General features: G+C 39.1%; 1 protein-coding gene across 2 annotated transcripts; it reads right to left on the bottom strand.

Annotated features, from left to right (window-relative positions):
• Positions 1–30,203: 30,203 nt before the first annotated feature.
• On the bottom strand, positions 30,204–52,400 carry PIK3R4 (phosphoinositide-3-kinase regulatory subunit 4). 2 transcript variants are annotated; one of them, XM_066193578.1, is made up of 20 exons: positions 52,327–52,400; positions 51,383–52,160; positions 50,008–50,141; positions 49,251–49,833; positions 47,745–47,879; positions 45,617–45,838; positions 44,075–44,248; positions 42,808–42,953; positions 41,520–41,723; positions 40,527–40,728; positions 38,744–38,943; positions 37,575–37,785; positions 37,055–37,220; positions 36,422–36,586; positions 35,155–35,366; positions 34,740–34,871; positions 33,432–33,532; positions 32,317–32,405; positions 31,741–31,849; positions 30,204–30,814 (listed from the first exon to the last, which is right to left on the bottom strand). In XM_066193578.1, the coding sequence occupies exons 2-20, from the start codon at positions 52,110–52,112 to the stop codon at positions 30,644–30,646; spliced, it is 4,086 nt and encodes a 1,361-aa protein (XP_066049675.1). In that variant the 5' UTR covers positions 52,113–52,160; positions 52,327–52,400; the 3' UTR covers positions 30,204–30,643. The 2 variants fall into 2 exon arrangements, with proteins under 2 accessions (XP_066049675.1, XP_066049666.1); XM_066193569.1 differs by having other exon boundaries at positions 51,383–52,164; positions 52,327–52,390.
• Between the last annotated feature and the right edge of the window lie 19,530 nt (positions 52,401–71,930).

Here is a 71,930-nt window from a genome sequence, read left to right as displayed (position 1 = left end):
ACAAGTGCTTTTAATTTAGAACATTAGCTTTTCATGGGTGCTCTTGAGTGAAAGAAAAAATCCTGAGGACATCTGATTGAAGATAGTAAATTTAGTGCCCTGCAGAAGGGTAGGACTTAGCTGAAATTTCATACTCTGATGACTTACCCAAATTCTGTTGTTGCCCATTTTATGGCTGTGCATTTAACTGTCACCATAGACCATTCTGCAGAGGTGGCTGTACTTACCTGGCATTTTGTTCTTCTCTGGATTTACTTACAAGGTACAAGAATAGATCTAGCAGAATCTTTCTGTATGCTCCCTTGAAAAAAAAAAAAAAAAGAAAAAAAGATTAAACTGGGAGAAAAGCTGTAAAAATCATGCAGAAAGTGTTCCTTGCTGAAGAAATAAAGTAAAATGATGACATATATTCCATACATGAAGATGGATGCCACTGGATATAAAACAATATGTGCCACCTTTCCTTAAATAAAATTTAAAATTTCCCTTTGAAAAGATAGGCTTTGCTCTGATTCAGAGGAATCACATGCACAACAGTGAGCCCTTCCTGGCAGAATGGAAGGGCTGGTTACTGAATCCATGGAAAGAAGTTCTTGTCCACTTGCAGAAGAAATTAGCTGGAAATTTTATGAGTGAAGTAATTCTGGTGTTCAGTGCCAGACATGCCAGGCATGCTGAACTTCCGTACGTGCTGCAGTCAAAGGTAGCCAAGTAACTGTGCCACAATTAACACTGCTGATGCCTTTTGCTCAGTCCCTTTGGTGGTAGAGTGCAGGGCACATTTTTCTTCCACTTGGAGGGATGATTGTACACCTGAAATCAACTGCCCCAGGGGTGAAAACAAAGACCTACTGCCATGGACTGATCCAGACTGCACTGGAACAAGGTGAAGCTCCAGAACACCTACAGTACATTGATGATACCATTGTGTAGGGGAATACAGCAAAAAATAGTTTTTGAGAAAGAGAAGAAAATAGTCCAAATCTTTTTGAAAGCCAGTTTTGCTGTAAAACAAAATAGAGTGAAGGGACCTGCACAGGAGATCCAGATTTTTAGGTGCTTCTCCTGGCATCCTGTTTACCTGTGTTGGATTGGATGTTCTAAGGGAGGCTTTCCTCTGCACATCATGCAACCAATGCTACGTGGAGTAAGTGGGTCACACTGATCACATAGTGAGTTCAAATAAGAAACCCCAGTCATCCAGGAATCTTAGAAGTGATTATGGGCTGGCCAGAAGGAAAAGATTTTGGAATGTCACCTGAGGAGGATGTAGCACATGCTGATAATGCCCCACTATATATTATATCAGCAGATTGTGAGAAGGAATATGCCTTGTTTACTGCTGGATCCTGCCATCCTCTGGGAAGGCATCAGATATGGAAAGCCACTGTTTGGAGTCCCCTGCTACAAGCCACAGAAACTACTGAAGGAGAAGGTAAATCAAATCAATTTGCAGAGGTCAAAGCCATCCAACTGGCTCTGGATGCTGTTGAATAGGAAAAGTGGTCAACACTTTATACTGATTTCTGGATGGTAGCAAGTGCCCTGGGCAGCAATGGAAGCAGGATAACTGGCACCATAGGGCTAAGCCCATCTGGGCTGCCACATGGTGGTAAAATATTGCTGCATGTTTGGAGAACCTGGTTGTGCAGATACATGCTCATGTACCCAAGAGTCAGGCTGCTGAAGTACATGAGAATAAGCAGCAGCTTCCAAGACTGAAGTGGCTCAGGTGGATTTGGATTGGCAACATAAATGTGAATTATTACTATCTCTGTGGGTCCACGACACCTTGGGACATCAAGGAAGAGATGCAGCATATAGGTGGGCTCATGCCTGAGGAGTGGAATTAACCATAGACATTATCCATGGATGTGAAAAGTGGAGTGCAACTAAGCAAGCCAGGATGTTAAAACCTCTTTGGTACAGAAGACAATGACCAAAATGTAAGTATGAGGACGTGTGGCAGATTGACTATATCACACTCCTGCAAACCTGTGACAGCAAGAGCCATGTACTTAAAATGGTGGCAGCAACCACCAGATGGCTGGAAACATACCCTGTGCCCCATGCCACTGCCCACCCTGAGCCTTCAAAATCAAGTCTTATGGGACAGAGTACTCCGGAAAGAAATTAATCATTGGAACTCGTTTCCTAAACAATCTTGTAGACACTTGGGCCAAAGAACATGGCATTTGAATGGGTGTATCACATTCCCTATCATGCACCAGCCTCTGGAAAAATCAAACAGTTTAATGGACTGTTAAGGACTACACTGAGAGCAATGGGTGGTGAGATCTTCAAATACTGGCATTTAGCATTTAGTGAAGGCCACCTGGTTAGTGAACACTAGGGAATCTGCCCATCAGACTGGCCTTGACCAGTCAAAAATTTATGTACTGTAGAAGGGGATAGAATTCCTGTAAGTGCTAATAAAAATGTCCTGAGGAAAGCTGTCAGGATAATTCCTACCTCAGGCAAAGACAAACCCATTTTTCTCCAATCCCAGCAGCTAAAAAGGACCATTGCCATGGTTTAACCCCATCCAGCAACTAAACTCCATGCAGCCAGGGAAGAGAATTGGAAATACAAAAGGGAGAAAATTCAAGGGTTGAGACAAAGGCAGTTTATTAGGTAAAGCAAAAGCCATTCACACAAAGAAAGAAAAACAAGGAATTCTTTCACCACTTCACATGGGGAGGTAGTCCAGCCATCCTTAGGAAGGCAGAGCTACCTCATGTGTAATGGTTACTTGGGAAGATAAATGGCATCACTCTGAACACCTCCCATTTTGTTCTTCCCCAGCTTCAGATGCTGAGCCTTTTGTCACATGGTATAGAATATCCCTTGGATCAGTGGGAGTTGGCTGTCCCAGCTGTGTCCCCTCCCAACTTGTGCCTCTCCAGCTTTCTTGATGGCACAGTGGGGTGAGGCCTTGACTCTGTGCAAGCGCTGTTCTGCAATAACCAAAACATTCCTGAATTATCAACACTGTTTTCATCACAAACACAAAATACCTCCATACCAGCTGTTGTGAAGAAAATCAGCTTTACCCCAGCCAAAAAACACCAGAACATTCTCCACCCCTACAGGTGACCATGGTGACCATGTCTGGATAACAGGTGACCACCAAGCCACTCTTCATACTCTTTCCTTGCTCTGGTGTGGGGTCCCTCCCACAGAGTGCAGTCCTTTGGGAAGAGGCTGCTCCAGCATGGGACTCCTACACTCACCAGTCCTGCCATCAAATCTGCTCCAACATGGGCTCTTCTCTCCAAGGGATCAACTTTCTAGATGTTCAAATTTTTTGTCTATTTCTAGATCAAATATATTCTCTGTGCCCTTTTGACAGCCCTACATAAAACTGCACTTCTGTAGATGGATTATGTTATCGTTGTCACCAGCCATTCTTGCCTGTCTCACCTCTTCCCCTCAACTAGGGCAAATATCTGAGCAAATCTTGAGTTATTGCAGAAATCTGGTAGCAATCCTTGACAGAGTTTTGTAAAGGCTGATCATTTCACGCCTGGATAGTCATAGTCCAGATCTCTGTCAGGCCTGTCAGGTGAAGGAACTGTCCAAGTGTCTGAAGGTGTTTTTAATGTTGTATCAGGCTGTCCACCAATGACAAATCCAAGAGTTTTCAAGAGCTGAGAAACTGATTTGACAGGGTTACACCACTCTGGGGTCCTTGGTCAAAGGAGACTTCTCTGCAGATAACTAGGTGATATTCATCTAAGTGATATCGTCTGCTCATTGGTATTACCTTTGCTTTGTCAAGGTCAATGTTCCGTGACTGTTTTACCTTCACAGAGTGCTCTTTGTGCTCTTTCCTGCATGGTATGTCTTCTGCTCTCAGGACCTCACCTTTCTCAGGAGATGAAAGAAGAAAAAAAATGTCCAAAGAGTCTCTGAACCTGTGGGACAAGTTTTTTGACGGCCTCATAGCAATGCTGCTCTCCAACAATTCTACAGAACAGCCTGTTAGAAGGGGTACATCACTGTGTCTCTCACAGGAAGCAAAAAAAAAAAAAAAAAAAAAAAGGATCCCAATGACTTCAGAGGCAGCTGGAATAGTCCAATTCACATCAAACCTGGACAAGAGACATCTTTGCCATGTACATCCACTGTTTCCTAAGTCAAGTAGTGTAGTGAAGCATTTTATATGACCCTTTTCTGCCCAGATTGCTTTCTTTCTGGGTGAGTTCAGGGATGTCTGTCAGCAGTTTTTAAGATCTTAGGAAAATATATTTACTTCCAAATCCCATCCCTGGTGGTTTTGGTTTTTTGTTTTGTTTTGTTTTGTTTTTTTTTAAAGAAGTAAACAAATAAGGAAAATAAAAGCCTTAGCTCTTAAGTGTGTCTAATGGACTATCATATCAGTTTCATCTGAGAAATATGGTATTTGATTGTGAAAACCAGGGACTGCTTGATGCCCAAATTAAAACACTTTTCAGAAGGAAGCTGTGTATTACACTTTTACAGATATTTATTGCTAACCTGTAGAGATAGCTGAGGACACAGAAAAATCCAATTAACTGCAATCTACAGCAAGGGAGGTCAGGGGTTTACTGTAACAGAGATGTGAAGGACAATGTTCTCTAGTGGGATCTAAGGGTGAAATACCACATAATTCCTCTTCTTTAATTAGTTTTCTCATCTAATTTAATCCACAGCTTTATGTTCTAAGGTGCTCTTATCTTTACGCTTTCTTTGACAAGAAATCTCTGAGTTGCTGCAGAAGTCCCAGGGCAAGGCAGTGCTAGCAGCCACTGCCCCAAGTAAGGACATGTCTGAAGGGCCATCAAGACCCAACTATAATTACTAACATTGAAGCTGAAAGTCAGAACTACCAGCACTGGAAGAAAAGAAGATATTCTCGTCGTTGAAGACCATGTTGCAATTGTCTTATCCCTGTTCTTGTCCTGCCTCCTTATCTCAACTGTGCCTAGATTACCCCCAATATCTGTAATGGAGTGCAAGGGACTCTTCCAGAGTCCTTAGATCAGCAGAGCCTGAGCTCATGAGGAAGTTGGGTGCTTGGCTGTAGCCTTGCTGAGGTTTTAAAAGAGCTACCAACTTCATGACCAGAAATATTGCATTGCAGTAGTTTGCACTGACATTTGTTTCCTAATGACTTGAATACACATACGTGTTTTTATACACATATCTTTAGTAAATAGTATACTTATAATCCTGCAAATAAATCTTTTCTTGCAGCAAGTATTCTGTCATGAGTAAACTCATAGGGATGGATTCTTCTCAACTAAAATAAGTTCACATAAATCAAATATCAGAGCACAGACTTGCTCCTGCTAAAATTAGTGGAACTAAAATCACACTCAATATTCTGTAAAAAGATTTTCATCACATATTACTTTAAAAAACAAGATGAAAACCTTTTTTGGAAAATAGTGATATAACAATATAAGATAGTCAGCCTTCCTGAAATCACAAACATGCCCATTTATTAAGGGTTAATAACTGCTCAAAACACATTTTTTTAAAAAAATAGTTACCATTTGATTAATTGGTGGCCAGTTAAGTCTTTTCCACTTTCTTTAAATTAGACCAAAAAAATCAGGATGCATCTGGACTTCGATAGAGCTGGTTTTTCCTGGTACACATGCATGGTTAAAAACCAGCTTCTTCAGTTTTCTGACTGTGGCCATTCTTTTCACCCCCCTCAGAGAGAAGGCTCAGAGAGAATCACCAGGACCAAAAGGAAGACAAGATAACATGGGATATCCAGGTAAAAGAGGTCAGAAGATTAAACAAAAATTCTGAAAATCCTGTTTAATTGTAATTTAGAATAATTCTTCAATGTATTTATTGCATGTTTTTCTAACTTTTGCCATCATTTTTCTTTTCATGGATGCAAAGATTTGTTGGGAAAAGGGTAATGTATTACTCTAGACAATCTGAATGTGTGAATGCAGTGTTCTCTCGGGTTCTCTAGCAATAATTGAAGATTTTGAGAGTTTTGCAGAGATGTCAGTGAGTATGAAGTGAATGTTACTTTTTTTTTAAGCTGTGTTCTGATATCTGCTGCAGTGCCCAGTTTGTGGTTTTGCCTAGGAAACACATGGGAAATCCAGCTGCAAGCATTAATTTGTGTGTTTAAGGTTTTTTTCTTCCTTTTTTTTTTTTCTGTTTACTTGATTGGTTGTTTATGCGAAAAACTCATGCACATTTTTATTATTTCACGAATGCGGAAGATGGGAGTGATGGAATTAGAGGAGAAGAGATACATTATTTCCTTTCTTTTTCCTTCTTGACCTCAAAGTCACTGAGTGGTAAAAATGAAATAATATACCATATTTGTCTCTAAGAGATCTCCTGGAAAGAAAGGAGAAAAGGATATCAGTAACATTTAGTCATCTTTTATTGGTCAGGGTTTGGATTTACTGACAATAATATGGCTATAGCATGAAACTGTCCCTGTGAGAAATGTCTTTAATAAACTCTCAAGCACAAGGCACAACTTTGTACCAAAAAGTTATTTGCACTTCCTTTAGTTTGAATTTCTATCAGAAGAGATATAATAGAACATAAAATACTTTTTGCGCTTCTGAAGAAGAGAAAACTACTGATGAATAGCCAGTGGGTAGTTTTGAAAATAGGGTATATATTCAGTAGAAGAGGCCAGTGTAGAACAGGAGAAAAAACAGACAAGATTGTCGTAGTAGTCTTTATCAGAAGGTGTTTTTTTAACACGTGGAATGCTCTAAAATAACTACTTGGTACCTCACTTCCAGATAAAACTTTCTTACCTTTTCTGTCCTTATAGAGGTGCTGAAGGATACACAGAGCTATATGTGTTCCAAATATTGCACATATAAAACTGCAAGTTTTAGGTATTTGTGGCTTGCATGTAAGTATTGTTAGATATGTAAAATTTCTTTTTTCATTTATTTGTGTCAGCTTCCACCATCCAGCCTGGTGCTCAGCAAGTCTTCCCTGGTGACTACAGTATTAAGTGATTTTTTTTAGTGTCCATACACAAGATTTTATTTCAAGAACAGTACCACTGCATCTTTTCAGGAGTACTGTCTTTGAATTGTTTCCACTGTGTGGATTGCTAGTTCCTTCTGTGTCTGCAGTGTTCAATGCTGAAATCAGACTGAATAGACAGGTCCTCTGGAATTTTCATTGATATCTGTAAATGCAAGGAAATATGTTACACATAGGAGGAAGATGTAAATAAAAAGTAAAACATTTTGATACAATGAATCCCAACATTTTACTGTCTGTTAGGTCACCAAAAAAAAAGCCTTAACAAGACAAAGATTTGTTGTCATTTAGAAGCAAATCAATTTGCAACAGCGTGGTTACAATGGCTCACAATGAAAACAAGGATACAAAGTACCTCAGGTAAACATTTTTAATATTCACAAGTGTAAAAAGCCCCAACATTAATGATTTGTCTGTGTTAACTGAACTTTTTTGTACACTTTGATTTTTAGGATCAAAAAGGACAGAAAAACCAGGAAGCCAGAGAGTTCCAGTAATGAATGTACTGAAAGCATGCTACATTGTTCAATTATAAGGTATTGGATGTGTAACCAGCTGAGGATTGAAGTCTGAATGCTTTTCATAACACGAATTGTTCAGAATTCTTATAAGTACATGGTTTTAATCAGAGATACATATTGCTAAGAGACAAAACCAATTTTAAAAAATTCATAAAACTTCATTATTACTAATAAAATATCAGAGTTATAATAATGCCACCTTCCTATAATTAATGCAGAAAAAAAGTTATAGTGTGAGACTATACTTCCCCTGCACCAGTACTTTTCTCAATCTGTGATAAATTCTGCAATTATATCTAATAAATTGCTGTAGTTATCTCTAACAAGCTATTAACAGAGGCCTTGACAGTTTTATTACAGTAAGCTAAGACAGAAAACAAGACAAAAGGTCTTTGACTTGGTCATGCAGAAACTATCAAGTATGAATTGATGCTATTAATCTAATAATTATCATAATTTTAGTTCCTAGGAATTCTGGTTATTTCACTGGTGAAGACCCTTCCTGAAAAGGTTTTCTACCTTTGCTCCTTGGTCTCCTTTCTGTGTGCGTCTCTTGTTCCAAGTGCTGTGGCACAGGGGCTTTTCTAAGGATTTGCTTTCAAGAGCAGTTGGAGTTTTGTAGGTGTGCATTTACCTTCTTGCTGTTCATGCTCACACTTCCTACAACCTTCATGGCATTCTCAAATATTCTGTATAATTGTGGTTGAGTACTTAATTAAAAACCAGAATAAATAAACTGATTTTCACAATCTGATGGAATAATTTAGCCAGACAAAAGACTGAAATTTTCTCTCAGGCTGAATGTGAAGTATGAAACCCCAATCAATTCTCAAAGCAATGAAAATTGCATAAATAGAACTGATCTTTGAAATTGGTACTACACTTTAGGCTTCAAACAATAAGGCTGCTTAACATCTATACTTTCTGTAGATGCAGAGCTGTCACCACAGAAAAAGCAGGCTCGCTCTACTGAACACCATGGTTTGGTGACACTGTGGGCAGATCTCTGACCCAAAGCTTTCTGGTAAGTTGTCATTTGTATATGGAGTAAGAAGAGTAAGAAGTTCTTCATGTTCCCACAGTTTGCTGACTTATGTACATTCCCCCATAGATGCAGAAAATCTTCCAGAGGCTTGTTCTTGTTGATACCACTGGACGTTTTAAATGTTCTGTGCACAGAAATTGCCTGTTAATATTTTCTCCAATATTTGTGCTTACACAGCAATTAGGGAGCAATTAGAAGTTTTGTTAAAAAAACTGAACTGACAGCTCTTCACTGTTCTCATGGGAAATCAGTGTGTGCTTCAGTAAACAAGTAGATAAATCACACTTTGGAAGCAGCCCACTTCTGTCACAGACAGTATTAACTTGGAGAAAACACACCAGTCAACAGGATAGTTGCGGCAGATTAAAAGGAGGAGTACTTTCAGTTCTGTGAAACAAGATGTTGCAAATCTTTTGTTATTTTATGATGATGCAGTTAAGTAATAGCTGCATCTCATTTTCCTTTTCTCCAGTAAAAAAAATATTGACTGGTCATTGTACAAATTTGGTTTGAGTTTTTTACAGAAATCTATGACTATTATTTTTCATTCCATGTCCTCGTGTTTCAGGGGGAAAATACTGTCATAATTTCTTAAGAAGCTTGCATTTTTATCAGAAGAATTTCTTGTCAGATTTTAATTGCACTTTTTCTAACTAACTAGGGTAAAGCTGGAGACAAAGGACTTGCAGGAGAACATGGACTAAAAATATATATAGGTGCAATGACAAGTATGTCATCATTGATATTCTTTAATGGATTTTTTAATAGGTTCCTCCTTTGCGCGTGCTGATTTTAGACTTGTATTGATTTTTAGATGTTATGACTCTCATTTGCAAAAGCTGTTGATACTCTCTGCCTGCGTAGGTCACACTAAACAGAAGCAATGACCATCTCTGAATATCCTACTGTATGTGTTCCAATTCATCTTCCTTTTTTGCCTTTTAGGTAATAAACCGCTCTACAAGAAATAAGCTGGTTTAAGAGCAGTGAGATGATCACTGTTACTCCCCATCTTTGTCCCATTTTTTTCTGCCTTCTTATACATTTCTTTCTCCCTTTTCTTCATAAAATTTCCACAGCTGAACAGTAACTTCAGATCTTCTCTGCTATGACAGGGACTGACAAGGGCTGGCTGCTCCCTGAGGGAGCATGTGCTGATTTTATTTTAAGGACTGTATTTTTAAATGGACTTTGAACGTATTGGATGAATAACTCAGTTAACAAAAATGAGCTGAACTACTAGAAGAAAATTGGTGCTTTGGTGTTATCCATCCAGGCTATTTGTCTCTTATAAGTGAAAATGGTGTCAGACCTGATGTACTTCTTTCTTATTTCTCATTTACCATTAATTCAGTGGAACTTGAGCATGTGGCAAATAAGGGAAGGAGGAAAGAAATCTGTTCATTTCCAGTAGAAAATAAAAATTTTATGTTGCTTCTGTCTGTTGTTTGAATACCACATATGTAACATGCTACTATTCATAGAACTATTTCTGGACCTGCTGGTCTAGAAGACAGTTGAAGGAAGGGACAGGGGATCTCCAGGATGCAGGGCAAGACCTAGACTCCGAATATTTTGCCATTACTGGAAACCATGTTTGTTCTATTTCATTTTTAAGGGAAAATAAAGAATTAAACAGAACATTTTCTTCCTGTTGTGGTGGTCTGGAATAGTTATTTGTGCAGTGTTCTGATGACTTCAGATGATGTGTTGTCCATATATTGTAAATTGCATGACTGTGAACTTCAATATTTTATTCAATAAAGAAGACAGGGAATACATACATACGTCTATATGTAAATTCAAACCAAGTACTTCTGAATGCAAGTAACTAATTCCATACCTATAAATGTAACTTTCAGAAGTCACCATCTAAATACATGCTTTGTGTGTGTTTGAAAAGTGTACCTGACTCATACTTTTAACTAATGCAAAAGAGAATGATTACTGTAATTTTGGGTTGTCAGTAGCACTGTAAATTTTGCAATTATGTGAGTCTAACAAACTCTTTAGAAGTGAGGGCCATTGTGGGAATTCGACAATATGTATCTTTAGTTTCAAATGTAAGAGGCTCACTTTAGAAATATTTATTTCCTCCTTGACTTTCAGCTTTGCAAGTTCAACAGGGTATAAAAGACAGATTGGGTTCATTTTCCTGTCATTAATTGTTACCATTGCTAAGAAGTCTGCAGCTCTTGCTAAGGTGGTATTTTCCCTGTACATCTTTGTACAGACAATATACTGTGAAATTCTTACAGCTTCAAAATAGGATTAAAGGTGAAATTAATTGCAACAGTCATGTTTAAAAATTCCTGTAAGTGCTAGAGGTCGGTCCTTGCAATAAAACATATATTTTCTCAACCTAAATGGAATCAAGAGTATATATATATATGTGTGTGTGTGTGTGTGTGTACACATATATGTGTATAAGTGTGTGTGAATAGATACTTATATATATAAATATACAATTAAAATAACAGATAGCAGGTAGCAAAACCTTCAGTTCTACTGTGGAATTTCAATATCCCCAAATCATAGTAGACATTAAATAAAACATATTAAAATGTATAATGCAAATAATCCTTGGCTTTGGTTGATTTTTCCCCCATGATTAGTAAAATATCTGAGCAATTTAGTGAGATGAAGGGAACGTAACTTGAAATTTTTTTTTTCTCTTTTTTTCAGAGGAGTTAATGATGGAATGGACGAGCCTGATTTTCTGTACATATCTCAAAGTCTGTGTTGCAAACACACACAAAATGCACCAGCTCACCTTAGGTGAGCTTACTCATCTGCTCGTGTATGTCTTTTTGTTCTTATCCACAGCCATGTGAACTCATTACCTACAACTACAAAGATGGCTATAAGCATTCAATTGTGTTTTGATATAGTAAAGCTGAGTAATCACTTTCTTTCTTCCCTGATTATTAATATCACATTGGTTCTGTGTTCAGCACTGCTGCAAATTTATGGTTTTAGCAGGCAGGTGCTTGAAAAATGATGTTAGGGCTGAGAATGCAAAAGTATTTTTTGCTTGTTTATTGTATTTTACTGAAGTTACTGTAGCATAATTTATTAGAAACGTTAAGTGTCAGTGGTTCCAGTTACCAAGAGGTAAGTTTGGATTATTTTTCCTAGTCTATCTATCCTATTTCCTTAGGAGGGGGATTATGCTGAACAGTGTGAGTTTCTACAACAAGAAGCATACTTATGCCTATGAACTCTGAGAGAAACCTCTCAATGAAAATGTTTGCTGTGGAGAAGCCCCAGTCCTGCTTGTCTTTTTACTCCATTCTCCAATAAATCCAGAAGGAGTTTAGCAAGCATACACAACATTGGAAGACAGTAATGACCTTAAGTCACTCAAAGACTTAAAATCTGTAGAACTATGGAAAATAAATTCAGTGTGCATTCCAACAGTGATTTCAGCTTTTGTTTCAAAAATGCTTTAGATGCAATGTTTTTCAACTAAACTTTCTTTCCTCTCTCTTTAGCTTTCTGGGATGGTGAGTACATCTTACTCCCAAGTTCCTGATACTGATGGAACTATTTATTTGTCAAATTGACCTAGCAGAGATCTGATAAGCTGTGAATTACTTTGCCTATGTAATGATAGGCTCCACTCAACCAAACATTCTGAGCTGTGTGTTTCCTTCACAGGAATTAAATCCGTCATGGAGTCGGGTGTTTACTGATCTGCAGCTCCAACTTGCTCATCCATTTGTAGGTAAGAGAAAATGAACTTAAAAACAACATTTAAAACTGGATGTAGTTTCTTCAAATCTTTTAAATATCACAAATTTCTATTTACAATAAAGGTCATGGGTCTTCTTAGAGTCTTGTATCCTTCAGTTTCATATTTAACACTATTAGTAAGGGTATTGCTGGCTAGAATGAAGGAGTATGAGTTCCTCCTTTGTCATTTTTCCCCTATTCTCTATGTTCCTGTGCTTATTATTTTTTATTATTCCTTTCTACTTTTCCCTGAGAGATACAGCTTCCATTATCCTTCTCTGACCTTTCATAATTCTGTCTTGCAGCTTCAGCACTGTAGATTGTCTTCCTTGTCCCTTCTCTGACCTTCTTTCTGTTTAACTTCACTCCCACCAGTTCCTCCACTGCTTCACATTGAGCTGACAAATAATTTTATCACACCCATTATTTAAAATTTTCTCCTCTTTGTTTGTTCTGATTTCAATACTGCTCTCCTTTGTTTTGCTTTGTGCAGTTTTTTTTTTTTTCTTCCCCTAACTACACTCAGTACTTGGTGTGTTCCATGCCCAAATGTGTCTGATACCAGTTATACACAGGAAATTATTATGGACCCCCTGTCCTATACTGAATTTGTCTGGAATGGTGAGTCAGTAATCTCCTCCCTTCATGAGTGCTAGATAAATGATCCTATTGTTACTGTAGCTATGCTGCCTGCTGTAGCCCGTGATTTTTTTTAAATTACATTTTTCTTCATGATGAAGCAGATTATTTTCTTCAGCACAATTTCTGCTTTTAGATGTAATATAATGGCTGGAGTAATTACAAGATGAAATGTGTTTTACTACAGAAATATCACATTCATTATAAAACTTGAACAGTTCTCTTAATAATAATAGCGTCAAATCAGTATCTGAGCCATACAGCAGTACTTGAATTAGTGTAGGCCCACACTGTGCCACAGAGGAGCTTTAAAAGGGAATATTGTGTGCTGAAATTGAGGGGTACAGCTATACACCTCAATGCAGACTGTAGCAGGCTCATTCTGAGGTCAGTAGTGCAGGTTCTCCCTCTGCAGGCACATTCAGCAAGGGGGCCCGGGCTGCAGCAGATTTGCATTACCAGAGGTTCGGAGTGCAGGTGGATGTGGGCCTGCCAGAACTTGGACAATGCCCAAGATCATTTCTACCCCTGTTGTCCTGTGTTTTGGTGGTGCTGGAAAAGCAACTTCTTTTCTCTGCTGAAGCTTATCCATCTGTGAATATGCTAGAATTTAGCACTTTTTTTCAAATATCTTTGTAAACCCTTTTCACAAAAACAATTTGTACTCTTCTGTGCTTCATTTCTGTATACATTGGGCAGATTTTTGTCTGGCTCTCCATTTCTCTTTGAGCTTCTATCAAGCGTGGGTTGTAGTTTATCATTGTGTTACCTAGCTTTTATGTGTATTACTCTCTGTGTCTGAGATGCAGAAGAACAAAATAATTTGGGGGTGTTTTTTGTTCCCGGAAACTCTGTTACCACCACCTCATCTACTCCTCAGAGTTTCACAACAAGAATACTCTACTCAAAGCACTAAAAAATATTTCCCACCAGAGATCCTCCAGTGAACAGGATGTGTGAAGAGATTCATTGCCATGAATGTTTTCAGGAGAACTGTACAAGGTGCTAGAACAGAAAAATATCTGGGATTTACAGCCATGGACCAGCTTCTTCTGTTAAACCAGCTCTTATGGGGAGCTGTTAAGGAGATGAGTGCAGTAGGAATTGTTCCAGTAGTTATTATGAAGTTTCTTGTTTTGACGGACTGCATGAAGAACGAATGGGTGTGGAAATTGTGCTTCATGGGAAAAACTGCAAAATATCTCTACTTGTCTGTTCTGGTGCAGAGCTATCATCTCAAATGTGGATGTGTCTGACCTACTTTTACCTATGAGTGAATGCAGATTCACTTTCCAAAATGAGTTCTCAGAAATGAGTCACATTCTGCCACCTGATGTGCTTTCCTCTGGTGATCTTATTTCTTGTTCTCTGCCATTTATTTTAAAGAAAATGGGTGAAAGGCTCATAACTGATCTTCTTCCATCTTACTTTAGGAGCAGAGTTCAGGGAAGTGACACTGGGAAAAGGCACCCTGTGAGGCAGTGAGACTGCCTCATGCACAATTCATGCACTCACAAAAGAGAAACTGTGAGAGAGCATGAGCATCAGAAGTCTTTGGACCTGGAAGACATGGACCAGCTGAGTAGCCTGACTACTTATTTTGGTGTTGTCACCCACATTGCAAATCTCTCCTACCCATTGTTGGAAAAAGTCCATTAGTGACGTTGTTAAGGTAGATGTTCCTTATCACTGATGACTTCAAAATCCTCAAGGCAACCAGCTGTTCCTCTTGTGAAGTTTGAGGCAAAATCAATAGTGCCCATAGTGCAGCTAATGAAAACGCAAAACCTCTTTTGAGGTGTTCTCTACTTTTTCATTTATTTTAAGTAATAAAGATCAGAATTATTAGTTGTCATGTTGCTCTTAATAGGTCATTTTGTAGAATTACTATAGGTACACTCTAGTTCTAAAATAAATTGCTGTGTACTGTAAGTTCACTAAAGTATGGATTATTTTTTATTATTTTGCTGTTTAGTTTCTGAAAGGACTTTATACTCTTGTCACATGCTGTAAAAAAAAGTGTTAGAATGGAGATCATAACTGTAGTGGTTCATTTAATACTGCCAAGTTGCCCTACAGGGAAATGTGATCTGTCTATTATAAATGTCCTGGTAAATAATGTAATTTCATTTTAGATGAAAAAGACCAAATATAATAACAGATACTTGGCATTAAAGAACATGCTGTGGAATGAGGGTGTATTTCTATGAAAAAATGTAAAATGGAATGTACAATAACTATAAATTTGGTGTTGAGTGTAAATTATTATTCTATCTGACTAGGAATGACTGAAAGGATATATGAAAAACTAATTGTAAGAAGGGCATGGAAGATTTTTACATTAAGAAAACTGAGTTATTGATTTAGATTCTGTTAATGTTCACCAAAAATTCTATGTGATCTTGCAGAAATTATAATAATACTGCTACATAGGAAGGATTTTATGAATTCAAAGGTTGCATTCTTCATTTTTACCCTATATTATAAAAAGCCCTCTTTTTAAAAAATTTATTAGGTGCTGTTTCTCTAGCATGCAGTTGAAACTCATGGAACAATGTCCAAGATTATTTAAAGCTATTAGGTTTTCATTTTGTCTGGCATAATTAAATAACGTTGTCTGGGAAAAAGACTTCCATGTCACGCATAGTCTATGAAAAGACTATGTTAGGTGCAGTGTAACTTGTGTGAAAAATCCCAAAGGGGAACTGTGTTTCTCATTAGGACTGAATTATTTAGTCCCATCCTGGTGGTTTCTATTGCAGAGGAGTTATTTGAAATGGAAACCTCTTCCTTTTCCTCAAGTGTCGTGCTCAGCTTAGAGGTTAACAGATGAGAGACTGAAGCTTACTGAAAATCTCTGTTCTTGTTCATATGCCTCATGCCTCCTCATGAGAGCGAGTCCAGCAGGATCTGACCTGCCACTTCTTTCACATTCACTGGATTTAACTTATTTCCTAAAGCACTTTTTGTCTTCACCGGAAAAGGTGTGACTTTATTCTAAAATCAATGAATTAAAAAAACAAAAAGCTTTAAAATGCCACAATAAAAGATTATGTAATTTGAAAAATTTAGTGTACTCATGCACCCAGCACAATTCTAAACTTTGTTCCCCTTGCAAAATCACCACAAGGTGCGAGTGATCACTGCTGCTGCTTCCTCTGTGTCACATCCTGGGCAGATAAGGCGTTTATTCTCATTCTTTTCCTTGTAAAAATGTGAGGAAGTTCATTTCAAGCTGTATCTGTTAGAGCAGAGTCAGTGGTGTGAGGGCAGACACAGGGCAGTACACAACTAGTTTTGCTGTTTCAGATCTTTCCATAAGGACAAACAGTTGTCTGGAGACAAAGTTCATAAGCAAGAACATAAGTGATCCAAAAAGCTGCCACCAAATGACCTGGAAGCCTCACGGGAGTTCTGTCCCAGACAGGTGATATTCTGGTCATTACATTCCCTGTATATATGATAGTGAACTCAAAAATACTGCCTTTGTTTATTCTGAAGAGTTGTTGGAGTAACTCCTGAAAGTTTTGTCAGATATTGGGGGTGATATATTGTAGATTCATCATATAGCTAGAGAGGAAATTCAGCCATCATGGTTGTTTAAATACAGAGAATACAAATGAGACTGAGTTCAGAATTCATTCTAACACCTAATTTTCTTGCTACCTTAAAAATATAAACTCTGCCTGTCAAACAACAATGAGAACAGTCTAGTGATTGTATGCTTTACAAAGTGTGTTAAATTGTGAATGTAGACTATATAAAAAGACTGAATGAAAAGTCAGAACACCTTACTAAGAAAGTAAATAAGTAAGATATAAATATAATCCTCACATTCATTGAAATTTAAGGTCCTTCATTTTTTTCATTCAAATTTTCTCATTGATAAGTGCAGAAACAACCATAGCATTTGTATATATATATAGTCTTTGTTATAAGTGTACAAAATCAAGTGAAATCACTTAATTTGCAGCTATTCTTGGATAAAGGGCAAAACTTTGCCAAAACCTTCTAAATCCCATAAAACTAATGAAGTATATTACTGTTTTCTGAACAGGAGAGGACAACTACACACCAGAAGAGCCCAAGGAAAAGTGCAATAGACTCCACTTTCAGAATAAAAGAGCTGTGTAAGTCCATTAAATAATTATTCAGACATTAGGGGTTAGTAGTGGATAAGATTTGCTTTCAGAGCACTGTCATTCATGGGTATTTTCAACAAGTTTTTTGCTTGATTGGTAAAATTCTGCTTGATTTACAAAGAAGAAGTATGGAACTGGACTATAAAAAGCACATTAGATATTGACATCATACGAGGTCTGAAAAAGTAAAAAAAAGATTTTGTGCATAATTAATGACACCCTTTGTGTTATTTCTGTGTTTTAAATACACCTTCACAGTCCCATGAAACTAGTCACTGTGCACCTCTGAAAATTTCCAAGTGCCGTAACATTTTAATATTAAAATGCTACTTTGTTGTTGTTGTCGTTACACTAAGACATAAACACAATGAAAAAAGAGAAGTCAAAACTGAGGAAAACAGTCACTGGTGGCAGTCAGTTTTGTGATTTCTCCTGCCAAAGGCATTGGTTGATTTGTTGATTCTGAAACTGAATCAAAGTGCAAAGGGCTCACTTTCAACGCAGAGGTTCACTAGAGAACTGCCCACTAGGACACACATTGGAAAGTGCTGCAAAAGGACTGCAGAGTCAGGGTTCTGATCAGCAAAAAAAAAAGATGAAGGCTTTATGAAACATGAAGTTTCCAAGCCATTGTCTTTGGTGTTGTTTCCCGGATGCACAACTAACAAGTGTGTGAAAGTTCCTAACATTTTCCTGTTCCCATTACTACTGTATAGAAGGATCTCTCTTATATAGACAGGCACATTGTCTTCTTAAAGCTATTGTTAAAGCAGCTTTAGCATGAACCTGGAGAAGAATTTGAATTCTTGCATTAGAAAAAATTGTGATGATAATGAGCAAAACTAAAGATTTTGAAAGCCTATTCTTGGAGGAAAATAGCTAGAACAGCTGGTTGAGAGTTCTTGCAGTTACCCTGTTTTGAGTTTTCTCCAGCAGCAGCAGTTCATGTTACAACGGATCACGGCTATTAATAACACTGTTATTGATTTGTAACAATCAACTTTGGTTTTGCCCCTGCTTCAAGCTGTTCTTTTCATTACTTTTCTCCTTCTCTATTTGCAAGTGAATGATTCACATAAGCCTCCATCCATTTACTGAGTGAATCCTTTCTAAGAGGGACAAAAAGCTTGATGCTTTTTTACTCACCTGCTGAGAGCTAACCTTTTAAAGTACAAGGTTGTATTTTGGTTTCTCTCAGCTCCATGCTGTTTCCAAGATTTAGGTGAATATAAACTGAACCACAGAGTAGATATCAGAATAGTCAATAGCTGCTTAGCTAAAAGGAATGGATCTTCTTCATGAAAAAGTCCTACAAATCATTCTTAGCTTTTTCTTGAATTGCATTTCCTGAGAATGGGTTTGGGGTTTGCAATCAAATGTTAAAACATGCTTTGCAACTTTTATTCTGAATTCTTTCTAGCTTTCATGCATTTCCCAAGGTGTGAATTCCAACCACAGATACTATGTTATACAAAGAAAATTGCCAGCACCATAAAGAGATGAAATGTCTTTTCATTGCAATTTTCTGCTATTTGTTGTCCCTTCACAATGCATCAGCAATGCTTGCTGAAATCATGACCTGATGATGGCCCTTTTAAAAACTTGAAGACGAGAAGTCATTTTCAGCAGCTATCTGTGGAAAAGGAGACCAGAAGGCAGGGATTTCAGGTCCTTCAGACAGAGAGCTGGAGTATATCAAACTAATTGCAGGTGGAGTATGTGGATTTTCCAGTTTCCATATCTTCGTATCTTTAGCTTTTAGTTTTTTCTTTTCTCATCCAACATTAAGAGGAGAAAGGGGGTTATGTTTTGCTATTATGGACTACAGTGCTCCACAGTGATGAGAGATGTTTTATTCCCATCTATTTCCATCACAAGCTCCTACAGGAGCACTCTTTTAAAATCTACAAGCTCATTCAAGCGTGTAAATTGGGAAGAGATTCCCTCAACAAAATATTTGGTATCTTGAAAGCAAAGAGGATGCAGAAGATGGGGAGAAATAACCAAAGAAATAGATTTCTCTCTTCATAAGCAGATGTTTGTGTTTGTTTTGTCAGATGTCTTGGAAAGTGAGAAGGAATGTGCTTAAAAGGCACACAGTAACCTGAAGACAGGCAGAAGCCATTCATGATTTTACTCTGAAAGTACACTGCATCCAAGAGATCTCTCTGTTTCTCTTCAATGTTTCCAAGAGTTACAGAGACCAAGGTCACTAGAAAGATACTTTAAGTACAATACAGTTTTTAAATTACAGTACCTGTCCCTCATGCCTCAGAGAAATAAAATATCTCCATTGCTTTCACAAACCTGAGAATATACTTCAGCTCTGATGTTAATATGTAGCCTCTGTACTGCACAGGTGAGTCTATTGAGAAGCTGCATCCTACCACAGTGTTTATCCATCTGGGCTCTTTACTGGTGTTAATTGATTTGCAAGGTTCCGTGAAGTTTGCTTTTTACTTTTTGCTTTGTTGTCATTGTTGTTAATAAACTACATTGCAGGATTTCCATTTATCCTGATGGCTCTCCTATAACATGTATATCCTTCCTTATTAAAATATTCTGCACAAAAATCATCATAGGACAATATCTTTCAGATGAAAGAGAATTGTGAAATAGAAATTAAATTTGGTGTGTTTGTGAGATAGCATGTGTGTATCCCCTTTGCGATTTACAGCCTCACAGTATGGAATTGTCCCTCACAGGTATGGAAATCTAGGAAATGTAAGGATAGAGTGCAAGGAAAAAAGATTTTTCTTTATATTACAAGAAACCTGGGCTATAACAGAGTTCTGAGACAGAAAAAACAGAAGAGATGTGTAGGGAGGCAACACTGTAGTTTCCTTTGAGTTATAGAATTTTAAGTCATCATAAAACTGCAAAACATGTTTACTGCTCAAAGGTTGCACATTTTATGAAGCTTCAGATAATTATTTTAATAAATTAACTGCAAGAAATGAGCATGTGACATAGCTCTTTAGAGCCTATTAATTATAATACATTTGACAGAGAATATCAGCTTCTTTTTATAGATGAGTCAATTCTGATATCATTAAAATTACCAACCACTTCACATAACAAACCCTTTATTGTGGAATTTTGCTGTACCCAATATGACATGGAAGAACTGTACTACAAACAAAAAATACTATAACTATCAGAATTGCCAGTAAAAATACTTTGGGTATGTCATATATACTGGGTTTCTTGCTGATCTGAAGTTCTCTTAATATAAGCTACTGAACCTATTTTACAGAAGGAGACTAACATTAACTTTATAGAAGTGATTAATTTTCATATAATTACTGTAAAAGAATAATTGGATCTGGATATTCATAAAAGACTGGCTACTGTTTCCTTCATTAAGCTGTAAGGTGAGTATGGGGGAATAAAGAAACTGAACATTCTCCCTTCTACACTTCAAGAAGACTTTTCTTAAGTATTTGTTATTTGCTCATTCAAATGGGGGGGGGGGGGGGGGGGGAGGGAGGAAGGTAGTACTCTTATTGGAACAGTTTTGTCCTTGGCCAGGTTGGGCAACTAAGGAGGAAAAGGATTGAAATTGGGGCTCTCCCACTCTGCCATCACCCCAGCTGTCCTGATTCTGCTTATAATTATATTCTCAGCATCCTTTTCTCCTCTCCCTCCTTGCTCTTTCACAGCCCAGTTAAACATTGAAATCTACTCAGTTCTACCAGTTCTTGCTCTTGCAAACCCCTCTCTTTTCTTTTCCAGTCAAAATATTAAAAAAAAGAGAGATGATTTAGAGAAAGAAATTTACATCTATTTTAACCATTTCACAAAAACCAAAAAACAAACAAACAAACAAACAAACAAACAAACAAACATCATCAAACTGCTTGGAGACATCTTAATTCCGTGACACAGCTGAAGTTGTTTGATCCCTCTGCCCCTTTGTGAAGTTTACCTTTGATTCTTACTTCTCATGTCTTTGCATGTCTAACACAGAAGTACTTGTGCTTTCTTGGTAATGATTGTACTGTAAAATACAAGAAAGCTCTAAAATGACATGGATGCATAGAATTATCCATTGCCATGGCTGGGTGTATGTGATGTGTCTCCCAGACAGCACAGGTTGTACCTGAGCTCATACCCTGCTTTTCCTCTAACTAGATCATTAAATTTGTCCCTAACATCTGTACTGCTGTCATCTCTCTAAATTCTGCAGGATCTTCAAAACTTTGGGACCTCTATCTTTCTGTCACATTTAGTTGAAATTGGCCAACAATATTCACAATTCTACTGTGGCAAGAATAAACAGACAGACACTGTAAAAATATCAACGTCATTTTCATTGGAAAGAAGGCTAGAAAAGAACAGTTGAAAAACAGGACTGGTACACTCCACCCTTGCTTCTCAAAATGGCCAGATTTTCATTGTTCATGTGGAAAACTTGTTTTTATAAAGTTTCTTCTTAAAACTAGCCCAGGTTATAAGATTGTGAAGAATTTTACAGGATGCCCTATTTTTAAACTGAAAATGAAACAAGGAATGAATTTCCAGCTAATCTTCTCTGACTAAATTGTCAAATAAAAGCTGTCTCAGAAATTTATTTCATATATTGTGCCATACATGATAAAACCTGTGGTTCTGGATCCTGAGTCCTTTGTGCTTGCTGTGAAGATACTCCCTGTGACTGTATCATTCCCCGTGGCTGGTTTGTACTGACTAACTCACTCTGGCTTTTGATTCTTTTTTTCTCTTTTTTGAGAAGATAATCACAAAATACAATACAGCATAATGTGCCCATTTTCTCCAAGCAAAACAGAAAAACCAATAGGTGTTCCAGCATATCCTGTCTTGGAGTATGATACACTGACAGGCATGGACTTCCAAAGCACGTTTTACTTTTCAGTATGAGAAGTGAACTGGGCTTATGTATGATGGAAAAGTGTCATTGAATGCCCGGGGCTTTTTCTTTCACTCAGCCTTTTTATGGCCTAGAACATAATGGCCTTTTCCTGCCTCAGTCTGAGATTAAAATTTTGGCTTGTGCTAGTTAATACAAAGCTATAGATTTACGCATGTTACATTTTTATTGCAAGATGAGGATTTACGAATTTTAAAGTCATGTGTTTGGTCTCCGTTGGCAAGATCTTTTTCATTCTGCCCTGCATAGTTAACTCAACTGGCATTTAGAAATAGATTCTTTTCAAAATTTGCTTTGCATCCAGGAGAATTTTCTGACTTTACATATTATCTTTATTTCTGTTTTCACTTTTGCTACTCTTTTTTTCTTGATTTTTGTTTTCCTTTTCAGATGCTAAGGCACTCTTGCAGTTTTTGTTTGAGAAGTCATTCTTCCAGAACCATGCACAAGTGAGATATCAAAAAAAAACGGATTTAAAAAGTGTTACTTAAAACAGATGCCGTTACTCACTCACCCCAAAATTGCAAGTAGTAATTAAAATGAGAATGTTCAAACCTGGTTACTAATATACTCAGGGAATGAAGCAGAGAAGAATAAACTGCATTCTTGTGGCTGCTGCTGGCAGATGGTTGGGGCTCAACTTTCATTTCCAGCCTTTTCCTAAGCATTCTGCCTTCTTTGGTTCAAGCACAGATTCCACTGAGATCATGTGAACTGTGCCAGAAGTGGACCCTCTAAACTGCATCTCACAGGCAGGCGTGATATTTACACAGAGCTGCCAAGGTAAATCTCATCTTGAAGAGATTAGTGGGAAGCCCAAGCCCGTATTTTTTAATGAAAGTTTTGACATTCTGAAAACAATAGAAGATGATTTTGTCCTTGCTGTCACCATTCCTGAATATTTACTATAACTCATGTTGATTCATGTATTTATTAATTCATTTCAGATTCAGTGGTGATTATTTTAATGAGATAAATAACAAAAAGGTGTTTTCTTCTTGCAATGTCACCTTTTCGTACAGTGTGTACATGGGTGAAGTCAATTTCATTTGCAGATTAGCCCATCTGACCCAGTTACCTTCAGAGATATAATATTCTCCTTCTGATCATCTGCAACAGTAGCATCAACCATCCTTGATTTGGGATTTGAGAGTAAGTTGTTTCTGTTACTCAGCTTGCTTGCATAATTCTCAGGTCTTTGTCTCCCCTGTGATTTTCAGACATACTCTTCTTGTCCTTGCTTTCCATAAATCCTTGAGAGACCACTCTCTTTGGCAGTGCCTTTCTTTTCTGTGTATCTAAGAATATTAACTTCTTTTTCCTTAATTATGCTAGCAAGGTCTCTTGTGATACAGTCTCTTCCCAAGAGACTGTACTTGCTATCTCTTATCAAAACACTTCCATGTAATACCAATGTAATATATTGTAATAATATTCTATTTCAGTTTCTTCTGGTCTCTGATTTACTCGTTCAAAGCCCAGTTTCTACAGATGCATGTAGATGATGATTTAATGCGTAATTATCTCCTTTGAAGCTGACACTTTGAAGAAATCAATGAGCTATGGAAATAATAAGGTGAGAAAACGGGCTTCATTTCAGTCATTATCCCTACACTGTATTCTAGAGGATGGCTGCCAAAGTGGTGTCAGCTGGAATAGAAGAGTCTCTTGGAGGCTCCAACTAGCACAGCACAAACTCATTACTGTGCAGGATGGAAAACAGTGATTTTTAACACTTTGCTTTTCCCTCTTCTTGTTGGAGAAGAAAATCTGGACTGTTATTTTCACAGGTAAAAATAGAACTTTTCCTTCTACTTTCAGATCTGTTGCCAGCTTTACTTTACTGGTAGTGCTAATGGTTTTCTGCCTCCCAGAATCCGTGGCACCTTTGTGCCTTATGCCAGCTGGTCTAATTTTGACAAGAAGGAAATTATCTGAGCAAAGCTAAGACTTTGCTTTTTCTGTAGTCAGGATATTGTACCCCATGAGTGTTTAAAGTTGAAAGGAAAGGGGACTTGTGTGATGGCTGGATTTCTAAAATCTCAAAAAAATCAGGTAATTCATAACAGTCTTGCTAACATCAAACCATTTCTGTTTTCATGGAAACTTAATTCCGTTCAGGAAGTTATTTTAATAAAAATACAATATTCTCTCCCATTCTACAGAAACCTATGTGCCCACAAATAAAATTTTACTATTTTTTTCACAGCCCACTCTTGTCAGAAAATTCATGCCAGAGTTATTGTAAAATCACAACTTTAATTTTCAATATGGCATTTTTATATATAGCAGTTTTGTTATCAGTAGCCCTTAATGGATTCTTTTTTGCTCTGAATGTACTAAAGTATTATTTGAACGCAGGCAAACATTGGTGTTCACAACAGCCCAAACCAATGAGTTTCATCACTTAATTACATGCTTTATGAAATAGAACCTTCTTTTGTACATGTTTATCTCATCTTTTATGTGATACTCTGTAGTTCTTGCTTTAAATGCATGAGCAAACAGTAATTGTCTATTCAGTGTTTCCTGCCATTGCTTATTTACAGATATGTTATCTCTTTCTTCAGGCTTCTGTTTTCCAGATGCTGACTCCAAGTCTGGTTAACGGTTCTTTATGTGGAAACCATTCTTTACCCACAATAGGCCTCTCTGTGCCTCCCACAGTTGTACTATATATATTTTCATTATTAAGGGGAAGTGCTGCACACATTATTCACAGTAAGAGGGCACCATGGATTTGTTCACTGGTGTATTATCAATTCTTTCCCTTGTAATGTCTAACATTTGTTTTAACTTCTGGATCAATACCAAGTACTGAGTTAATCTTTTTATAGGACTGTCTGTTGTAATTCCAACTTTTTTTTTCCTGATTAGGACTATGTATTCAGGACTCATTCAGGACTCTTCATTAGAAACATAAAGTTAAAGCTGGGCTGTATTTATCATGTACACTATTTTTACCGACAAATAATTTAATTTTACATGGGATTGTTCAGCCATCCACCATAATGAAATCCTTATGCAAAATTTTTGTTCCTACTGCCCCAATTAACTTACTAATTTCAGCCACTTTGGGCATATTGCTGTTCCTTTCTCTTTTCCCAGTCATTGATAAAAATTGTACAAACAGAGGTCATTTATCTCTACTGATAAATGTGAAAACAGGTCTATTCGTGTTATCACATATTGTGTCTTAACTTGTAATAAATAATATTTAACAACCGTCTTTAACAGTGTTAATCTGTGGGAATACTTTGTATCAGATGACAACATTAATTATTTTTGGAAGCCTTTCGTTGGGGCATTTGCCCAAAGCGTCCTGGAAAAGCAAGACAATCAGCCAGACATGTACTGTTCACATAGCTAGCAATTCTTTTAAAGATAAGCTTATGATAAAAGACTCCAACTTACATGTTGACTCTTCCTTGATAGAGCGCATATCTTTACCAACTCTGCTTTTTTTTATAATTCATAATAGTTTGCCTACAGCATACATTAGGCTGGTCTCAAAACTCCCCAGGAGTTTTCTAAAAGATCTGGTGTGAATTCTGCCAGTTTGAACCTTTTTAATACTAGAGTAGTTTTAAGCAAGAGGCTCCAAACCATAGTTAGCAGTTCAGCTTTTTCATTCCTGATGCCTTTTAAAATATATCATTTTTTAGATGAGAATTTTCTGCTCTTGACAATTTACTACTGATTGAAACCTCTCCTACCAACCTGGCAGATGTTTCAGTCAGAGAGATCCTGTGGCACATCACATACATGTGCAGAAAAGGGACAGGATTTTAGGATAGGAACCCCCCTGAATTCCTCAATGGTGAACAGAGAGGGAAAGTACCCATCTTATTATCTGCTATGGCCTTGTTTTGTTTGAAATCTTCTTTTACACATTCCTCAATTATTGACCAAACAGAAACTGTCAGATTCTCATTCCCAATATATTTGGAAAGGAGTTTAATATTTGTTTTTACGTCTTGCAGAATCTTTTCCTGAGAATATATTTTACCTTTCTACATTGTATTTTACATATGGTTTCCAAAGTTTATTTTTCTGTGTTTCCATTTTAGTGTAACTTCTGACTTTTGAAAAGTTTCCTTTACCTCATACTAGTCTTCAACATGCTACTGTGAGTGTGTTAACTGAAAACATTATCCTTGCTTAAATGTCACACAGCAGTAGGATGTCATCATCATTATGGCAGTTAAATGGAGTCTTTCATGATTGTGCTCTCCACCTTTGCAGCCTCTGTAATTTCCTTTAGCATAAATGGAATTGCCTTTCTGGTAAGAAAATCCAGGCCTCCTTTGATGGGATTCTGCTGCTCAGCCTCCCTTTAAAGTTTTGCCAAGCTCTGCTCCAGGCCGAATCTGAGGATACAAAGCTTCTATTGACATGAACCCAGAGGAAACCTCACTGCAAATATCATGCCCTTTCATATCCGTTCTCCGCTCCCCTTGTCTTTCCCTTAAATATTTCACCAAAACTTGTCTAATTGTAACTGTCAGCAATGTGGTATAATTTTAGTGTAAGACCATCTTTCCTGAAGGAGCTACAAATGATTCCCTTGTACTCACTGAATCTCAGTTCTGCCTCTGTACACAATGTCCTGTATCTTTGTGCAAAATTCCTAAGACAGTTTTGCACTTCAGACTTTGGGACTGGTTTTGCCAGCTGCTTGAAATGTGCTTTGAACTGTGGGTGAAACACCAAACTCCTGAGTTCTAAAATTCTTTTGATCAAATATTGATGAAATTGCTAAGTCTTATCTGCAGTTTCTCTAAGTTTGGGAGGGAGAACAGGGACTGAACCAATATTGCTACTCTGAGAAATATTAAAATAAAGACATGTCCTAAATTGTAAATCAGCACTTCTACTTCAAGAAGCTACTGCTGCTACAAGAAGCCTTCCTTTTTACAGAGAACAAGTCAAAAAATCCATGCTACTAATAGATCAGTATTCTATAAGATGTAAGAGTTTGGATAATTATTGAAAAAGATTTTGTTTTCTCCTTTTTGCATGTCTACAGTGCAGCAGTGCAGCATGGTTGTCTCTTCTTTACCCTGATCTAAAAGATGCTCCTAAACTTAAATAATCTACCTCTGATTTTAAAAGTTTGGGACTACAGGCAACAACAGAGAAGACCTCACTCTCTTCCTGGACTGTGATCCAGCAACATTTTTCCATGCAATCAGTGCAGTTTATTGTGGGTCTGTGGGTCAAAATGGTATTAAACATGAGAGAAAAATGTCTAGTTTTGTTAATCCTTTTGGATTGTAACTCTCTGCTTTTGGTTTGGGTATACCAGCATACTCTGTTCCTCCCACTGATATGGTGTTTGCCTTTGACTTTCACACAGAAACTACACCTCAAACATTTAAAATAATGAAAGAAATTATATTTGTAATAGGCAATGTCACCAAAATGAGATACAACAACTTGCCTGTAGGAGTCAGTTGTTGTTTCCTACACCTTGGCTGTCCACAGCCTGGTCTGCTTCTCAGAATCCTGCAACAGCGATAAACATGCCAGAGGTTATAAAAACCTCAACTACCAGAGATCCTCGAGTGGACATAATACTGGCAATGCGGTGGGGATGCCAACGGAAACTTTTTCAAGTGAATGATGGAGAAGAGTGAGCTGTGTATTTCAGCCAGCTCCCACCACAAATGTAATACTAAATACTGCAGTCCTGAAGTATAGCAAACTGGACATTTATGAAGTTTTTTTGCAAGTCATGCTTTTAACATTATTCTGCCATTTCTTACAGGGTTGTATAAACTCCTGTGTTCTCTGTCTACCTCATAATTTGGATTACTCCCTTGAATTGCTGGCTGTGCTGAGTTCTGAAGGGATTGACGGCTCCACACCAGGTGAGTGTATTTCTGACTTTTGCAACATTTGTTTCTCTTTCAACCTTGTGTTCTGCACCAATGGAGGAATACCACATTACTCCTTTCCATTCCATTTGGTATCCATGCTATCAACATAAGCTCCAGTGAAAGGCTGTCTAACATCAGGTGAGAATGCTGTACTTAAAAATATAATTTCTAAACTTTGGGGGATATATTCCTCCTAGATGTGACTGGATAGACATGGAATTGACCTTAAGATTAAATGGGTGCATCGTGTGGGGTCAGGATCAGAATTTGTTGGGTAAAAAATTGTGTACAATAAAACCCCAAATAAATGATTCACAAAGATTACCAAATAAAGTTGAAACTGAGTAGAAGATATAGCATATTTCTACAATGACATGCAGAAACAGTTTTCTCTAAAAGAAAGGAACTGTTCTAAGCTGCTCTAAGCTCTGGTAACTGTAGGACATAGTCTCTGGCTGCACCAGGTGAGGTTGAGGCTGGACATTAAAAGGAATTTCTTCACAGAAAGAGTGATTAGACATTGGAATGGGCTGCCCAGAGAAGTGGTAGAGTCACCATCCCTAGAGGTGTTCAAGAAAAGGTTGGACATGGCACTCAGTGCCATGGTCTTGTTGACAAAGTGTTGACTGGTCAGAGGTTGGACTTGATGATCTCAGACATCTTTTCCAACCGAATTGATTCGGATTAGCAGCTCACATAAATTCAGTTACACAGGCATTCAAATCAACGATGTCTATGTGCAGCTAAAATATATTTTTAAAACCCTTCATATTTGATCCAGATATTAACAGACTGCAATCTCTTAAGCAATACAACATTACAGACAGAGGAACTACTGAAACTGTAACCATTGTGCTGCTTGGCAGTACTGACATTTCTCAAGGCTGGGTGAAAGCTTGATTCCCTACAAGTGGTCCCACTGAAGAGATTTCTTGTAAAAATTGACATTATTATTCTTTTCCTCCGCAACTATATACTATTACTATATATGGGCAAAAGCCTTACTCAGACATAGTTTACTGGCTATGAAGGTTCATTGCTGAACCTGGTTTATGACTTTTTAATGATGACTAGAAATTATTTTAACATTGTGGAGATAAAATTATATTGTAAATTCTTTTTAATACTATACCCATCATTCAAGTGTCCTATGTATTTCATACTACTTAAAATGTCTTGTAAGTTTCATATGGTGTTGGTGGATTATAACACCGGAAAATGAAACCTGATCTGCTTCTTTCGTTGAACTATTTTTGTCAGTGGGCAGAACCATAAACCAAGCAATGCAGCCAAAGAGGTGATTCCCTTCACCAGGTGTATAAGGACCTGTTTGGAACTGTACACCAAATGGATACAGCAGCAGAACCAGCTTGACTTACCACCCTCTTCCTTGCTGCTCTGCAATACAAGTGGACTGAGAAAACCTGCCTTATATCCAAATTCATATGACGTAAAGAGACAGCACCAGCTCCTCTACACAAAGCAAAGAAAAAACTTTTTCAGCATAACAGGGAGCAGCAATGATAAGATCTGCAAAGAAATGTCACACTGTTCTTGAGCTCACTTCCTCTTTTGTTATACTTGGGACAATGTCTACTACACTAAATTATTCAAGTAAGGCACTCACAAGGGAAAAGCAGGCAGTCTTTTTCCATTGAATTCTGAGACTTTTTAGACAAGTCATTATATCATGTGTTGTCTCTTCAAAGAACCCAGTTCACAAGTCAAGAGCATTCCCTGCTTCTATCAGATACTCTGTAGGCTTCCATTTTTTTCCAGCTACACTCAAGAAACACATGTCAGATTAGTGCTGTTTGTTGTCAGTGACCTTCTGAGTCCATCCATGTGGAGGGGATCACCTGTTTTAGGGGGAAAAGTAGTACCTGGAACTGCAGGTAAGGATTGTTAGTAAAGCTTAAGTCTGAAAAGGATGAAAAACTGCATCAGATAGTGAAAGAGTGGTGAGAACATTTACTGCACCTGTCTGACATTTAGAACTCTCACATGAACATTCCATGATGAAAAAGTACTTCCTGCTGAAAGCCATGTTTTGGCTATTTTTGACATCCATACTGAATGATGGAGAACACCATCCCAGTGATGCTGCTTTAGGATCCCAGGACAGCAGATCTTAGCCTTAGACTCAAGTTTAAAGCAAGCTGGATGCAGGCACAGCTGAGGATCAAGGACACAACTGTCAAAGGACAGCTGAGGATTGACACAACGCTAAGCTGATCTCAAATGACAATTAACAGCCCAATGGCTCTGGCAGCTGAGACTGTGGAATCACTGCAGTGGAACCAAGGATGTAAAGAGACCCAAATACCAAACAGGGAAGGTCAAGTGGACTTTATTATAGTTATTAGAATGTACAGGGACATAGTGCACTGGTTCTTATTTCATTTCTCAGATTCAACACAGGAGCAGTTAGACACCAGTTTTCTGCTTTGTGCACATTTAGAATGTGTCATGTGGGACATCCTTAAATAATTTTCTGAAAGGTTCTTAAAGAACAATGTAGTCAAAACCAAGCTAAGTGACTTCATAGATTCCCTGATATTTCAAGGAAATGCTAAGGGTACCAAAAAGCTTTAATATAACAAGTGATTAGGAAGTGCCAACAGGGCGGTATCATACAGGTAACTGATTTTATCATCACTTGTGTAGTTTTTAAAGTCCATTCCATTCCATTAACTGGAAACAGTCCTTGAAAATTTCATTATAACACTATTTCTTTATTACAAATATTTACATACTATATATTAGTACAATTTTTATTTCCACACTTTAACAATCCCATCCCTTGAGGCAGTTACTATAAACCCTTGTGTAGTCTGGAAAGTCGCGATATCTGTGATAATATCATGATGCCCAACTGGGAGAGACTCTGGACCCTTCCGAGGGGTCTCATCAGTGGGCCCCAGCTTTTGCTTGTTCTGAATTTCCTGTATAAAAAAAAGTGAGAAATACTATTTACAGAAGGGTTTGCAAAGAGAGACTGTCATCAATTTTAGGCTGTCAATATAAGAAGACTGCAAAACCTCTTCCACCAAAAAACCAATCAAACAAAAATGCCCAACCATACAACCTCACACCCTTTGACAGTTTTCTCAGAATTACTCCTTGTGTAATTTCTTTTCATTACACACAGCCTTAATCTGAACTGACATTACAGCTCTTTGATTAGGTAAAAAATGGGGAGTTTTCTCATATTTATTTCAATGACATTAAGATTTGATATTCCAATGGAGGGGAAAAGCTATAGGAACACATACATCTTGACTTCCCAAAGCTTTTATAAAAACTGCTTCAATAGCATGAAATGTAATTTAGAAGTTTGAGAAGAAACACTAAAATACCCAGTGTATTGGGTAGACCCCTACTGACTCGTTTTAGTCACCTTTGAAGTAGCACTCACTGAAACAAAACATTGTGCTATTTAACAACTAGCAACATTTCCAGTTCCCAAAGTCACTCTGAAGAATGTAACAAAAACTTCAGCATACAGATACTGTATTATCCTGGTACCAGTTCATCTCACATTGCCTTGCTCAAAAGATCCTACTCAAAAAACATTCCAAACACTGATCAAAGCCAAAAGTGTTAGAAGTCTAAATTTCAATATCCCAAAAGAAACATATGACTCTGGCTCCTGCATGTAAGTAGTATTTGGTGGTCCAATTCTGTCAAAAACAAATTATGTTTTTCTATTTAAGTAACTTCTTCCCAAGTGCCCGAAAATGCAGTGCTGACACCATCCACAAAAAGTAAGAGTGAGCAAGTTATAATTGAAGACATCATGCAATGAATATAATCCATAAGGCCATCCAAAAGGAAGCAGAATAGGAATCTATCAAATAAAGCAAAATACCTGAACCACCTCTGTGCCCTCTATTATCTTCCTGTAGTAGGAAACAGATGGACAATTAGAACTTCCAGCAACAACATATGATCTCTCAGGGTAGGCTAGATCCCAAAACCTAAACATGAAGAAACAAAATCAAGGTGAGGTGTTAAATTTTATCAGCTTAAAACAGCTGATTAAGAGTGGTCTTGCTCTTATGATGAAAATGAGTGGGTACAAATGATATCTGCTTTCTACACTTAGTGGAAGGGAGTGATGCAGAGAAATCTACACTCATATCAAGCTCATACATGAGTTATTTTTTTTTGTTTTTGTCATGGAGCCCATGAAGAACTTTATAGAAGGATACACACTGTGTTTCAGTGTACATATTGTGTTTCAGAGACCAAGTTCTGCACCAAGTTCTGCAGTCTTTTTGCTGAGAACAACTTCCTCAGCTCACTGATGTTTACTAGTGAACACATGTTCACTATTATTGTTTTGGCTTCTTAGAGATTACTTAGGCAACACTTGGTAAAATCTAGTGCACCAGGAGGGGTGGAGGGGAGGTTGACAAACAAGAAAGTTGCTTAGTTTGATTACCTTATTTTCATGTCTGAGCCTGCTGTCAGTAATATGGGATTACCAGAAGCTGGACTACAGTATATTCCGTGGATGCTGTGAGGAGAAGGCTAGCAGGAAAAAGGATATATAAAAATAACTTATCAGCAATAGCTGTCACCACGCTTCAGAAAGGGAATGCATTCCTTGCCACATTCATCCACCCAGTTTCCAAATCTTTCTGGCAAATACCAAGTCACTTCAATGGGCCACATCTTAATATATTAATGTAAAATTGCTCCCTTGCACTTTACAGAGCAATGCAACAGAGTTAACCTTCTGTAATCCTCTTTTTTTTTTTTGAACCTTGGAAATTACATTCTCAATGACAAGAGATTATTTTTAAAAGAATCAGGCAGGCAAATCCTACTGAAAATCACATGGATGCTTAAATTTTTAGGCTATGAAGGCATTATGGGACAGATAGACTATCTGTAGACAGAAACTACAACAGGAAACTATCTTAGATCATGGAGCTCCCTTTGCAAAAAAGGGCAGGACTGAAATGAACTCAACCTGCAATCCTTGTAGCAGATACAAACTTAGCTTTAAGTGGGTTCCAGATATGCATTTACAGCATTTATAGAAGCAGCTGTGTTAATTTTTGCCTATGCATTTGTGAACAATATTCCAGATTGCTCCTTTCCCAATTAAGTCCTTTAAGAAGAGCCACTTCATGCTTTAAACTAGCAGTTAAGTGTAGTAGTGGTATTATATTACAGAAAGAATGTGTAAAAGAGCAGATACTTACAGAAGTATGCATAGCCCCAGGAACAGCAAGTTAAAAAAAGTACAAGATGCCACACTATAAATTTTGGCTTTCTCATAATCTTTACAAGCTTGACCAGCTCACTGCTTTTCTAAGAACTTGAGTGGGTATAACAAGTGAGTGTTACAAGTACATTCCATACACAGTAGAAGGTACCAATGAAGACTCAGTTACACTGCTGTTTTACAAAGGGGATTTAATTCTGACAAGTAAAACAGTTATGGTGCCAAAATGAATTCCAGGGCAAGTTCTGTACCGATGCACAGCATGGAGTCTAAGGTTGTAACCCTGGCTACACAGCAGAAACTGGAAAAGAAAGAGACCAGACCTGCAGTTCTGAAAGAGGTGGTGCACTGCTGGCCCACAGAGTGAAGCGTCGATCACCAGTTTCCATATCCCACATGGACACTTCATTGTTGCCTTGAACAGCTACAGGAAAGATAAAGCCAGTGCAAAACGTATAAAACAGGTTGGTTGGCTCTTGCTGTTTGCTCTACTGACATCACATAGAGGGTATGACATAGAGACACTCTGTTTGCTTCTGCAGCATTTGTGTTAGTCTTGCTTTAGTACTTTGGTTTTACTGTTTGAAATCAGCTTCACTATAACTGAAAGTGCCTGATTTAAGAATTTAAAGGAAACCTGAATTAATTCCCAACCCTTTTAAAAATGTATAAAACCTTCAGTTTCCTCCCTAGATAACTTCTCAGCCTTCTTTGGGAAGGATAGATGGCTTGTTCAGCATACTCATCAGGGACTTTGGAGAATAATTCTATGCGGGTGTGAAAACAGTCCAAAGTTACAGAGTTCAGTAGCTACAATAAAGTTCCACACTCATGTGCACAGGTAAAAATTCTGTTCAAGGGATTGCTTACAAGCCTGCCAGCAACCTAGATGGACTAGGCAAGGACTTTTTAATAACAATCCATAATTATCAACTTTGTCATTCATTTAGTCTTTCACAGGGAGGAAACAAACTAAAAAGCACAATGAAACTTGCTTTATTTGTACATTTTTTCAAGAAATTTATCTCCCAGTGTGGTTAATAACTCCAAACAGAAAGTGAAGCCTAAGAAGTAAACAAAATATGAAACTCAAATTACTCTCATTTTACAGCAACTTGATAAATTTAGTTATTGTAGGATTAGTTTAAGGTACTTGTCCATTTCAGAATGTGTTCCTGACACAAACATATAAAAGTCTATGACAGTGCCACATGCAGTGAGGATGAAGCACCTGTAAGCATATCAGATGAGGCATCTTGGATATTTCCAAAAGTTCTAACCCATGACACAGCTGGCTTAGATTGAAGAGGGAATTGGAATTTAGTCTCTGCTGTGCAGAAGGTGGTGGCAGATTTCCCATCAGCTTCAATGTATGTCAGGAGTTTGAATTTAATCTTTTGTAACATTTTGTCCTTAAAAATTGATGGCGTAGACAGCACACAGGGAGGGCCCCTCATGAGAGTTGCAATGCTCAGAAGATGAGAATTGTAAAGGCTGTCATTTTGACAATGATTAAACCCTACTTTTTTTTCTTTTCAACTCCCCACCAGGGCTTGAAACAGAAGCTGAAAGAAAAACTGCTTTAATCACAACCTCTGGCAATTGTGAGGTAAGTTTAAGACATCATTTACCTGCTATTACCCAGGACTGATAGACAGGATGCATGAGCAGGCGTCTGATCCGGGCCTTGGAAGGATGAGAGTGGCTGGAGATGGGTAACTGAAACCTCATGTCCCAGCATGCCATGGTACCATTGCTTGTTCCTGGTAAGAAAAAGCTCCCCTTAGTCAGAGGGATAAATATATGAGCTTCTGTCCTTTTCTTTCTGCTCTGTTCCTAGGGAGATGGCCTTCAGCCTCAAGTACTTAGCTGGCAAAATGCTTCCCCAAAATAGATGAGAAGATATTTCTCTCCTCTTGTTTGAGAAAAGCATATGCTAGTAAAATCAGATCAAGCAGAACCTTGAGCTGTAGTTACTGTAAGAGAAAACCATAAGGAAGAGGAGGGCAGGGAAGAGGGAGAAACTAACAAGAAATACAGGCTTACCAATACACAGCCAGCACTGGTGTATGTCCACAGCAAATGAAGTTATGAGGCCTAACTTCAAATCGTGTTTCAGTGTCCAAGCATTGCTGCTGGATCGCAAATCCCATCCAACCAGAGATCCATTAACTGTCCCATAAGCCAGTACTGACTGGGCTCCTGAATTGAAGTGATGCATATCTACCACACAGCCATCATCCTTCAGATCTAATGACCTGGGTTAAAAGAATAAACTAATTTAGACAGATATGACTCCCTCCAAGTTTAAGACTCCTTCCCACAGCTTATGCTGAGCAGCTTTTTCCTCTTTGTGTCACTTCTCAAGGCATCTGCCAGAAAGGAGCTTTCTGATTTTAGTACAATGGATGCTTACGCTCTCTCCAGTCTCTCTGCTGATAGATCTTGCAGGGCTGTCAGCAGCCTTTTGCAAACATAAACACAGCTCTGTGCCCTCGGTCAGGGCAATCCCTAGCACAAATACAGGCTGGGTTGAGAATACACTGAGAGCAGCTCTGAGCAGAAAGACTTGGGGGTGTTTGCTCATGAGAAGTTCAGCGTGATCCCGTAATGTGTGCTCACAGCCTAAAAAGCCACCCACAACAGGAGAAACAAAAGTGTGCGTAGCAGGTTGTGGGAGGTGATTCTCCCTCTCTGCTCCACATTTGTGAGACCCCACCAGCAGTACTGTGAGTACTTTCTGAGGCCTGGACACATCTCTCACTCAAACTGGAAGATTAAGCTGTAGCTTCAGTGACAAATATTCAAACAGCGCTAAAGAGCTAAACCAAGCCCAAAGGCTCCCCTAATAGTATCCCATTACCCATATCTCTACCACCTTATTAAGAGCCTGGGAGGGAAAATTGCAGGTCTGAGGCCACATCACTTGTTGCACATTGGTAAACATTTATCTAATGACCTCCAAAAGAAACTTCAAAATCACTTCCTAAGCATTTAGATTGTAACAAAGGAACTAACCAATCCCAGTACATAAATAAAACAACTGAGAACTATTCAGAATGGCTGTTTCAAGCTCATAATGTGTTCGGTGACACAGGAAGTACAAATATCCTATAGCTAAGAATGGCCAGCTCTGCACAGTTGCCTTTCAACCCTTCTTTATGAAGCAGGATAAGAACATGGATTACAGCCTTCCAGTACAGTCTGGGCTCAGCCAGCAGGAAGCCTAGAGCAAATTTAAGGATCTATCTGAGGAATACACGAAGAGCTTGATTTCTGTGTGTGGTGAGATTTAAATGCTTTAAGTACATACCTGCTTTGTATTGGATGAATTTTAGGAGATTTAGGGAGCTTTGAGGCTTCAATACCAAGAAGCTGGATGGCACCATTATCTGAAGCTATAGCTAAGTAATGTGAGCCTTGGCAAAACGTAAGTGTCTTTACATGTCCTCCAATCCGAGAGTATGTCAAAATTGATCTAAACAGTATAGAGAGAAATATGGGGAGAGAAAAAAAGAGGTTATTTTTGGTGCCACTTAAAAAAATTACTTCTCTTAAACACCTACTTAAAACCAATGGCTGTTGAGAGAGCCCTGAAAATAAGATTTTCTATCTGTTCCAAAATGAGAAAGCAAAAAAATCCAGTTTTTTGCTGGAAACAACAACAACAGAATACATTTATATATGTACAAAAATGAATTCAAAAAGCTTCTAATTATTATGGCTACAAAGCAGTCCCTTTGCATTTTTTCTTTTGTTCTTTAGTTGTTTCTTTAACTAATTGAAACAGCAATCTAATATTATAGATGCAAGGCAAAAGGAACACCAATATATCTCCTGACTGATATTTCCAGCACACCCACAAGTGATTAACATTTTGCTCCCTGTTCTACTTTTTTTTTCACTCTAAAATTGCAGACCCAAATACCACAGGTTTTTAAGCTACCTGGTTGTAGTGGTTTTTCCTTCCATTTTTTGGCTGTTCCAGACCTTCACTGAGCCATCATTTGAGCAAGTAGCAAAAATAGAGTGTTCATCAGAGACCCGGATGCGATTCACTGCAGACTTGTGTTCATGAAGGTGAGCTACCAACAACCCTTTGGGACGCCAGCCTACAGAGAAAGCAAAAACACAACCCAATTAGGAACATGCAAGTCCCCCTAGATCCATCCACTAACAACTATATCAGGATACAGTCATTGCAACTGCAAAGCACAGACAGCACTGAAAACAGTGTTAAGGCATTTTAAATATTAAAGGCAAGAGCCTGCTTGCTCAACTCTAAATTAGACACTAGGTCATAGATGTTCTGCACAGTAAACACATTTCCTCAACTAAGAATTCCATCTTTTCCTCATCCTTTGCATTTTTTTCCATGAAAGGATGATATCTTGACTCAAATTATATATATATATATATATATATATAAAATGTTTATCTAATAACCTCACTGGCTTGTGATGTACCTGGAGGCGGGGGCTTGCTCTCCCACTCAGCATTCTCCATCATCTGTTTGGCAAGTCTCTCTGCATTACACTGCTCTCTCTTCTGCTGGATCAGCTGCTGCAGCTCAGTTTTGCAGGTGGTGATGCGCAGCTGGTGTGCAGATGGGGACATTGTGCTGCTCAGGGCCTGCAGGGTCGGTTTCCTAGGCTGGACAACTGCCCCATCAGATGCCTGTAAGAAATCAGCCCTTAAAAATACATGCCTTACATTCCACACACAGATAAATCCCCCTTATAAGATTTCTGGGTCACACACAGTGAATAAAAATGGAAAAAAAAATCTTTCTTATTGAATTAATTAGCAATGAATTAGCATTAAAAAATTAATGCCTGCATTAAGACAATTAAAAATAGTGAAAGTTATTATTTATATTAAAGATTACCATTCTCTTTTTCTACCCTGTTTGCCTACTCTGTTCTGTATTCTATCTAAAGAAAATGTAATGTGCTGTGCACACCTATTAATGTGATTATAACAGAGGCAGTTATTGCTCTCAAGACTGAGAGAATTAAAGATTAGGTCTCAATTCGTTTACACTGGGCTTTAAAAACCAAAGTGTGAAGTGTTTCCCTTATAGTTCAGGGTAGACACACTCATTTAAAGCTAGCAGAAGTTAATCTCCAACTAGAAGCCAAACAAAAAAGTGTGCAGTGTCAAGAGATGCCTCGTGGCCTGCAGAGCTTGCAGCCTATCCTTCTCTAGCCAGTACTAAGTATTACAGGTACAGAATGTCCAAATGTTGCTGTGATTTCCAAGTCAAAACCATGATATCTCTTCCTCACAACATGTATCAGGGCATGCAATTTGAGGAAAAGTCTCCCCTGCCAGAGAAGTTCACATAATTATTGTCTAATTCACAAAGCCTCATCACTCCATGCAAAATATCTATTTGTTAATGAAGTTCTTCTGTTCAAGGGACTAAACTTACTTCAGTTGTCTCCCAGTTCCTATTTTAAAAATAAGAACTTGAAAGTCAGCAACTCTGCTCAAGAACACATCAGCCAACAGCAGCCAGTGTCAAAAAACCTCCAAACAAAACAAGAACATCACATCCCTGTAGTCCCACTTGACTTTAAAACAACTAAATCATTTCAGTTTAAGATGAGAACGTAGTATTTTTCAGGTATACCTGTGGAGAGGATGACAAAGTGGCACAAATGCCAGCTGAGGACTCTGATCGAAGTGGTTTCCCAGCTTGGATGGCTTCAGGATCAGTAGTTTGCCCATGTCCTTTGGATATTGGCTGGGAGATGTTTGTTGGTTCCAGGGACCCAAACATGCTTTTCCATTCTTCATTTACATTTGAATCTTGCTTTACATGCTTTCTAGCTATATGTAGTTTGGAAGGAGAGAGGGAAGCAGGAGGTGGGAGGAGAAGAAAAAAAACCACCCCTCCCCCCCACATTACCATGACAACATTCACTCAGGATTGTCATTACTTTGAGACTACATGGAAATCTAATGTTCACATCCCAGATTGTTATTAATGTACAGAGAAAACCCTACTGCTATGTTGTGGAGATCAGTTGACAGGCATTTATGAGGGAAACCAAACAAACCACCTGCCACATGTGTTCACATTTTCTTGATCCTATAGCTGACTCATGTAATAAACACTTCACTAGAGGGAAAGCTTACATCTAGAAGGTTGCAGGATTTGATATGATTTGATATGATATGATATCCACCATATGATAAATTTTTCTTCTAGAATCATGGAAGGTATTGGGTCATTTAGTCCAACCACCCTGCAATGAGCAGGGACATCAAGAATAAATTTGTAACAGCACAGTAGGCAAATCATTGTTAGTGTCACATACTAATCAGTTTTCCATCATAATTGCAACATCAGCTGTAGATTCAAGTATGTTATCTCTTTAAACAGGAAATTTATTTATTTTTAGCATTCTTTTAGAGTCACTTAGAACTGTGAACTATAGACAGAAATAGAAAAACATGGGCGAAATTAAATTTGGACAAAGTCAGTGAAGAAAAATTAAAGGCATAAAGACTTTAAGGTAACAACTTTGGGTGAAGCAAAGTCAACACTTAAACTTGCTGTTCAAGTATAGACTTCATCTACACTATATTTTAAATCATGTTGATTCATGATTCAAGGATGGTAAAAATGAAAAATCCAATACTTCTGTACCTTCCTTTACAATTATATGCAAAACACCCTGGAAAGAAAATGTTAATAGCTACAGGTTTTACACATATTTCTGTATTTTTATATGTAAAAGCACAGAACCTACCAGTGATGTAACAGAGGAGGGAATCATAAGCTTGAGAGACTAAAGAGGAAGCTCAAAACTGTCTGCTAAAGAAGAATTTTGAGGCTACAGAGAACTGGAATAGTTAGCAGCAAGTGGATTTCATATCTGAACAAGGAACGGTAAGAGGTTTTCTGAGCTGAAAAAGGAGCAGGTAAAAAAAAGTAAAATGGAAGTGGATGAGAAGCTGAGGAACCCTAGGGCCAAAAAGCCTGTACTTGGGTGAGTAACAATTGGCAACTCCTCAATGCCAGCCTGAGGATTTTCAAGTTTTCTTTAGGCTTTCTCAAGAAAATACCCAGGATTTTTACAGTAAAAGAGCTTAGCACTTGTTGAGAGGAAACAGAGCAGATCTACAGTCTTCAACATTTACACTGTTGCCATGAATCACTAGAGTCCTGTTTGTCACAACCAGCTGAACAACTGCACATGCAATCAAAATAAAATATTCTCAGGGGAAAAATAATCCCATTTTTTCAATGATCAGAGAACATTTCACCACCTCACATTTCAAACAGAAGCAGTAATTTTCCTACTCCAAACTCAGTGAGGATGATGATAGTCATGTAGGCTGATTTACTGAGAACACCCTGAAAGGAAGGCTATACTTCAACTATATAGATCACAAAATATACTCACCACGTTTGTCATCAGAATCCTGCTTTGTTTTAACAAGATCCACTTGTCTCCCAGTTATTCCCAGAGCTGACAAGTCAATCACCCCTTTGTGACTGCTGTCATGCAGGTGGCTCTGATCCACAATATTGGCTTTAGCTTTGTTAGATTTTAACATAAAGTCCTTCAGTGCTAACAGTTTGTCTTCCTCCTCCTCAGTCATCCCCTACAGAATAAAAGAAAAGGTAATATTACTCTCTTTTAACAATAGCATGCATCAAGACATGAAGATTTAAGAAGTAGTAAAATTAATGACTGGCTCAGAAGTGCAGAAGAGCACATCCCCAGAATTCAAAGCATCTGTCCATTGATCATACAAAACATTAGGTAAGCCCCTGCAATGTAAGAATATCTTTCCTCCTAAGGAATGGGGCAAGGAAAAGTGAAAGGGCAAAACAGGATTTAGTGCTGGATCACTGGTGCAATCTACTTAGCTGCCACCTAGACCATGCTTACAGTCCCCAAGCCATAGGGGGGAAAACCCCCACACAGCTACAGTCCTTTCTCTTCCCAGTCCTCACTACTTTGGGTGGGTGATTCTTTATGTTCCTGTCTTCACACATAAGCCTCAAGATTTTCCAGCTCCATTTGCTTTTGGCATAAACATCTATCACTTTTACAAATACATACTCCTTTATCCAGCACAATGCACTTAATCCCGCGATGCTCTGTAATGCTGCCACATCACGGATGCATTGGAAGTTTAAGACCTACAGCCATTTTTTAAAGACTTAGGTGGTATTTGTAAGCCTCTATATCTGGTAGATCTTTTAAAAAGCTTTTAAGTTCTGAATGACTTGTCCCATGAGCATATACTGAAATCAGTGAAGTTAATGGCTTGGAGGATCAGAACTGAGAGTCCTTCACAGCAGTAACTGCAAGGTCAGGGTTTGTGGAGGTGTACAGAGCCCAAGAGTCTCAAGCCTGACTTCTAAATTACAAATAAAACCCAAGTACTTGTGAAAGAAGCTTCTTCAACAGCTGTGCAATGGCAGGGTCCTCTGGGGGTGGGCACTCAGAGAGAGCTCCAGTCCTCTTCTTTTGACGCAAGTGAAGGTGTCGGAAGAGGCTTGTGATATCCTTTGATCTTAAGACATAATCAAATATGGAACGGCTGACAGGCTCCTTAAGTACACTTAACAGGACTATTTCTTTGTCCACCTGCAATTCAGAACAGTCAACATGATGATATCCATGTAACTTGTACAAATTATCTAGGTTCATCTTGTCTCCTTTCTTGAAAATAAGATCTGTGTTGGTCATGTCAGATTTTCTCCATTCTCTTTCCCTCTTTCCTATAAAGTGCTTCTCATAGCTTGCTGTCTATATGAAAAACAACTTCAAAATTAGTCCAGAGTGAGAACTTAATATTACAATCCAACTTAATGTTACCCACTACTTCCTTGCTAAATATAGTGCTGCACAGCAAAGGAAAGATTTATATACTAAGATGAAGAAGAAGAGATTTATATACTTATATGGCGCAGGAAGTGAACAAGACAAATTTATCAACCAATGCCTAAAACACAACACAAACAACATGTAAACAAGGAAAACCATTATTATAGTGAAGTTCCCATCTGCAAGGTCTACAACAAAATGTTAAACACAGGATGCATTTCTCAATGTATGCACTGCAATCATTTCTTATCTATAAAAACACCTGAGAGGTGCAGTCCACAGGTCCTGAAGTTGTATGCAAAAATGGCTATATGATCATACTACCAGCATCATGTAGGTCATTCCTCGACACGCACTGATAGTAAATGACTTAATTCATTCATGCTGAGCATTGTGCCCGACCCTTGGCAAAGCACTGAAATACAGGAGTGGTGCTGGTGAAATCACTACTGACTGGTCTTGTAGATGAAAGCATAGAACATAAGCCCACTTGTTTCACAGCAGACTTTTCGTGCCTTTTAGACTCCTATAAACTAGCACAATATTGCAAGAGTTTGCTATAAACAAGGCAGAAAAGGCTTGAACGAAAAACATACCTGTTGATTCTAGGCTTTGTAAAATGTTTTGCATTTTGCAACAAATTTGAGACAACAGTCTTTAAAACATGGAAAGCAATGGCCATTCTATAAATCTGCCAGCAGAGAACAAAAATCTATAATTGCCTGTAATCTTAATTTAATAAAAAAAGTATATATGGTTCTTATAACCAGGACCATGGCCAAGACAAACTAAAGAATCATGGCCAGTCCAGATATATTCCCATTAATATCATTGGAAGTATTACCTGTATTATTGGTTGTGTGATAAAAGGATGGAGGTATGGCATTAGCTTGCAGTAGACATCAGCAATATTCAAATACTGTGCCACCACAGTGATAAATCCAACTGCACCATAACATATCCAAAGATTAGGGTGACACAGGAATGGTGCTGAAAGAAAAATAGGCTGTTAAAATCTATCATTCATATAGGAGATATCATCCTGCATATGGCAGTGATGTAATTTCCTTCTAATAGAATTACTCCCAAACTGAGCCTTCCCTCCCTCCAGAGCACCAAGGTTAAAACATTCATACAGACAAAATTATTTCATGGATACACTGTACTCATGCTGCTCCGTTTCCTTGCTCTTGCCAAAAAGCGTATTTCCTTATTTGTTCATTTCAATCCCTAATTGTCAACCACAGATTTGCAATGGAGACTAATCCAAAAATAAATCTCAACCACATTCTAACAATTACAGTGAATCCGAAAACTTGTGATTTTTTTTTAAGTAAATACTTGATTCCTTCCTGTTTTCCCTTTCTTTCTTGAAGAGTCACTACTTACATTCTAAGATTATAAGACTCAGAAGTCCCCCTAATTATGTGGGCTTTAAGAAGTTGTTGTCAAGGCACTGTATCTAGTCATGAGACACAATCACAGATCATCTGCCCCAAATTCTGAGTGCATTTGAAAAACTATAACATTAAGAAGACGCAGACTACATCTCAAAAGATCATTTGGGTTTTTTTTTTCCCTAAATAGCTATTAAAGCTTGGGCACACCTAAATTAAATGGATAAGCCTGATCAGGAAGGAGAGATCAGCTCTGTAACCAAGGGTGTATTGAGCTAATGGGTTTTTATGGTGTTAGAATAAGAAAGGATCACGATTGCCTGAATTCTCTCACCTTCAAAGGTGAATGTATAAGTGTTTGCAAGTTATGTGCCTGATGGACTACCAGAAGCAACCAGGATTTTTCCTGTACAGCAGGTTGCCATGTAGACCAAGGAAAGATCTTAAGGCAGAAAGTTGTTGGAGTGAGTGTTTTTTGTTGCTGGCCTGTATAAAATTTGAGAAGATGCTTCCAGTTTGTTCCACCAAAACTATTATTTTAGAATCCTGAGCACTAACATGGTTGAATTAGCAGTAGGTCCTTACCACAGTTTTGTTTAGATTCTAAAACAGAACTACAGGTTTCTGTTCTGGACAGCTAAGATGACAGTGTAGCTTTATGTAGTACTAGTTCTTTACTAGGAAAACAGGGTATTCTCCAGCATTCCAACTTACCAATATCACAAGCAAACTCATAAATATGGGGCTTTTGCAAGAGCCCCAGCTGGCACATACAAGTAAGAGCATTGAGGGCTTTATAAATGACGAATTCTTCAGCATCACTGAGACCTTGCTGAAGTAGAGGTTTGAGTATTGATGAGCTTTGCCAGCCAACATAAGCAGCAACACCTGAAACATAAAAATATCACATAAAAAATCACATAAAAATCCAAAACAAATTGATAAACACCAGAAAACTCTATGTCTTCCTATCAGAATTAGGAGTAAACATAAAATAACGTTACTACTTCTACTATAATAAGGTAATGACTTGAATTAATATACTTGTTCATGTCTTAATGTTGGACTTTGCAACCCTTTTCTAAAAGGGAGGAAAAAGAGAGAAATAGCACAGGTAAGAGAAATTCCCTCAGTGCCACTGCTACAGAAGGGCATCTGCTCACAGCCACAGGCAGCAGTGCATGCACTTACTTAAACACAAGTTAGAGAGCTCAGTTTTAAAGACATGCAAATGCTTGAAGTAAAAAAGCTCATAACTTTAGAACTCTAATCTGAATTCTTCTGTGGATGTTTTGAATGGATACTGGGAGACAAGTTAAAAACATAGGTTACATGTCTTCACTTTTACTCTTAACTGCCTCACACATCTCTCTGTGTCTTTTGCAAGAAGTCAGGACACTCTGACCTGTGCTTTGGCTGCTCCATCGCTCCTTCTAAACAATTTCTGATAAGTTATCAATATCACCTCTTGGCAGTTTGCCAGCACTGCATTTTGTGGCTTCCAGTCACAATGGAATGTGTAGCTACCATAATGGCCCCACTGAAAGTTTGATCATGATTTTTTTTCTTGCCATGCACCTGAAGCATCATTTTTGTTCTCAGGAACTGCAGTTGGGAAAGTTTTCTTGACCCACACATCCTGAGCACTGAGTCTCAGCAGTGGTCATGTGGATTTCCAACATACATGGAGCATTAGTTATACTTAACAGCTGATGTTATTGTTATGAAGTATGCTGAATCTTTAGGTGAGGTTTTAAGGCACTAAAAAACCTTTTCCAGTTATAACTTCAGCATATACCAATGCCTAGTTTTCATCATATGAACCGATCTACTGAAGTGAATGGGACCATGTGCACATGTGAAGTGATGCATCTACTATAGAGCTTGCAGAAATCCTAGCAATCACTTGCCATAATTAGGCTTTTTAAGTTAGTGGCTGTAGCAGAGACTTAAAGAAAAAAAAGGCATTTAAATTCCAATTTTTTAATGTTAACCTCCCCTTGACTTAAATGCCTCAGTCTCATTTGTATTAAATATTTGGCCTAAAAGAAGGAAACATTTGTATCTACATTGTTTCATCTTCATTCCCTAAAGAAACATTTCCGCCCAACAATTCAGAAAAACTTTTTTCTTATAAATTCTAAAAATCTTTATAAGAAAGGACCTTTATACGACTTAGTTTTTCATATCCTGGAAACTGTTAATTTATTTACATTATTTTCTTTCCACTCTGTTTGGATGAAACCAAACACTTACCAACAATGCTGTCAAAGAAAGCCCCTCGAAGATGCCAATCATTCTTGTCATTTAAGAAAGTGATCATATGAGACAGAAGAACATCATTGGCTTTTTGACGTCCAAAAAAGACACACAGACGTGTTATTCCATTTTCCATCAGTGTTTGTTTCACAATATTCTCTGGGTCACTTAGCAAAGTCACAACTTTCTGCTGGACCATTTCATGCAAGGCTTGCAACTCTGCAAGGGACAACAGGATGAACGTTTTGGCTGAGGAGAAACAGCATGTGCATGTGTACCACCTGCTGCTAAAGGAGCTACAGTGACAGGTCATCCTGAACAACGCCCCACTTGGTAAAATTAGCAATGCAACAGAACCTCAGCAGTTCCAACAAAAACTTACCAAAGACTTCAGGCTAAGCATGGGGTGGTGACAAAACCAAAGAGTAGAGAAATGAGAGACATTTTTACCCAGATCAATTTATTCTAAACTTGTTGCAACTTCCACTAAGATGATTCCGTTCATTTAATACATATAGGTGATATGCAAATGTGAAGAAGCATCAGAATGAGTCAGCAGCAATGTTACCACAGGAAACAAAATGCTTTGAGGCAACTTTGGTTTGACATGTTTATTTGACTATGAATTTCAAAATTCGTGAACTGACAAGAGATCAAGAGTATGTTTTTAGTTAGGTAGATAGATTCACTTCATTAAGCATACAAAGAGGAATATAAGAACACTTGAAAAAGTGAGTGCTTCCAGTTTCATTAAATTTCTGTAGTTAACAATACTGATGAAAAATTTGAAGATGACCTTGCCTATGGCTTCTACTTCATGACACAATTAAAAAAAATCCTATTAAATGGAAATAACAGCTTGCTAATGCACTGCATACTACTGAAAACTACAAGGCAGGATCTCAAACAAGAAACACAAAAATTTCAGCTACTGCTGCACCAGTTTTGAGGGGTGATTATTATTTGCCTGCAGCCAAAAGTCGAGCTAATTTGCTTTCTGTCACGACCCTGTCTATCAGTCACATGAAAAATCTGCCTCCTGGGTCCAAATTTCTCATGTTTAGTTTCTAAAAGGGTGAAAAGAACAGAACTACTCAAGCTTCTTTCTTCCTTGTTATTTCCTTCATCTCCAAAGTATCTCAAGGGATAGGGGACAGCATTTCTTAGAAACACAGCCCATATGATGGAGCTTCCTCTCTCACTCCTCAGCAATTCTGGGTACCCCATGCCTTACATGAAGGAATTTGAAGAGGATCTTTTATATTTGGTTTTAGTAGATTCATTGCTGTTTTATTTTAAATTATCATCCTGCAACTAGTTAAGAGATAATTGCCTTTTCCCCAAAATAGAATATGTGCAGGATATTTACCAACTCTTATTAGTTACAGACTGATCTACTTAGCCCAGAAGAGAAATTACTGTTTTTAACCACAAACCATTCCCAGCTAGGAAGACTTGCCCAGGATTATTCTGGGAATTTATGCAACACTAAAAGGCACTGCAAATGACACCCAGTTCACTTATTACCATGTGCCTTTCCGAAGGGAAAGGAAAAGAAAATCCATCCTTAGGATTTTAACTCATCCTCTGCGCTAGTTATAATGCAAAGTTACAGTACTGTTACTGCCAAGTGGCATCCACACATTTAGTTTTGCCAGACAAGAAATGGAAGGCACAGGGACAGAAAAGGAAGAATGACTGAAAAATACAGTACAATGACTATGCTAGAATTTGACAGGTTCTACAAAGCAAAAGCTGCTTCCCACTCCAACAGAAGCAGTATTTGGAACACAGGCGTGTTTCTGCAGCTGACTTGTTCATAAGACAAGCTGGAAGTCAAGCTGGATATGCAACCAGGCAGCCAGCATCACAGCCAAATACCTTGAGGACCTCTGAAGAAGAAAAATATGCTAATTTATATACTTTTTTGTCTCTCACAACATTCAGAGCAGAAGAGGTATCTGTCTCTGCATGAAGCTGTAACACTCACATTTTGATACTGGTCAAGCAAAACATTCTTCCTATTTAATAGGAAGGCTAAGCTTTGAGAGATGAGATAGATCAGTGCTACCTAGAAGCTTTGGCCCATGATTTGCTATTATAAGCAGGCAAAAAGTGGCATTACCTGTGTCATAGTTATCACTAGGGTGAGATGTTTCATCCGTTTCTTCACTATTTGGTTCATTTTCCATATTCAGATTTTTCAGCTGTACTAACTCCAGAAATCTCAGAGCTGTTTCTGCCAATAACGCTATGTTTTCTGCAAAGGAAAACACTTTGGTTACGAATTGTTCTACTTTGCCAGTTTACATCAGTCTGATGATCCCCCTGAAGAGAGACTGTAGCCACCAACAGCACCAGTCACAGTGGGCAAACAGGACTGAAATGACACAGGATGCTCTCGTCAACCCACTTCTGTTGACTCCCAGCAAAGCTACCAAGTACACCAAATCACACATTATTTTTGTCATGTAAAAAAGTGGAAAAATCCTAATGATATTAGGTGTAACATAGGCTAATTTAATTCTTTTAGAACTAGCCCTAAATGAGGCTTAATCACAGTTTAGGGACTAAATAATTTGACAGAATGAAAAGGCCCAATAGCCGGAATTAACTAACATTGCCACATACTAGACTGCAACAAAATAACACCAACCCACCACACCAGGACATGTATCCCAGGGAATAACAACTTGTTACCCTGGAATCCACTTTTAGAACATTTGTCAGTATCTATCCAGACGATTTGGCACAGTTCTACACCATTTGGAAGCTGCTGAAGCAACTCGGGCTGCATTATAGGGGTCAGGCCACTGCTGGCACAGGAACAATAACATCAAGGCAGAAGTCCCACTTAAGCCGCCGTTCTGAGTGTCATCCAAAACAACAGCAAGGTGCCAACGGAGCCTGACCGCAGCCCAGACCAAATCCTCTTAAGTCACTAGCCTGACCACGTCCAAAAGTGTACTATGGTAACAGAAGCTAACTCAGTTAGACTACCTTTAAATACATCGATGTATTTGAAAATTAAATTAATCACAGTGACCTCAAGCAATTGGTTCTATTCATTAGGTATACAAAGTCTTCAGTAAGCAGTTTTATCAATTTACTTAGTAAACAGAAGAAAAATATAACCTGAGACATTTTCAACTGAAAACTTCCTTTATAACTAAAAAAACCAAACCCCAAAACTAAAACAACACATCTGAAAATGTGCTAGTCATAGCAAATAAGGGTACGTAGTAAATAGCACACATGGGCATGACTACAAAACTTCTTCCCGAACTGCGCAGAACTCACACATCTGAATAACATCTAAAGAAAACATCTGTTACACTATAAGCCAGTCTATTACAGAGCAAATAACCTAATTTCAGCCCCTGCATATCAAATTTCATTTTGCTGGAAAACAGCTCTGCAGCCCAGCAACATACTTATGCTTTTAGTTAGTTCTGTATTTATTCAGTTCCATCAGGTCATTTTAGGGAAACAATCACAGCTAATGAAATGTGAGTACAGGTGTCATTACCTGCAGTCACTTTTGAGACTTCTTGTGAGTTTTACTGACAGAAACAGTTAAGAGAATACAGAAAAGCTCAAGATTTGGACTTTTGACTGGATGTCCTCTTACCAGCATATGCAAGTCTGACGATGGTGGCTTCATCCTGGGCCAAGTGTGCAATGCCTGGCAGAATATATTCTGGGTAAATATTAATATCATTGCGTGGCACCTCTTTGACGAGAGCAAGAACTTTAGTTAGTGTCCTCACAGATTCTGCCCTCACCCTGGGCACAGAGTCATTGCTGAAATGTAACAGATAAGGAGTAATACGATCCAGAAGAATCTCTACACTTAACCTCGGTGCTAAATGAAGAATCAGCTCCAAAGCAGCAAGTTTTGAATCACAGTACTTGAGAGTCTGTAAACAGGAAGTTATCACAGACACCAGAATAACCAGCCCATTCTCTTTTGTCTCTCCCTCAGCCTTCTCTGTGCGATCGTGCCCACAGAGATTGTGGATGATGTTGTCCAGATCTTTACGTATGACCAATATACGCTCATCTGCCGACACAAACGTTTCCTTGGCAAACTGGGCCATGTAAGGCTGAAGGAAAGTGTAAAATATTTCAGGAAATGCATTGTTACGTTGCTGTTTCAAATAATCTTCAGCTGCTAAACGTTTATCTGGCTCCCGATGGATCATCTGAGTGACCTTGAGAAAGGCACAAGTAAGAGGGAGCGGGAGAGAAAAATCAAAGGTTAAGACATTTGTAATACAAAAACATCAAAACCCAAACCCAAACAACAAGCAATCTGTCACCGAAGTAGGTGAAATAAACTGCAAACAGAACACACAGATGGTTCTAATTCTGTAGTCCATCCTTACCAGTTCTCTGATACTTTGGTCTTCAATTTTTTTTAGGACTTGATCAGGGGAAAAGTGGCCATTTCTGTAAGCCAAAAGCTGAGATAAATCAAACAAGGGTACACCTTCTGTGAAGAGCTCTGCTATTACACAACCTGAGACAGAAAGAAAAAAAGAAGTCAAAGATGTCAGAGGATTATAAACAGACACTTTAACTTTGTTTTCTATATGCAGAAAAGAACAAACCCTAAACAAGTCTTTGCTCGATTAAAAATAAGGCAAATGAGTTGCCAAATTAATTTGCAGAAAGGAGATAACATCTCAAGCTCCAAAACCTGGCTTTTATACTTGATCCCTGAAATATGTTCCAAGTAATTTATTTCAAGCATGTCAACAGCAGAGAAGTTTGCAATTAGAAAACGTGACGCAGTGACTCCAGCCACCTGCCAGCTGAAAAATCCATCACTAGAAAAGGAACCCACATCACTGTCATGTGGAAGAAGAGTGTGGTAAGTCAGCACGGATCGGGCAGTAGGTCAAAATTAGGCAGCCCTTATACAGAAGGTGAAGAAATAACTTCTGCTCCCACTTCAGATGCTGGGAGACAGCATATATTCACTCACACGACTGCCAAAAACAGACCCCCAGTGTTGTGTACATGACACAAGCCTCTCTGCAAAGAACCTGCTCCTGCAGTTTGCCCCCAACAGTCTGCTTTATGAGTGGAGTGTCCTGGAAGTTTGGCCATAAGAGCAACTTGTAAAATGAAATAACCATTTCCCTGAAATTCATATTTTCAACCACTTTAAGGGGAAAAAAACCCCCAAAAAACCAAGGGCTAAACTCATGACTTTCAAGACAAGGCCAAGACTCAAGGCAGCCTCCTGCAGTCAAACTCTAACAAGTATTTGTGAGTGGAACCTTGCTCCCGCTTTGTGCCTGTTGGGAAAATAAAATGAGAAGGGGTTTCTAGAGCCAGTATTGCCAAATTACCCTGAAAGCTGTGTCAGTCCCCCCCGAACTGGACCACTGACTGGTTTCTCCTCTCAGGCCCCATGAGGCACATGCTTCTGTGCCAATAGATGATGGACTGTGCCTTGAAGAACCACCCCTTTCCTAGAGCATAGTTGAGCCATAACAGAATACTTTGTGATTTCTCTCCTCAGATAATAGTGATACACTTAAATTATGTAGCTTACTAAGATGTCTTTGTATTTTTCTGTAAATGAAAAAGGTTTGGGTCTTTATGCTTAAAATACAAAAGTTTTTAGCACGCTGTTCTCCAAGCCCGCTGTAAAAAAAAAAAAAAAAAAAAAAAAAAAAAGGAATCACAAAAACCCTGTTAAGCTCTTCTGCACTGCATTAGCCAGAAACAACACCTGATAGCTCCAAGTACCTGCAGAAAAGATATCCATTGCACGCTTTAACTCCCCTCTTGTTCGCTGATTGCTATTTGCCAAGTCTACTAAAGGAGTGGAAGGGTCCCGCATGTTTTCCAGCTCCGTGGCAAACATGCTGCCATCGACAAAGCGCTCGGGAGCGATGTAACACGTTCTCCTCCGGGATGTGTCAAAGAAATAATTGAAGTCGGCAGGATTGTCTTCAGGAAGGTAAGTTGGTTTAAAACTGGCAAAGTCAGTTAGAAGAACCCAGTTCCAGCTGGTCACCATGATGTTCTCTGTTTTAATATCACCATGGCGGACTCCAGATTTGTGCGCTTGGTCCACCGCAGTGAGGATCTGGAAAGCGATCCACCTTTTCTCAATGTTGTTCAGAAATGGCCTGGTACTAATTCGGTCATAAAGGTTGTCCCGTACGTACTGTCTGAAAAGCATGGCGGCCTTCTCGGACAGGGTGGCTTTCTGGAAGGGGAGGCAGTTCTGGGCCGAGTGTAACCTTATCTTCAGCTCCTCCAGCTCCTGCTTGTAGCTCGTCAGGGGTAAGGTGGGATCCTGAATGGCAAACACCTTCACGACCACCAGCCCCTCCCGGTGCTTGGCTCGGGCCACCTTGAAGAAGCGGGTGCTGCCCAGGCTCTTGTCGTACTCGAAGTCGTGGATGTCCGAGAAGTAGCTGTCCACCGAGAGGATCTGCGAGGGGGCGATGCCAGCCAGCTGGTTCCCCATGGCGACACCTCCTCCGGCCGAGGGCACCGCGCCGGGGCCGTCCCGCGTCTGCCTGCGGACAAACACAGCGCGGATCTCACGCAGCCCCGGGTCCGCCCCGCTGCCCGGGCCCGCGGGCCGCGCTCCCCGCCCCGAGCGGGCCCGGCCGCCGCCGCTGCCCGGGCCCGGCCGCCCGGGCCAGCCCCAGGAGCGCGGGTCCGCCCGCAGCACTCACCGGCCCTGGCGGAGCCGGGACCCCCGGCCCCGGAGGCGGCGAGAGGGAGCGAGGCGGGACTCGGGGCGGCGGAACCGGCACCGCCGGGCGGGCGGGGAAGGGGCGGTGCCGTGAGCTCACATCCTGCGCCCGGCCCGCGGCACCCGGGCTGTCCCCGAGAGTCCGCCGTGCTGCCGGCGCCGTGACACCAGTCCGGCTCTTCTCGCCGCCTGGCCTCGTGGCCTCCTGACGGACTTTTGTTTTTCCCTCCTCTGGCTCCGTTCCCTAGAAGGGTTTCTTTTTTGGTTTTTTTGCTCTGCAATGGGAAGAGGCAGCGTATAGGTGATGTGTTCAGGCCGGCTTTAAGTTGTTTTCGTCTGTTCGTTTAGCCGTGTTAAGGAAGAGCTGTGGCGGTGCCGCGTCTCCTGTGAGCCGGGTGCTGAGCCAGCGCAAGCAGTGCGGGTCGGAAGGAGCCTGCAGGAGATGGGGGTGCTGCTGGAACGGGCCTCAGGAGCATCAGTCAGGACCTTCTCTCTGCAAACAGAAGAGCTGCCATGCTTCCTTCTCCTGGTGCTTAGCACTGGATGCCTGTAGGCTTCTTCCGGTGGCTTCACTTCTAGGTCTTTTCTGTCAATGCTTGGTGTATCTGAAATATGAGGGAAAAGGCTTTTTGTGGCAAACGAAATTATTGCTTTTCTCACAGTTTAATCTGAAAGTGCCTGAGAGTAAGGAGAAGGTCGGGCCAGAGTTTGTTCATTCTTCCCTTTGCCTTTTCCCTTTGCCATGTTCTTTCTTTGCTACCTATGATGCATCACTAAAGATGCGGTACTTATGTCTTACAGTCCAGTGCCTGTATACTCAATACTCCCCTTAATACGAGATTGCCACCAGCCTTGTGTGAGGTCACTTAATCACGCAGTCTTCCAAGTGGTTGTCCTAGTGAGGATTTCTTGCCAGCAGGACTCTCACGTCGGTAATGGACACCTGGAGAGTTAGCCTGTCCCAGGGCAGAAATCTTAGCCCAGGCCTAGGGTTAGGTTAGGACTAGGATCAAGGTGAAGAGAGTGAGAAGTAGGGAACCTTCTGGCATTAGACTGGTGCCTAGGCACAGTTCCTTCTGGGGTCATAACTGTCATGCCATTTCTTCCCTTTGGAATCCCATGATCTGGACATAACTTCCACTCACAAGACCTTTATCTGGAGGGCAGGTAGGGTAGGCATCAAGTGCCAGGGGAATTTGGAAGAGAAGGCACGTAACAGTTTTCTGCTTTGCTAGAAGCTTGGCAGGTTGGCTTTGTGCTGTAACACTGTGAACAGCACTGTTTAGCTCCTGTCATAGTGGGTAGGGAAAGGAATGCAGAGTGACGACTATTGTGCTTCCTTTTTGACTTTGAGACACACAGTATGCTAATGGTACCCTGGTATGATCCTTCCTAATCACCTAAAACTTCATTCCCTTGTTTTAGGGCATATCATGGGTGGAGAAAGCTGTGTAAGGAGACAACTGAGTGGCTGCTAAAAGTCTGGCTGAATTGGATGTTGGTTGCCTTGTAAGTTACTAAAAGGATAATCAAAAAATCTCCATGGACTTCTCTGTAGAACAGTTACATAGGTGTTGCTCTCTCTAATGGAAAAAGTAAATGGATTTAAAGTGGAAAGGCTTTCTCAGTTGCATCTGTCAGTCCCTGCAGCTTAGCTGTACTCTCCAGCCTTTGATCATAGGAGGTAGGTTCCCTTTCCAGAAGAGGGCAGAGCTTTTTCATAGCCAGGGCTCTTTGTGTCTGCTGCAGGCAGACTTTGCTCAGAGCTGGGCCGTTAGCTGCTGTCTCTGAGCTAAGACATGTTTATTGCCTGTGCCCACGGTTGTGATGGGCTAGAGTCACACTTCAAGCCAGTTTTCAGCCACCTGTGTCAGGGTGACAGCCTCCACAGTACTGCCAGGTGTACAGTATGTGTGGGCACAGGTGCTGAGAGAGATACAACAGCAGGTTTTCATGCTCTTTATTTGAAGTTTAGCTAAAGTGGCCACAACAAATGGAGGAGGAGCATTTATGGCTTCAGAGCAATAAAATGGAAAAAAAAGAGTGAGTTGTATATATGCTCTCCTCTTTCAACTCCTCTTCTTCCTTGGTCATATACTGTTTAGGTGCTCCTCCAAATCAAAAACAAATAGGAAGGAAAACTTATCATTTCACTGTGGCACCTTTGGTCAGCATTTATTCAGAAGTATACAAGAAGTAAAAATAGACAGTTTTAGCTGTTGATCATGCTGAAGTTAACAGAAATTATATAAGCTGCCAAAAATATTGTCATCTTTTTCCTTGTCTCCCAAATCTGTTTCCCTTCTAAAGCAAACATCCTTGGCTATCTATGCAAATGCAATGCCTTTCATCATTTCCTGAAAATGTCAGAACTCTGCTGCTGCTGCAGAGCTGAGCTTAGAAACAGAAAAGCAAAGAACATTGTCAAATCAGAAGTCTCCTTTAAATCATGGATGAGGACTGGAAATTGCCTGGAAACTTCTTGGGCTCAGTGGTGTGTCCTATGGATCTCCAACGCTCTTGCCCCAGTTCAAAGAATTTATCCCTATCTACTCATTACAGGTCTTATGGAAATATTTATGTTGTGTGAAACCAAAACTGCTTTGAAAGGAGATCTAATGAATCTTCAATCTAAAGCATCTTGGAATAAGAACGAAGCTTCTGAAATGCTCAAATTTGTGTGTTTCTTATGATTCCCTATGCCAGCATTTTGGGTAACTTTTTGCTTTCAAAATGGTTTATTAATATGTCAGTTGACTTTCTAGGAATGGTGCTTTTTTAATTACTAATTTGCCAAGGGATTCAAGATCACCCCTGATTAGTATGTTTCTACTTTTTAAAACATTCTGCAGCACCATTCTGTGCTATCACATCTTGTGACAGTCTGTCCTGCTGATTTAGCAAGACTTCACTGCATGCAATATGGCAGTGATCCCAGGGACTTAAATGGGTGAGAGAAATGATTTATGGAATACCTTCTTTAAAAGTACCTGAGGTAGGAGAACTGCCTCGAGTTTAGTCTCCAGACCGATGTACTGACAAATTTGTTTCATAGTCATGTGCTAATTGCTTTGGAATGAGAATCACTTGCTCCTGGATCCTTCTACCAAAGCAGCATGTACAAAATTAATTTCACAAAACTCAGCAAGAGACCATATGGAAGGGGAAAATGGTATTTATTTTAAACAAAGTTGATTTCAGTCACTAACACATTGTGTTGTAGATGTCAGTCCCTTGCACTCCCACACCATGTACTCAGAAGCATCCAGTCATGTGTGATACTTTCATACACAATCTTCTATTAATGTTTCATTCAAACCAAGTTCAGTATTTCTGCCACACAGCAAGTTAAATTGCACTAACACACATGCCCACCATTAGGTTATACTGGTGCAGTTTTCTTCTGTGTCTGCAGCTGCTTTTAACTTTGGGAATTAAAAATCGAAAGATGGAAATTGTAGAGACGAGTTCTATTATGTACCTTAAAAACCTAAGCCTTAAACATACCTGCAAGCTGTGGATAGTTCTTCTAACCACCCCCTTGCAGGGGGAGCGGAGCAGGAAGAATGCTTTGCTTTTTTTCTTTTACAGAACTGTGGAGGTTCACTGAGGAAAATGTTGCTTTGTTTTGGGCTTCAAATGAAACTTGGGTAACTCTTTAATCTCATGAACTAAACTGTGTAAATTTCCCCTTTCCTACATTTGATTCCTCTGCCTGAGACTCAGAAATGGCTCTTCTGTATTAGTCACAAGTCAGCTAATTATCATCTTTTATTGGACTAAGTCAGCTGCAATGCCAAACACCTCATGCTTTTTATTGTCATGTATCTTAGTTTAGTTAACCTAAGCTCCAATGCCAAACATCTTGTATATTTAATTAAATTATTTTATTTTCATTTAAAAATTATTCTATTTTACTTTAGTTTGGTGTATTTTTATTTGATTATTTTATTTGATTATTTAATTTAATTTAATTTAATTTAATTTTATAAAATGACTAGTCTTCCTTTGAAATCCAGGGTCCAAATCCCAAACTGTACTCTTAGACACAGATTTAACATGTTCTTCAGTAAAGGTATCAGCCCTGTGCTAAATGAGCTGCTCTCTGCCAGATCCAGACTTGGTCTCAGCTGTGACCCCACAGAAATGCCAAGTGTTTCCAAGGAAGCAGGCCTCTGCTGGAAGCTGTATGTTTCAGCTGTTTATTTTGTGTGCTGATGAGAATTTGGGAGGATCTAACAGAGTGGCCAGCACATTTTGGAAACATGTTTTAGATAGGCAGATTTTGTGGAAAGCGATCGCCTTCCCTAAACAATTATAACTCAGCATTTCCAGGGCTTTGGTTTCCCATGCCCCACTTGTTCCCGTCTCAGTAGGAAATAATTTTACCAAGACATAGAGGAGACTGTTCAAAGCATCTGCTGACAAAAGGCTGTGTATCATGTTGCAAATGCATGTCCTCATTTGCTGGAATTGTACAGGCAAAAGAGAGCACAGAACTGGGGTTGAATACTAAATTTCCCAGCAAAAAACAGCTAGCAGGTGCTAGTTGCTGTGAAATCTGGATGAATTTAAAAGTGATTCCTCCCTTGCAAGGGAGATGATGATGTGAGAGTGAGCTGTTTGGGAACAGGTGCACTTAGGAGAAAGCTTGCTTAGAAAAGTCAAGTGTTAAGCTTGCCTGGCACACAACTGACAGGAGAATTGGAATGGCAATATCTGAGGAGGTGATGCGTGGTTGGGAATACCTGGCTGGTCAGTGGTGTTCATTATGGGAATGTCAGGTGAGAGGACGGTGAAATAATTATGGTCAGTCCCATAACTGAGTATTATTGCCCTCCAGGCCCATGTGTGAGAACAACCACAGTGATACAGGATTTGTCCACAGGAGAAACGACTGAGGCCAGAATCACTGCTCTTCATGATCTGCTCATGTGGATATACAGCGTTAAAAACAGTTGCACCTTATTCTTTCAGTGGCAACTTTCTGGCAGAGACAGAAGCAATAATGTTTATACTGTGATATCAAACAGTGCCCTTTCTTCTCCACTTTTACCCTTCCCGCTGAAACTGTAAAATAGCAGGGAAATTCACTGCTAGAGTCTCTGTCTTGCTGCAGTCAGATTGTTTCGCTCCAAATCCTGGTCTGAATACAACTAATATTGTCAAAGATTTTTTTCAAATTTGAGACAAAAAGGATTAACTAAGGCCCATCTTTAGTGAAGGATCTATTATCAGATGCCAGGGTGAGTTAGATCAGAACATAATTATGTACTTCAGTGCAATATTCAGTTGTTAGTCATTCTTCCCTAATGGTGAAATGCGTGACAGTTTCGGGTTTTGATTGGCACCTCCATTACCTGCTCTCAGTAAACAGATTATTGGCCTCTTTTTTTTTTCCTTTTAATTTTTTAACTAGAAATTTGCCATCTTCACCTTGCACACAGTCATGTTACCCAGCCTGCTCTAATGTGTGCTGCAACTCATAAATGAGCAGCTGCCATGGCTACTGTAGCCATACAAAGAAAAGCTCTTCAGCTTTTAAGGAGTGGCTGGAGGCAGGTAATTAACCACGGCTTCACTCCTTGCACGCAAAGTGCCTGGAAAGCCACACACCAGGCTTCCCTGTGGATTTTCCTTTTATCAGCACTTACTTCAAGGATTGCAATGTTGCTGCCAGTTCTGGCTACAGTGAGAGAGTAAGAAAAAGCAAGGCAAATCCAGTTTTAATTAAGCTGGTGATAACAAAGGGGTCTTAAAAATATAATAGCAGATTAATCTTTGGAGAACTTCCTTCTCCTGCTTCCTTTTCCCCATTTCAGGCTTTACTCCTTCATGCTGTTGTCTGTTCACTGCGTCAAGAAATGTATCTGTAATGCATCCAGGAGTAAGAGGGTGTTCACCAAATGATCTTGGCTCTTTTCATATCAATGCATTGTCATTTCTGCATCTTAATCCACTGGTCGTCCATTTCTGAAGAGTCCCTGATATTATAGAGCTATTTAAACTCATTCTTTAGCTTGCAGGGTAAATCACATTCTGCAATGTAGCAGACTGTTATTTGTCTGTCAGCCTACAGTGAGAGGTCTGATTTCTGCCCACTGACTTCACTGCAAAGTTCTCTGTTGCCTATAATTAGGGTAAAATTGGGTCTGAGAGTGTTAAATTACATCTTCTCCAGTACAGAAGAGCATACCCTGACTTTCAGCCATATCAATCTGTTTCCAAACAACAGTGAAATTCTTTTTGGGTCTCACTGAGCCATGACAACATGACAGTCTCTTAGAACTATAGATTGGATTTCAGGACAGAAATTGCTACTACCAGCTAGTTTGAATTGAGTAGAGGGAGGCAAAAATTCATCCAGGAACTTGCTGCAAACCTATACATCCTGGGTGAGCTGTAGGCCAAGAACTGCAGCCTCTTTTACTCAAAAACAAAAAACTCTTACCAGGAAAGCTACTGGTATTGGTTTATTGGAGTATATTTTATTTCTCTCACTTTCTCTCTCTCTCTCGTCTCATTCAGAGCTTATTCACTTGCCTCAGAAATTCAAACCATTAGTAGTTGCTCTTTAAAGGTCAGCAATAACTTTAAGTCACTATAAAATTAATCTGAACGTGAAGTTGCAATTTCACTCATACTCTTACTGTTCAAGTAGTATATTTTAAAGTGTTTGGGGCTTTGGGCCAAGCATTGGTATAAATCAAAATAGATACTTGGCTGACTTGCTTGGGTATCTTCCTTTGGCAATCTGTTTCTAGCTCACAGTTTGGCCTTCTTTGCAGCTGAGATACCTGGTTCTTTTTCTGCCAGGTTTTTTTAGTGTGTTGGGGTTTTTTCTGTTGTTTTTGGTTTCTGTTTTTGCATCTTCTGTCTGAAGCAAAAAATTATCTTGGTTTAGCAGTCTAACTTGCACTTAGTGATTTCTCAACACTCCAGTCAAGAGTTTTCAAGCTTCCTTGAAGCCACTGCAACCCACATGTTTAAAAAAAATATTGCTTATTACCTAACTTTGTAATGCTCTATAATTCATTTCTTTCCGAGACAAAGAATTATGGTGATAACTGCTGGCATTGACCCACACTGCTCTTTGTGCCCAGCCTGCCTATCTGTTGACTTCAGTCAGGCTGCTAATGTAAGGTTTGCAAGCCTCTGCAAGAAAATAAGCTTCTTATAGATGCCCTTCTTTTAAAAATCCTCATCGGTTTCAGTCCATCTTCGTCCTTTCCCCAACCCATCTTGATTCCCTAACTGTGTTTTCTGTGGCCTCACTCCTAAGGCATGTTTGAGCCTTGCATAATGCCTGCCTGGGGAGGAGGGAAATAGTGATGACAGCCAGCTGCCTCAGCCGGCTGGGGAGCAGAGTGCTGGGGAAGCAGTTTTTGTCCTTGTGCTTCACCACCCCCTTCTGCACCAGTGCAGAGTGTGGGAGCCAGCTAAGTAACTGGTGAGGGACAGCACATGACTTGGGATGACTGGATTCCTTTTGAGAGCTTAAGTTCTAGCTGTCCTCTGGGCTTCTGCAGCCTTTGAAAAGGATGAGTGGGATGTTTTGTCGCCCTATTGTTTTCAACTGATTTAAGCATCTTTTAAACTTGGGGACACTTGGGGATAGCAGGTGAAGTGAAATAGTTGCCTTAGCATCTTTTGAAAATACTTTGAACAGCAGCAGACTGCAACTTAGAGGGAAAATATTTCCCATTTTGGGGTGATTGTGTTTGCAGTTCTGAGTCATTTAGAGAATCTCTCAGCTTGCAGACCACCAGGAAAAAAAAAAAAAAAAACAGCAAAGGAGGAGCTAAGCAGCTGGATTTTCTCCTGTAGTAGTATCCACTGGATACAGTCACTTTGAAGAATAGCATTGTTGCAACTCATCCTGGTCAAAATCTGGCTGGTAAAGAGTAGTAAGACTGATCTGGTGGGTAGGAATTGCATCTTCATGGCTCAGTGCTGGCAAACTCACTCCACCTCTGAGGGTGGGAGGACACTTCAAGCTCCGCTTGGGCCATACTTCTGCTGTGAAGCCATCTGATGGCAAAAATTCAGTAGGAAGGACCACTTGGAGAGTTATGGCAGGTTATTAAGAAATGTGCTTGTGTAAGGAAATTCCTCTACTTTGCACCACAGAGCCAGGCATGCTCCTTGTCTTTGTGCTTTCTGACTACAGGGACAGGTTCTGCCTCATACAAGAGCAATGTTGATTGTCTCAAAACATTTGCAGAAGAGCAAAGCACAGCCAAGACCCATTCTGATCCATGTGCTGCTGGTCAGCCGGCACAACAGCACTATACAAGGAAAACATCACTTCTTCCTTCAGTAAAAAGCCCATTGCATTAGAAGCAGCAGGATGAATTCTGCTATGCTTCCATCTTATACTAATTGTGTATTAGGGTATACAGAAGATAATGTTAAAGTGAGATTTATCTTTCCCAGCCTGTGAAAGATTCTGTTTTCCAGCTGCTGGGAAATAACATGAGCTGATCCTGTAATGAACTGTCTCATGTAAGAATTGCCTCATTACCACTAAATGTTGCCAGCTCTTAGATTTGTGTTCTACTTCATAAATTCTAAAAAGCAGCTCAATGTATTTAGAAGCTATTTCCCAGTTTTAAAAGGAACCAGAGCCTATTCCAGGACCCAAGCCAGATCCCTTACAGTTTAAATTAAGGTAGATTGCCATGAGCTTATTCCAAAAGATGAAGAAAAGGTTTTTGCAGAGCAATTTCTCTCTTTTTTTCTTTTTTCTTTTTTTTTTAGGAAAAAGAACCTGTGCTTTTTGTGCTCCTGAAGAACAGTGAATAAGTCCAAAAAAATTGCACTATTGTGTGTGCCTGCTAGTCAAGTATGAATATATATATTTTTTTTCCATTGGCAGAAGGCAATAAAGGGCCAGAATTCATTCTCCCTGATTCTACATACCAAGTCCATAGGGTTCAATTCACTCCAAAATAAAGGGGAACTGCCTTGGAAGGACTAATGATGAGGTCTGGAGGGTTTCTCCCATCAGTTTTTAATTTGAATATAATCCATGTCAATGTTGAGCACTTTAGGTCAGCTCTGTGTTGCTTGACTGCTATAAAACAATGAAAATCTCTTCCAACCATGGTGGGTGGTTACTGTGATTTTTCATTTTTATTGGCAGCCTGAAGTAGTGAATAGGACAAAGAGGCAATTTTATTTTCTTACCTAGACAGGTATAGGCAGAGCAGCACAACAAATTTATACTGTTATTCATTTTGCATATACCTGTAAGAAATAGAAGGGAATTTGCTACAGGCTGCAAAAGTAGTTCACAAAAATGAAGTTGCCAAGGAGAACATCAGTTCTGAACTGTGCACCTTCCAAATATCTGGGAATTCTGCCTGGGCAAAACAGTAATGTTAGTAGGCAGTGCTACACATGTTGGATTTAACCAATGAATCTTTCAGAAAGGAGCTAGAGAGGGGAAAAAAAATCCATAATGGAGTTGGGCACAGTTCTCATTTCCCATTGAAATCTGTCTGCTTCCACCATGCCCAGGCAGATTTAAACAGATGAAAACAATGATTCTATATGTACATAAATTAAGATATGAGAGTGTCCAGTAATTTATTTCAGCTATTAAAATGCTGCTGTGATTTTGACTTTGAGAAAGGAAGAGCCTTAGAAGAATCAGAAGACAGTATCTCATGACCAGCAACCAAAACTGGATGAGTTCAAAGATGCAGGAGGATGTGTTCAGTCAAATATATATTCAATCTGTTCAAGAAGGAGCATGCAGCTGTGTCCTAATAAAAAGAAATAATTAAATTTATTTGATCTTCTACAGTTCTTTCTGTCATAGTCTATCCAAGAGAGCATTTTTTGATGTTATGACTTCTTTTTTTCATAATGTCTTTCAAAACCAGGCCTAGTGTCAAGTCCCCCTCTTTTCCAGTGTCAGCCCTGACATTTGGCCATTTGTATGTTCATTACATTGGATCCCCTCTGCAGTGCTCCTGGAGAACTGCACAGCAGACAGCTGGGAAAGCCATGGCTGGACTGTGGGTTTCCCATCCATATAGGACAGAAATATGCAGAGTAGGAAAGCACTAGGTCTGACATGACAGTGCTCAGAAAAGCTTCTAGCTGAATTAATGGTTACACCAGGAAACTGTTGGACTCACTACATGGACTTGTTTTATTATCTAAACCCAAAATTCAATTTTACTTGTCATGTCTAGCTGGAAGTGGAGTATATAAAACAGGGTGAAATTCCAAGTTTAGGCATAATGAAACATTTAACCCTAGTACCCTATTCAGCCATTGCTTAGTGTTCCTTTCAGTTTTAAAAATAAGTGGATTTTCTTCCAGTTTTTCCTCAGAAAACCTGCTAACAGTTATCATTTCTTATTGCAAGAAGGGCTGAAAAATTTGGCATCTGAACATCATCACCTTATGGCATGTTTTACCTGAGCAAAAACTTACCCCCCACACTTCACAAATGCAGAATCCATGAAAGGAACAGTTGTAGCACTTTGAAGTGCTATTTAGACTGTCAGTTCTCTTTCCATAAATGTTTTTAAATCAGGGATTTAAATTAAGCACTCACATTAATCACTCTCAAACTAATCAGTGAATTGATTCCAAATCTGGCAGCCAGTCAGTGTTGATAGAAGTTTTGCTGCACGTATACTCACAAATTTTGTTTGCGTGGTATTTTATTGCAAATATAAAATGGCAAATGCAGTTGTCAATTATGAATGAAATTGAATCAGGATAAACTGAAGCATGAAACTGCTGTATATACATTCAGCAGCCTGTCAGTATGGACAAAACCACCTGTGATTTGACATCTTATTTGATAGATCTTCTTGTAAATAATAAATCATCTTTTCTTACTGCAAACAACCTGAACCGTGTTCATCATTTGAGATCCTTTACATTATTAACAGCTTGACAGAGAGTTCAGAAACTCAGGAAAGAAAATATTCAGGAGATCCTATATAGTTTATATTAAGATTCCATGCTGATCTTTTGTACATACCCTTCCTATTTTACTAGCAAATTTACATAATTTTGTATTAGAAAACTCATGGTCTTCTGCTTCTTGGGGAATTTCCATACTGGAAGTATTCTGAAATATGATTTGAATGACAAGAATCACAGGACGTTATGTTGAAAGAAACATTTAAAGATCATCTAGTCCAACCCTCTGCCATGGACAAGGACACCTTTCATCAAACCAGGTTGCTCGGAGCCCATCCAACATGACTTTGAGCATTTCTGTTGACGAGGCATCCACAGCTTCCCTCAGAAACATTTCTCAGTGCCCCACCACCCTCATAATTAAAAACACCTTCCTTATATCCAATCTAAATCATCCCTCTTTCAGTTTAACACCATTGCCCCATGTCCTACCACTACAGGAAGGCTGGAATCTTTTTTTACTCAATTAATGCATACAGTTTGCAATGTATTTCAGAAAGTGAAACATTTCTAGCAGTGCTCTTACATTTTTACAGATCCTGGAGCTGATGTGCCAAGGAACAAATTTCTTCTCAGGTACAGTCTGGCTCAACATGGGTCCTAAAGAAGCCATGGCAAAACAAGGTAAGAAAGACAGAAGGTACAAAGAACATACAGACAACTCCTAGGCCAGGAAATAATCCTGTTCCTCCTCTGAAGACAGTAGCACACAAAAATATGTCTTTGTAGGTAAAGCTGGTTACTTTCTAGCCTTGACATGCTTCAAAAAATTATTTCAATGATGTAACCAACAAAAACAGGCAGTTATCTGATGAAGACAGTGGTTCCTTAAAAGCCTTATTGAGTGATGAAGAGCTGGGCCTGTTTGTTTACTCCCAAAAATGCCTAGTGTTCCTGTGTATGAAGGAAATTCCATCTTGTCACTGCAAGAGTTTAGTGGGCAAAGAGAGGAAACCAAAATATCTATTATGAAGGAAGAAAAGAATTCCGAAGTTCAAGAAGTAGAAAGCAGATGGTGTACTCCTTTCTCTCAATCCTTTTTGTTGTCTGAAATATACTTTCACAGAAATGGAGGGTCGCTGAGACGGGAGAAAACTTGGCAGGAAAGGATTCACGTCCATGCCTTTTTTCTGTTAGCAGTAGAGAGCGTGGGGAGGGTGGATGTGGAGATGGGGGATGATAATAGTCAAGGTTCTCTTCCACAGAGGCCACTTAATCTTTGGCTGTAACAGTAGACACTCTCCTCACCCTTCCAGTACAAGATCCAGGGTCCTGAGTGCCCTGGGGCAGGTGTAGGTGTTTCAGAAAAGATGAAAACCATCCTGTTCTTTCACGCCCTGAAAATCTTCACACGAACAGCCAAGTTTGGTTTTAGGTCTTGAAATTACATGTGGGCTGCTGAAAGTAAAGCTATCATTAAATATTCATCAATTCCTTTCTAGAAGTAATTTATTCTCCTTACTTTTCTTTGCCCCTCTCAAATAGACATTTCTTCCTCAGGTTTTTGTGGCAGATAACCTGCAGGGCTAAATGGAAATTGAGTTTGTGCCCTTAATTCTAGAGTGATTTGGATTGGTGGTGTATCACTGGAAAAAACAGCTATCCTAGCTGCTAGGCAATTTTAATAGTGATCCAGCCACTTTTCCCTTATTTATTGTGGACTTTTTTTTTAGTTTCATATTTTCTTGTTCTTAATCTAAACATCCAGTTCACAGATATATAATTATTTACTGTAAACAAAACATAGATTTCTCCCAATAGTGATTTGTAAAAATTATATAAAATATAAAAGGAAGAAAACCAGTCTGGAACCCGAGGGAATGTATAATATCTGCAACACATCTTCATTGCACCAACCTATACTCTTCAACACATAAGCTTACTGAAGGACCTGCAGGAACATCACAAACGCACATCTGATTAGCTAAAGCTAAACAAATCTGAGTGTCAGTTCAGTAGAATCCTCTGAATTGGTAGACAGCCAACTCAATTAAACAGTTATCCTGATAAAGAGACACAAAAATGCATCTGAAAAGACTTGCCATGGCACAAAGTAGCCATCAAAGTAAAACTACAGCAATAAGGAGATTACTTACAGCATTTACTTTGTCTTTGGTATTTATTTCCTTATTATGACTGGAATCTCTGTGATGGAAGTTTGATATTTCACACTGATTTAAGGGCTTGAGATACTTCATTTCTTTATCCCTAAATGAACATAACCCTGTTAAGCAGTTTCACTGTCATTAAGTATAATTGTGCTAAATTAGCATCCATGGAGATGTCCTGGTTAAAAGCTTTTTCTATAGCAGTGATTGTATACAAATAACATAATCCTGATAAAAAAAAGAAAAAGAAACCTGAGCAATAGCTAAGAGAAGAAATTTGTAGTTGCTTTACAGAAGAGCAGGCAGGCAAGTGTCTTCACACCAGCCTCTCCCGGGACAGGGAAGATTCTATTTCTCAGCTAAGTCAACAGAGTGGTCATGGCCCCTGAGGATTTCTATTTGTCACAGGTGTTTCTAAAAGAGACACATGGCCATTGCAGCCCAGGCTTTGGCAGAGTCCTGATCTCCACAGTGCTTGGCTCTCTTGCTGAATGTAAATTATCTGCAGTGTCGGTGTTTCTTGGGCTTCTTTCGTGCACCCTGCACAGGAACAGTTTGCCATACAAACTCTTCAAATGATCCTCTTAAGAATTAATGTTGGGACAAGGTTTTTTCCTTTTTGAGCTGTTATGCTTAACATCTAATTAGCCCATGGTGTCAAGGCCTACATAATGTCTGTAGGCCAGACATTTCTCATGAGGAGTAAGGAATAATTTAAAACCATCATTAGAAGCTGCAAGGTCTTGAAAATAGAAATTCTGTTCACTTTATCTATAACTTTAGATAACTCTGCTACAGTATTCCTTCCAATTTAGTGCTCATTTCTGGAGTTACTAGGTAAAATAACAAGCTGACATCTGTACTGTATCATATGCTTGATTGTGTATGCAGAAAATGGCGAAGAACTATTTCAGATAACCAAGTGATTTAATGCTTGAGGGAATTTCCAATATAATTAATCAGCATCTCAGGACTTTAAACTGTTTGCTGAAGAAGGATTTTTGGTTAATTGAGGTTCACTAACTAAGGTTAGATAGAATGCAATTGCAAGAGCAACTTGTAGTTAGGCCTTGAAGCATTGCAATGAAGGGTGTTTCAGAGGATTATTTGAAAAAATGTTTGTCACATCTAATAATTTGCCTCTTAAATATCCTAATTACTAGCCATTTGATTATCTTTCTTATCATGTAAGCTAAACTGAGAGGAAATTATCTTCCTTTTTAATACATAACAAAGAGTAAAAGTTGGTCCTTACATACATATATACAGAGAAACTTTGAGTAAAAAATCTTAAGATTCATTAGTGCTGAAGCATGTTAAAGTATTCTTAATTCATATTCATCTGCACAAATTGAATAAACGTATATTTCAAAACTAACCCGATACAATCTATCTTTAACTGTATGCTTCAGTCAAAGCACCAGGAGTGTGTTAGAAGGGAAGGAAGAATGAATTCCAGAAGGAAGGATCTTCTCTGATCAAGCCTCTTCCCAGCCTCTGTTCAAACACACATACCTACAACCAAGAACTACACAGCTAATTTTGACAACATCCTTGTTTTCATTTTCTCAAGAAATTGCAGGATGAATGAATCACAGGGGTGACATTTTGACCAACAGATTACTCAGTCAGCTTAACTGACCTCTAGATTGGTCCATGTATCACTGAAGAAATTTGTATAATTTTTGTCCCTGACAGTCTTTGGTTACAGAGTAAACAAGCACAGTGAGGAATAATAGACACAGAATTTAGGACTCAGCAATAGTCTATGCCATTGTTTCTCAGCCTTTACTAGTTGAAGAACAAGCCAAAATTTAAGCAAAGATTCATCGTACTTGTTTTGTCATGATTGTTTTCTTGTGTAACTAAACAAGTGCATTGAAATGGGATCATTCATGCTTTCATTTTTTATACCACCATTTTTATTCATTTTTTGCTTGCATTTGGGTGTATATTTCACTAACATTTTGGGATTTTAAATTGTTTGGAAAGTCTGCCATCTGAGATATGATGAGACAGTGGTGAAAGGCTGTTGAGAAGCACTCAGCTAGGAAACTTCTACAGGTCCTTTCTATCTATTTTCTCTACATACCTTTGATATATAGTTGTTTGCAAGTAGTTAGTTGTTCCTTGGCACCCAATTTGCACCATTCACTTCCAAGCAGTAAGGGTGAGGATTCAAAACCTTCCCCTGCATTCCCCTGCTCTGTTTACACTGTTAAGCTACCAAGGCAAACAGAAATATTTACTGCTGCAGTCTGCAGCTTATTCATCCAAATTTCATTATTTCAGTGACCTTCCTTGTAGTAGCTGTGTATAATGTTTGTAAAAGCAAATTTGGAGGCAAGGGATTTGTCTATAAATTCTCATTTGCTTCTACCTGTTTTATTTCTGATGAAGGCTCTGATTGACAAATTAAGTGTAATTGCTTTAAAAAACAGCCTTGATACATGCTGCCTTACAACTAATACTTTATGAGGTGTTTGTGAACTCGGAGTCAGTATAAATGTCAACATGGGAAATATATTTAATCTTTCTGCACAGCTGTTTTTATCAACCTTTTCCTCAACTATTAACAAATAGCTGATAAAGCCCTCAGGGGAACTTGCCGTGACACATACTGAAATTGGTTTGCCCATCCTATCCCTTCTCTTGCCTAGTGGAAGGTTAATGCTTTAAATTGGTCAGAGAGTTTGAGAAGACGGACTAATTCAGGAGGAGTTACACAAGTGTTAAGAGGTCTGGCCTTGTCCCACCATCTGGTATGAAATTAGAAGGCAACTCATTTCACTGGGAACAAGACCCCTCTTCTAATGCTGGGATGAATTTTGTGATTTGCTAATTTATATCAATGGCTCTGCTGCTCCAGATGGAAATTCTGACTCACAGCTAGTGGGGGTTGCAGGTGAAGTGAGGGTAAAACATTTCCCACCCGTCTGCAAGCCCCAAAGGAAGGCTTTAATTTTGTGAATGCTATTCCTGACTAATTCCTGATGCTATTCCTTTAAAGAGACTGTGTTTAAAACCTTCTCTCTTAAAATTGATAAGACTATTTCCATTATTTTTTGTACAATCAGAATTTTATGACAAAGAGGAAGAAATTTCAGAGTGACCTCCTTGACAGTAGAGACTGTATGGCCATGATTTACCTAGGAAATTATTTTTCTAGTGCCTGGGAATTTCTGGTTTTCATTTTAGTCAAAATTGCTCTGTTGACAATGCTTATTCATGACACATTGCACTATAGGATAGTCTTCGTTTGCTGTGTTTACCTGACAGAATTGACTCAGTGGGACAATTGTGCTCTTGAGTAAATGATATTTAGGGTAGAACATCTGAATTTTCCTTTGGCTGAAAGAGCATGGGAATCATGTTGATTGTTGTTCATTCTGGCCATTTTTGAACTTAAAAGGTGCTGAGGAGTGCTTCAGTTCTGGAAATGCATATGTTTTTGAGGGACAAAAAGGATAAAATTGTAAATTACCTTTTTATTGAAGTTTTGTGACCCAGAAAATAATATTGCAAAAGTGACAAGTGCTTTTTAGTGAATTCATGGCCATGTTCATAAGTGGTATCCCTCACAACATTATTGGAGGTATCTGGGTTTACACAGAATTTTTTAAGTTGGAAAAGACCCTTAAGATCAAGTCCAGCCATTGCAGATGTGCAGGAGCTGTAGAAAGAAAAGCCCTTTATTTGCAGCCAAGATGTAACAATTGCCATGCTCTTGTAAAATGCCTCTTTTCCCTTCTAGTGTCCCTTCAGCTTTTGGTAGAGAGGATTCTTAGCTGAATCTAAGAATGGAAATAAGGCTTGGTTTTCATGCTTTTCTCAGAAAATGCATGTGGTAAACGCTCCTTATGTTACCTGTATGTCTACTTCTATGCCACTTACATGTGTCCTGTATGTATGTGACCACCACTGGACAAAATAAATGAGGTAATTTTGCAGCTCAGTTATCTTTCATAGTTAAAAGCTGGAATCTGGGGCAGTGGGCAGAAAGAGTGTTTATATATGACTGTTCCATCATCACTATGCAATGAATCAGTGGTGACAAAATCCACTTTGCAGAACACAATGTTCATTTCATCACAGTGGCCATGATGAGGCTGACTGGGTACTGGGACTTCAAGATCCTCTTACCCTTGAGTGAGATTTGGCCTGTGTTTTTAGCTGCCTGAGATTCGTATCTCATGAGTAGACAGCTCCTTGCAAAGGCATCAGATAAATTATGCACAAACACTCTATCTTAGGGGAAAAAAACCCAGATACAAATGCTGCTTTCCTTTCCCCAAAAAATGTTTGTTTCTATCCATACGATCTTCTCCTATCTCACACAGTACATTTATTTTATTTCCATTAATAGCCACTCTGTGCACTCATTTCATCAAGGGAATTAAATAACCCAGAACTGCTGAATGAAATACTGATAGAGTAGAAATAAATGCAGATGTTTCCTATATGCAGGCTTCCCAGCTGGTTAATTGACAGTCTATACAAATGTTATTTTCTGGCACTGTTAATATTTTTTTTTTTTGTGATTTGTGTCATAATCCATTTATTTACAGAATCTATCATTGCATTGACAGCAGGGAGTACAGTGTACTTTTTGTAAAGTCAGTGTGAAGATTGTTATTTAAAGCAGAGCGCAAGGCTTACGAAGAAGATATCCCAGGAGGTGATAAGGGAAATTGCATTGAGACAACAGAGCAGGAGGTTAGCTTCCTATGCTCTGGAATGGAGAGATATGAGAAGCAAAACAGAACAGTAGTAAATCCCAGGGTAATGGCATCATGTTATTTCATGGAATGCCACGGAAAAACGAATGAAAGAAGAATAGTAATGTCTTACACATGCACTGTAAGCATCTATAGGCGAATTGAATGACCCATGTGCTGAAGATGGGTTTTAAATAGAAGAAGGGGGAAAAAAAGGGTGAGATGCCCTGCTAGCTACAGTTTTGACTCCACAAACTCCACTAGAAACCCTGTCTTGAAATGATCCCCTTAGAGTTTGAAATGCAGCTCTTCATTTTCCCACTCAAAAACCATAGCAGCCCAAAAGCTCAGGAGCAATGTTCTGTGTACAGGAAGCCCTCGAGATGACTCTTGACAGAGAACACCTGAAATGGAATCATGAGGAAAACGGAGTCTTCCTTTTTCTTCAGTTTTAAAGCCAGCAGAGCAACTGGCATCAGCTTTCTGCATCAGACAGGGAACTGGGTATCATCTCTTATAAGATAAGCTGCTCTTGGGGAGCAGCAATAGCCTAGAGGTGCTTCGAGAAGCTCGGGGTAGGCTGGGAATGCACAGCATGTTCCACCTTAAGCTGGGCCTTGTGGAATTTACTCCCAGCTAAATTTGCCAACAAGCTCTTGTGCTCCATCCCTGAATATTTTTTCTTGGTGTTACAGGGTTTCCTGCACTTCAAAAGGCAATGCAATAGGAGAGTATCCTCATCCCATTGCACATTCCCATTGCAGAGACATGGGGAAAAGTCCCTGTGTTTGACAGCATCAGAGGATGATAGCATTCTGCTGATGTCTTGATCTGTCCCAGCTCTGCAGTGTTATTTTTCAAATTTCCCCATAACCCATAGAGTTAGTGACCATTTCCCAGTTATATGCTGCACTGAATATCCCAAACACAATGACTGTAAGGTAATTTTCTTTGCTGACTGACAAATTGTGTACTGTTTCTCTATCATGGAACCTTGACTGAGTCTGGAAACAGCATTTGAGCATATTTGGTGTATTCTATCTATCAAAATGGGGAGAAAGCCAGAGAAGGCATTCTCCATAGAAACACAAGGTTACAGTGGGAACGCCGAGTCTTCTCTAGGTGATAAATGGCGCTGACAGTGTGATTGCTCTGCTCTTGTAGTCTCTGGAGGTGTCTCTATGCAATAAATTTTTTACTAACATGCCCCTTATTTTCCTTTTTCAATCTGCTCAACATTTTGGCTGCCAGATTTTACATAAGTGAAACACACTGTGTAATTTTTTTCCCAAGCGTAGTTTTCCTAATATTTCTAAGCCCAAAATTTTATATTTGCATGTGAGCACAGTACTATCAAATCATTCAAAGCAACTGATGCTTCTCGATCAAGGTCTGTTCTCAGTTGCCGGTAAGAATTCAGCAGTAATTTTGCTACACAAATTTATAGTTTCTGCTTTTTAGAGTGATCCATAAAGGAATTCGACAGCCGGAGGAATGATAAGAAGGGGAGCTCATTGCTACAGCATGTTGTAGGCACCAGCAGTTTATATGAGCTCTTAGAGTAATTAGAGAAATTCATGCAGGAAAAATTTATGTGGGCTACCACACCTAAAGACACCCCCCCCCCCCCCCCCCCCCCGATGCAGGAACTCCATGACCTGGAGATTGCTGGAAGCTGACAAAAGTACCTGGGGGAAGCAGTGCTGTGTGCCTGCTCTGCTCTCAAGTCAGTTGTGTGCGCATCTGCTAAAAGCCCTTGCAGGAAGCAGCTCCCAGGAGACACATCCTCTGAGCGGGTACGGCTGCCC

This window comes from Chamaea fasciata, unplaced genomic scaffold (assembly GCF_029207755.1).
Source record: "Chamaea fasciata isolate MVZ Bird 193981 ecotype frontalis unplaced genomic scaffold, bChaFas1.0.hap1 SCAF_1, whole genome shotgun sequence".
Taxonomy (NCBI): Eukaryota; Metazoa; Chordata; class Aves; order Passeriformes; family Sylviidae; genus Chamaea; species Chamaea fasciata.
Note: the sequence above shows the minus strand (reverse complement) of the source record. Positions and strands in the feature narration are given on the sequence as shown.

Bases quoted from the DNA above. Each gene is read 5' to 3' on its own strand.
- PIK3R4 (XM_066193578.1), bottom strand. From the start codon at position 52,112: ATGGGGAACCAGCTGGCTGGCATCGCCCCCTCGCAGATCCTCTCGGTG. The intron at 45,839-47,744 runs GTAATGCCACTT...TGTCCCTTGCAG, and splicing joins TAGTGATAACTATGACACAG to AGTTGCAAGCCTTGCATGAA. The intron at 35,367-36,421 runs GTATGTACTTAA...CTTTTAACCCAG, and splicing joins ATTCATCCAATACAAAGCAG to GTCATTAGATCTGAAGGATG.